Raw genomic sequence first — 60,948 nt, 5'->3', positions numbered from 1 at the left:
TGGGCTGACAGAAACAGAAGCTTTTGATGCTTCACAGGGGATCCATGAAATAAACAATAGGCAGAGGAGGCAAAGAAATTGAATTACAACTGGCTGGGCTTGTGTGTTTCAGAGTAGAAAGTGGAAGTGAGGCAGCACCAGTGTGGTATAGCAGAATGAAACCAATGCATCATTAAATATACTGGAGTCATTGCTCGCCTGCCTTCCCAACTGTCCTGCTTCTTTGTTTAACACTTTTCTTTCCTCCAGCAAAGGCAAATCTTCCCTTAAACACGGGAATAGGAAATTTTAAACAGCAGTCACGATTTAAAGGATTTCTTCAGAGATCTAAACACCAACACGCACAAACTGTGCTACGTTGTGCAACCTTTGTCTATTTCCTCTTAGAGAGCGCCTCGTGGATTACTGACTGTTCATAAAGTCAAACGTCAATACACCAGCAGCAGGAACGCTCGCCGGGAACCTTGAACTCTGAATCATTTTCTTATGGGGTTAATAATGAGGGGACACCGAGTCAACGACAGACATATAAAAGAATTTATTTCTCATGTGCACAAAAAGAATTGGAACAGAACTGAAACAATGATTGAGGCCACAAGGCTTTCCATATAGATTTTCATCAGAAATCCTTTTTATGTCCATGACACATCTCCTGTATCATCTTTACAACGGCACAGGGCCCATTCCTGCAAAGGTGCTCCACTTCATAAAGCAAAGATTTTGCTTGAATGATGGTGGCATGCACTCTGCACCAGTGTTTCACTCTCAGATGCAAGTAGACAGAAATAGTTAAAATCCCAAGTGCAATTTGTAGAGGATAGCTTCTCTTGAAGAGCAGAACTGCAGTCTATTTCTCTGTTATCTGGTGCCCTCAGCAATGACACTTAACCCTGGTACCAGAAGATGCATTAGCTTGTATGGAATTAAATAAAATAAAAGTTATTTTTTTGATGCCTTCTGCTAAACTGTCAGCAGCAGAGTTGAGAGAGTGGAGGGGAAGAAGTATGGGCGTGTTTCTTTACATCGAGGCACAGATCACTGTAATTTGGAGTAACATAATGAGCACGACATCTACAAATAGCAAACAGGACAATATCTTTGATTGTTGCCAAGGACATCAGTTTGATCGCATCTTAATTTCAGGGAATTTGCGGAGCAAATGTAAAAACTAGAGAATAATTATGTCACACTGGAGGTCTGTTGTACTTTTGCAGCTTTTATGCTGTTCTCAATGGGGATAACTTATTCTATACAACAAAAGATGATACAGAAAGCCATTGAACTCATTGCATAGTGACATAAAACATCATCATGACAATATCATGAAAATAAAATAAAATGACAAAGACAACCTATGTGATGTTAGCATTTGGAACCTGCTATTGATGTAGCCATAGGTTAAACAGCTGTTGTGCCATTCCTCAGAGCACAACATTACATTTAGACACAAATGTAATGCATGTTTTTTTTCAGTCTGTATATCTACAAAGGGAACCAGTACATTAGTATGATACTGCGATGGTTTTTTTGTGTCTGTGTGTGTGTGTGTGTGTGTGTGCATGTGTGTGTGAGTGACAATATATTTACAGAGAATTGTCTTCACATTATTCACAAATCCTTCTATAAAGCAGCATTTCATTGCAGTTAGTGGAATATTAGATCACTGAAGTTCTCCTTTCGCACTACAAATGCAGCATGATGTTCACCAGCTGAAATGCCATGACATACATGTTCAGTGTTGACTTATTTAAAAGATAATACTGCTTTATTTATGCATACATATACTGTAAATAAAATATTAAATATCAAACTAAGTCTTTGGCAAATGTAGTTAAGAGTACATTCACAAAATATTTTCCAAAACTTAAAATGAGTCAGTATTTCCTTTCAGCCCCTACGGAGAGTGGAACCTAACTTCGTGGAGGGTGGTGAGTCTGTGTTTTTAAAGGCAATTAATTTCAATTAACAGGCATGAATTTATGTTTTAAAAAAACTGGTCTGTAAGGCAATTGTTGAAGCTAATTTGCAGTCGGTTTGCACAACTGCATGCAGCTTTCTAAACTGTGTAGGCATCTATTGGCGTGACTAAGTAGCTGAATGAGATACAGTTGAACTGAAAGGATTTGCTCATGTAGCCAAAGAGTTATGGCTTCACTTTTACTTGGAAAAAAGATGTTCATACGCAAACGGGTCTGTTAGCTTGTTAGCTTTGTGTTTTTCTAAGAATGCAACATATATATTTTCAACTTATGCTTATTAAATGGTTAATTGTAGGTGAATGTACCACAAAAAAAAAGAGAAAAAAGCTGAGGTTATAGTGCAAAAAAAAGAGAGCAAAGGATGACACTGCGCACGTACATGGACATGAGGGAAATGTGACAGCCGTTCTGAAAAATCATTGTTTATATTAAAAAAAAATGTAACAGAAAATATAATTTAAAGTATTCCAAATTCTGGCAAGACCATTTTAAGTTCACGGTCACCACATTTTTAATACTTTGCAAAATGATTTACATTTTTACATCTGATTGTTTGCCACGGGGAGCGCGATGTCGCCAGGGTCAGTAAACGCTGCAGGGCATGCTGTGTTCGTCTTATAATTTAAGTGTTATCAGAGAAATGGGAGCAGAAAAGTTCATCAAAGCACCAGAGTAAAGCCCGCTCTACATTATGGAGCCAGGATCTCGTTAATGGTCAGAGGGGCCCACAACACTGGTTTAATTCGCTACATTGTTAAGCTATAGGACCACTGTCATCTCCCCCTGGACGTCTGTCTTCAGAGCAGAAAAATACTGCAGTTCATTACATAAAGGAATGTGACGATCCATGAATAAAATAACAACAACAACAACAACAACAGCAAAGAAACAAAAATTAAAAACCCACGACATTTTTTCCACATGGTTTTCTTCACACTGTTTTTCTTCAATTTATATGTTATAATATATATATTTATATAATCTCTTAAAGTCATTCTGGAAACGCCTGTGAGAGAATAAGGGCATGACAGGTGAGTTCTGAATGCCCCCGGGCCCTTTTGACCCAAAGTGTGTGTGAGACGCTGAAGCTGGTTGCATCTGCGTCGACCTCGGCCATCCTTCCTTCACAACGCACTTGCTGACGGGGGTTTCATTTAGGATTCCACCTCGCTTCCCTTTGACCTCAGTGTTTCTCAGACAGGGACAATATGGAGGCCGAAGCTCTGGCCCTGCAGTTTGAGCTGGTCTCTGGTGTAACTAGTGGCGGTCGTAGGCAGTGGCAGCAGTGGGAGGTGCGGAGCCACGGGATGCGGCACTATAATAATAAGGGGAACCTGAAAGTTAACAGAAGAACGAACCGTTGGAAACCACGAGGTCAAACATGATGTAAGACACGTGTGTAAAAGTTCTGAGGATGCGCTGAATATTCAGAGACTGACTTTTTAGGTTTTAAATAGGATTTAAATTTTAGAGCATGTTCAGCATGACAGTTTTTTTAATGATGTCAGACACTTACTTAATAACGCTGGATTGCTGAACCGCCAGGCTTCATTGTAAGTTGTGTATTGTGGATGAGAGTAGGGGTTTCCAGAAAAATCCCCTCCTAGGGAACAAAATGGTAAAAATACATATTCATAAGAAGCTAATAAACAGAAAAATTCAAAAGCATACCATACAGTTACATTTGATTTTTTTCCCACAACAATATTACTGACACATCAGTTCTCTGGACGTCTGTACAGCTTCTCCAGAGTCCCTTCAAGTGAGTTAATTGTTTTATTGCCTGCTCTGTTCTGTGTGTAAGTTTGGACTTACACACTCACACTTTGCTTCAGACCCTCTCTCATTGTCCTCTCCCTGCAGGTTGTAGTGAGAAGCATGGGAGGGTGAGGGGATATCACAGAGCGATGCTGCAGGCCCACAGGTTTCTTTCTTTTATGGCACTATAAAGGCTGGGTTTTATATGAAGCTGCTGAAGAATGGCCTTTGCTTTAACGGTGTTTGGGCCCGGTCACTAAATCTTAGTTATTCGCCACTGGGTGAAAAAAAAAAAAAAAAACACAAAAAAACCCACAACCCCTGGATTAAGAAGGTTTTGCTGTGTTTTTCTACTTTTTGGGGGGTGTCTATGCACACTTTCCAGTTGTATAAAACACACATATTTTTTTATTTGATTTGAGATATGTGTTTTGACCTCTATCTATAGGCTTAAATCACGTGCTAATGCTACACGGCTGCTTTGATTGTTTGTCAGTGTTAGGCACATGTCACGCTGCAATAAAGGGAATTGTGTTTTGAGTTGTTTGGAGCACAGATCTACACATGCTGGCAGCATCTTCACCGCTGGTTGTGTAACTTAAGCTCATCCCTGAGAGAGATAGTGATTTAAATATTTACAGGCCCTCCACGCCTCTGTGTTTTGACCCTTAACTGTTTGCTGTGAACCTGAACTGCAGGTTAAGTAGAGGGGAAAGAGATACGCTCTGCAGCCCTGGGTGTCCGGGGAGGCGAGGAGAGGAGCAAAAGCAGTGTTTATCGATGGGGCTGGTGAGAGTGCGCTGTGTGGACACGGCGAGGGTAATGAGCGCTGGGAGCTGGAGTGTAACTGAGAGGAACTGTCCTATCTCACGGCCACTGATTGTGGTGATCGCCTATCGAGTTCATCTAATGTCCTCATCCACAGACGCTAACCGCACGCTAACCGCAGTCTAACAAAGCTATAACAAGCTTGCTTCAATCCTTTGAGTCAAACGCAGTGATTTAAAGTGTCCTTGCTGTCTCAACAGTGAATTTATGTTTGATGTTTTTGGGGTTTTTTTTTTGTAGGGTTAAGTGACCGTAAATTTTACAGTATCAACCTGACAGGTACTATGTGTTGCAAATATGTTAGAATTAACTATATCACCTACCGGGAACCATTCCAGCAAGTGTGGATGTGGGGTAGCTGCCTTGTCCTGTGGGGGGGACATGAGGTGGGTAGCCAGGTAAGGTGGTACTAGCCATATCTCGACCTGCAGACACACAGAAGGAGGATCTGTATCACAAGGATGATCACAAGGAGAAAAGTTAAATGTATATTCTACTTGAGAGAGTGGGTTTAAGCTGAAACCAGTCCAGCGTGTGTAGCACTCAGCTTGCTCTGTCCTGGATTTGAGGTTTTTTCCTGTAGTGAGTGCCTAATCACAAGAATAAAAAGCCACAAAAAAAAGGTGTGTGCTATGTCATAACCGAGCTGATGCAAACTAAAATTGTTCTGGAAGAAGAAGAAAAAATGTGCTACCAGTAAACATTACGGATAAGTTTCTACATTGAGCAACATGGAAGAGTTTTGTCATTAAATTGATGATAAAAGATGGAAACGAAAACCTTCCTTCGAAGCATATTGCTTTTGGAAACGTCTTGTACATAAACACAAAAATCACCAAAGTGAAGTGATGCATATAGCCACCGAGAATAACAAGCAGTGCCCCTGTCTGTCACAATGCATCGACTCATCCTGTTTTTTTGTAAAGGCAAAACCAGATATTTTCCAAAAATGTTCAGAAATATGTAAAATGTCTGCTGTCCAATTATATATATGTATATCTCTCCTGGGGTCACATATCAATATCATGACACTACAACAAAACATAGCATACTAGTGTCAAAAGCAGTGTTAGGAGCATCAGGCCAATGACAGCATCACGCTGGCCTCTGCTTTATATTCAGCCCTTTAATTAACCCTGACAGCAACCCAGCTAGATGAAGGGGCACACATGACTGGCAGCTATGGGTTTAAGGCGGGCCCCAGTATCAGCCTATATCTGCGCCTTTGAAACCCCCTGTTTTGGCCTCCTGTGGCCCCCTACACTTTGGCCCTGTCATGAGGCTGTAAGGACCAGAAAGTCTACTGTGACAGTGAGAGACGAGCAGGGGGTCAAATGCAGAGCAAAGCACGGAGGGAAAGGGTAGAGATCGTCTGCTCTTAATGAGAGCCAAACGTTCAACTTTGCTCCTGTGTACACAACTGCAGGGCCCAAAAAGAGCAACAGGGGAGGCATCCACATCAATTTGTACATAACTGAGAACTGAGACTAAAAGTGAGCACAGAATGAATAAAGAAACCATTTGAATTATTATCCGGTTACGGGGCCTTGTGGGAAAAGTTGTACCTGCTATAAAGGGCTGGCTGGCATACTGGCTGTAGCAGGAGCTGTGAGCATGGGCAAGGTAGCTGGGAGTAGATGCATCTACTGAGAGGCTGGACTGGTGGGGCAAGATGTCAGCTAGAGCAGAATCCCCAACAGAGGAGGGGGTGAAGGGGGCAAAGGATGCCTCATGGGGCTCTCGCTTTACACACATGGAAGGTGGATATGACGGGTGAGAGTCTGGCAGGTGGGGGGAAAAAAAGAAAAAGAAAAAGAAAAAAAATTGATACAATGCAGACATACAACTCCACACAATCTGTACATACGTTTATGTCAGTCACTCACAAGTATGGTGAGATGGATTTATAGCTGTGTAGATGTCCAAACTCAAGCGTAGACGGGTAACAGCAAAAAACAAAAAAATTAGATCTGTCGCTGACATAGACGCTCGTAATTAAAGAAAGAGGGGACTACAAATCCCTATCCGATTTAACGTATTAATTAAAGGGAGCCCAAAGAATTAGGAGCAATACATTAACTTGCTATCTTTTAAGAACTTACAAGCAGACATTTTATATGAATACTGAATAGATAAGCAGTCTTTACCACTTGATTTGTTCATTTACATGGCTTATAATAATAATCTCATATGCACCTAGCGGTAATTCATTCAACTAAGTGGAAACGTACACCAGTGAAATGTTGCAACAACACATCGCGCCTGATCAATCAAGCTCAAATGCGTAAAAAATTTCCCCAAGGTTTTGGGAAAACAAACAACATAATCTCACAGCTGCTTTCTCACAACAAAATCACTCCCACAAATAACCAAGCAGCCGGCTTGTAGACAGTTCAAAACTCTGCACTTTGATCTAATTTGGCTGATGAGTCTTGGCATCTTTCATTTCAGCGTCTCTGCCTCTCGAACCTGTGCAATCAATGTGAGCTCTGTTTCTGGCCTCTCCGTGCCCACTGCAAGCCTGTTGTGTTTTTGCGGGGGCCTGCAGGGAGAGATGGCTCTTTCCCGACACCATGATAGCCTCATTAGCTGCTTCTCCCATCATTGTTGTTTTACAACAGGACTGTGTGTTGCGATTCCTCATTAAGATAAGGGCTGCTCAATGGAAGGGGAGTGCAACAATGTCAACCATAAGAACCTAATTCCAGAGAAACAGGCAATGTTGCTCACTACTTTTCTGTAGGAGCAGAAAAATAAAATTGTAGGCTCTCCTAACGTTATTCTCCTTCTTTGTCTTGGTGATAGCTAAAAATGTGGATTTAGACAGAAGTACTGCAATTAGACTGAATCTTTTCTTAGAAAAATGACAACACTATGGGGAAAAGACACAGTGTGAACAATGTACAATCTTTTCTAACATATGATCAGATCATTAAAAGGAACGTTTGCCCCGAATCTTTGGCATGAACAGAAGTATTCTAATGAGTGGGCTTTCCATTTAATTGGATGGACCAAAATGTTGTCACATGTACTGCCCAAGTATGTCATAAGTTATATTGGAAAACGGGGTCTACATTTAGGAATGACGGCAAATCCCTTGTGCTTAGTTCTGCTCTTCAGTTAATTATAGCCAACATGTAGTCTGTTAAAGCCTTTGAAGTTCAAACAGCTCTCAAAAGTCCAGTTACAAGAAAAAAATACTGCAGAGGACAATGCTAGCAGCTAGCTTGTTTCAGAAACACAGCAAAGCATCATATTCCACCTGCACCTGAGCCATGAAATCACGATGACATCAAGTGTAAACCCATGAACCGAACACAAATCTCTACTAGAGAGAGCCTGCAGTGCAAAACAGCTTTATGACAGTCAGATTTTTAAAAAAGAAAATAATTTGATTCTCTTTGTCTTTATTGTGTGTTGCGGTTTTAAAAAAATGAACCAACTGTGCAGCAGTGAATTCAGAGGGCTTTTTTATGTGCACCTTGCTCATGCGCGCTATTATTAGAAACACCCCGTTGCCAGGTTATTTTCTTCACTGGTAACAGTTTATAATTGGGGTACAAAGTACGTTACGCTAAAGAAACACTAATGACGAGTTAATACATCTGGATGTACCGTAAATTCCTGCTGTTCACCGACTATGGCTTCAGTTAATTTTTAATAGATCACCAATCAAGGGGTGGTTACTCAAAATTATCCACCAAACTGTATCGATTTCAGGTACATTTGGCTTTATTTACCTTCATTTAGGACTTAAGTGCCACAAGGCATCAAAAACCGAGACTAAACCCTGTCCTGTCGGCAGCTTTTGGAATCTGAATGTGATGTTGTGCCAAACAATATTTCTGAAAAGTCTAACTGTGAATTCATGATATATCCTGTATTAATTCAAGCGTGAAATCATCAAGGGACTAACATTAGTATGGTTTGCGCTCTTACTCTATGCATGCTGGGACTTTAATTTTGCGAATGAGGATGTCTAACATGAAGTCAAGGTCAAGCCTGTTTACACTGAATGTGAGACTTCCTCCATACTACTGTAGGCTTCCGTTTTCTCAGCGCCCGAGCAACCGTTGTCAAACAGACAGGGGTTACAACGCAACAACAACCGATACAAATGCTGCGTTCAAGACCACTGAACTCTGAAACTAATCAGACATGGTGTTGCTTATTGTCCTGGAGACAAGGCAGCGCCTGGGTAAAGGGAGCCTGTCAAATCGAAGGCCCTGATGATGGAGATGGAAGATAAACTCAGGGTCCTTGGGGACTTTTCTCCTCAGCAAACACATCTTTGAATGAGCGGAGATGGTATAGAGTTCTCCAATAGCTGTCTCTGCTCCATCACTGATACTACATCGAGACCCCATCAACCATAGAAATGGACTGTTAAGAACCTACAGCAATCCTCCGAGTGATGCTTCCAGATATAGCTACAAAAGGCTTCTCTCAAGTGAGCATTTCATTTTTAAACGTGCACCGAGGAACTTTGCTGCACAAACCATTTACTGGGAGAACTCTTGTTTAGAAAGGCTGACATTCAATCTACAGAGAACTTTTTCATGCACGCAAAACTTCCTTTCTGTGCTGACAGATAATAAAATTATAATTTTACCCAGACAGGGACACATTCATGTTTGTATCACAGCATTTCAGCCTCTGGATTTGCTTTCTGCCATTATAGCTTTGGTAATTTACAACTACTTACACCAAAAAAACAGAAGAACATTTGTAAAAGGTGGAAACTGTGGAAAAACAAATGCAGGCAAAAATAGCTTCAATTCCCCATTTAGAGGTTTAAAGTGATTCATTATCAAATGTGTGCTCAAAGGTTAGCGTGCTAGCGACGGGGTGATATAAACATTAATTTCCAGTCTTGGGGCTGCAGGCGTTAACTGAGCTGAGAAGAGCCATTTGTCACCAGGCCACATAGCAGGCATTGCAAGTTAGGTGGCTGCTTGTTGTTTGCCACCCAGCAGAGAAAAGCTGGTACTGCCAACTCATAAAAACAGCTTCAGATTCAGATTTGTATTTCAGCAGAAATTAACCTGAAAGAAGGCACTCGGCACTTTATATGTTTTTGTGCATAAAGTGAGAAATATATAGATAAATAAGTAAAAAAGAAATTGAAAAAGTAACAGCGTTTCACACCTGCTAGATTTGTTGTAGCCAGAGTGGAGCCACTTTACACCTGCCAATCCCACAGGCTCTGTTGGCCCAGCCTGCACAGAGACCACTGCATGTCTCTGAATGTAAGTTTCTGACTTTCTATGAGCATCAATAGAAAACTGCAGGCACACAAATGATGGATTGGAGCCAAACACTAGAGCTGAATCATGATAAGGTGATAAGGAAATACAGTACATGTTCAAAAATAGTGAATATGCAGTGTAGCCACAGCTGTATAAAAATAAGCACCTGGCTATGCAGAGTTGACTGGGTCCTAAATAGCTCGCACAGTTTGAGCATGGTACTGTAATGGGATCCGATTATTAGCTGTAAGTGGTATTATTGCAAATTGGAAGCATTGAGAAACACAGAAACTTAGCTACAAACTGCTAGAGTAGACCACGTGAACTTACAGGTCGGGTCCATGAGTTATGAGCTGACTAGTGTGTGAAAGTTTGCCAAAGATCTGCTGACTCAGTGACTGCAGATCTCTGAGCCTCCTGTGGCATTAACATCAGTACAAAAACTGTGCTCCAGGAGTTTCATGGCCAAGCAGCTCCTACAATACAATGTGTAGGTGGCCCAGTATGTTTTTCTATATAGTGTGTATGAAATCATTCATTTAAATGTGATATCTTTTATTATTTTAGCAATAGCTACATTCAATGCATTTTTAAAGCAATCCAAAAGACTTTTAAGAATAATTTCTTATGATTTTTTATCTACATATATAAAACGATATATAGATATATGTAAAATAATATTTTTTAAGTAATATTTGCTGCATCTTAGTAAGTGGTGCAAAAAAGAGCGATCAATATCTCCCTATTTTTGTTGCCTCCAAGGTAACCTTCTCTTTCACACATTCGGGACACAAAAGATGGCCGACCGTGCTTTCGTTATAGCGCTCCTGTAATGCAAAGCTGAGCACTTCATTAATCATTCATCTTTAATAGATTATGCAAATTTCAGGACATAAAAATCAACAAGATCAATAACTGTATGAATTTTAATTGGGAGCAGAAAACATTTAAAGAATGAATATAATCTCATAGCTCCATCCAGTATGAGAGCATAATTTATTGATAATTGGATCCCAGCCTAAGTGAGGAAGGTAATTTAGCATTTTTTTCAGCCTTGGCATACATTCCTATTTACAGGGTTTGCTAATGGAAGGAAAAATAATATTATGCACTAACAACCTACACACAATCAAATGCCTCATGCATTACTTTGCATAGTTGTGAAAATTGGGTAATAAAAGTTTACAGGATATTACTTCTGAGTTTAATTTGATGCTCAATATATTCAAAACACATCTTTAAAATGGCTGTACCAAAACATGTTGTCATATATTACTTTCAGAAAACTTTTGCTAGTTCATTCCCTCTTTACTCTGGGCGAAACCCTTGCGTGTATCGCTTTAGGAGGCCCCCCAGGCCCCCAGGTGGCTTGGAGGCCACCTGCTATGAGTGTGCTCACCAGAGCGAGACCACTTTCATAGGAGGAGCCCGCCATAAAAGGGAAAAACACACCTTTCTTCTCCTGAGGCCCGACTTTCTGGGGCAAAGCTACCTCCCACATGTTCAGGAATAAAAAGGGGTTCTTTCTTTTCCCATAGCTCTGTGCCTGAGTGTGTGGCTGAACTATTGGGATCATATGAAAAGGCCGCTGTAGTTTTCAAACTTCCTCTTCTTTACTTAGACTCTCTCTCTCTCTCTCTCTCACACACACACACACACGCACAGACACACAAAGTACACTCCTTGACTCTGATTCCCACTGCATAATTATGAGCCTTTTATTAAAAGGCTCATAATTATTCTCGAGCCAGTGTGGCCATCAGTAAACCTAACCTCCCTTGGGAAACACCCTCAACAGCAACAACGACACAATATTTCAATTAACCAGATGTCCATCAACCTGGTCAGCAAAGCAACCACAGATTCGGTCCAACACAGGGGATGTTTGATACAGACACTGCAAGATAGTTAACACATTGCACCTGCAATTACCTGTTGACTCACAGTGCAAACGATTTGGCAAAAAATGCCCCTTTCTCTCTCTCTATTTCTCTCTCTCTTTCTCTCTCTCCACAGCATAAGGCAGCCAGTCACAGTGCTATTCCAGCCGCTGTCAATCAACAGGCTATGATAGCGTTTGATGACAACGTCATGTCGTGGCGAGAACAGCAGCTGTCTCTTATGAGAAGTGCTCCCAGTCAATCTGTTAGCGGGCCAATCCAGGCTAACACAATGGCCAGTTAGGAGCGTTGCGTGAAAGACCTGTGGGATTTAATGGACTCAGATGATATATTACCTCAGCCCGTCCCTTAGAAATACACAGAGCACCCCAAAAAGTGCCTTGAAAGAGCTTTATGTAAAAAAAAAAAGACATTGGTGATAACTTTATATGGCTGGAAAAATGTGCACGCCATCAGGGAGTGGCAATGAAAATCTTAATGATTCAGTGATGATGTAGAAGTTTAGATAAGAGGGAGATGTCTTTTTAAAATAGGAACCCTAAAAAAGTGATCAGTAAACTGATGGTAAAATGACAGCTTGGTGGTAGTTATCAGAAAGAGAGATCTGATAACTGCTGAAAAAAAATGTAATTGGCTGAGCTTTTTCTTTTATCTGCTGGACTGAAACTGGAACTGGTTAACCTGGGAAACTTTTTCAAGAGTTTGGCATCATAAAGAACGCACAGTTCGACCATCTTGGTGCCGGTGTATTTTGTTGCTGCACTGTGTGTATTCTTTTAGGCGTCAGTGTAGCATGAGTCAGATTGTACCTGTCACAACAGAGTAGCTCTGGGAGACACTAGAGGCGAGGTCAGAGCTGGCACTGGTGGAGAGGCTCGGCTTCACATCTTCCAGGCCAGTGTTCAGGGACGGGAGAGTGTACTCATTCGCCTGTAGACGAAAAAAAAAAAAAGCCATGTGTGAGCAGGTGGGAATCGAAGACAGCAATTCACACTGCTTTAATTAAATTTTACATTCCACCAGATCAGGTCAGGATCTGGTTAAAATCGCTCTTGGATTTAGATCCGATTTCCTAGTTTAGGTGACGACATATAAAAAACAATGTCACGATGAACGCCCCTCTCGTGTTTGCTGCTGTACATTTCCTGTGAATACTGCGAACATCACCCCTGCCCCTGCTCCTTGTGCTTTACCAAGACCTATGATGATGTATGCATGCATTAGAGCTTGTCTGAGGGCAAGGCAGAAAGGGAGAGAGGGATGAGAGAGGGATTGGGAGAGGAGTGAAAGGACGGGGTGTCAGCTGGCTCTTTGTGCTCCACTGCAGTCATCCCTGTGACCAGTCAAGGGAGGAGACATTCAGGGCTTTGTTACAGGAGAGACATGTGGTGTGTTTTTTTAAAGGGGAGTACAACCTCAAAAACAGCCCTTTGTGCTTTGCCTCCAGGATGAACACATAAAACTGGGTTAATAAAATGTTAAAATTGTGCATTTTCACTTTATGAGTTTTTATACTTTTACTTGTATTTTTTAAAACGTCACATTGGAGGCTTTCGTTGCATTCCTGTTCCACTCTTATAAAATATTCTGTGCCACCCTGGCCGTCTTTCTTTCTTTTTTATTTATTTATTTTATTTTAACAGATTCACATTCACAGTTTACTGCAGAAGAAAACTTCAACCACCATCCAGTGTCTTAAATATTTATTAACCTTAATCTCGTGTTAAGACTCTGCTAGCAGTTGTGATGAATCCTGTTTGTTAATGAGATGACACTTCCTGACACAACTTTTCTTTGAAAGGATAAGTGTGTGTGTGAGAGTGTCTGTGAGTGTTTATTTGAAAGAGTGTGTGTGTGCGTGCATCTGTTTGTCTCAATGGGTTGGGGTCCCACAGGGGCAAGCTGGTGACCCCAGTCTTGTCTGCCTCTATCCCAGATAAACTCTAATTGTGTGCTTACAACTGTTCCCTGGCACTAGGCTGGATGTTCCTCTCTATTCCACTGGGCCTCAGCAGCACAAGAGTCATTTTGTCATGCAGATGGGATGCGGGTAGGGCCGGGCAGGGCTGGGCGGAGGGCGAGTGGCAAGCGCAGAGGGGCCTGAATGACCTGACCACATGGCTGCCAGAAGTGTGGGAGGGATGAGGCCTATTCAGCCTGGCCTCTTCAAAATGGCTTTTTAATGCCCTGACGCAGACACCAGACAAGCCCCTAATAGCCTAATATCCCACCTTTTCACCAGTTTAAGAAAAGGAGGGGGTTCTGGAAACAGGGAGAAAAAAGAAAGAGTGGAAAGCCATCTGATTAATATTACATTAAATTAAAACTGATTTTTCTGGACCATTCTGACGCCGTTTTTCTCCCCCCTCCGCTACCCCCCTCTCGCCTTTTTAATACCTTCTCCTCCACTCTTTGTGATTGCAAGTCATTTCCAATTCGTTTTGGTATTGATCTTGCCGTAGAAATCACTTTGGTAATTAGCTGCATTAGGGGCTGTATAGCCAGCTGAGGGGCTGTCCCCCTGATTTATCGCCGCTGTAATTCCCCACGATCGCGGAGAGATGAAAATGAACTCAATTAGGGCACTGCTAAGGCTGCATGGGCACCCACATAGAGCTCCAATGGAAAAATTAATAGTCTCTTGTTGTTTAACAGTCTAATGAATGTAAATAAAGGTTATCCGCTGTTATCCGCTGTGGGTTTGCAGGTTGCTTCAAGCAAGAATTTGCACCGAGCTTTTTGTCACCTGTGTCAGAGCGTTCGCGGGTTCACTACAGCTTGTTAGAAATCAGTGTAAATGCTGTAAATCTTATTGTGTAGGGAGAAATGTGCGTGTGTGTGTGTCGAACCTGCTCGGGTTTAATGTGTTCTGAGGTGGGGAAGACATCAGGATAAGAAGGCCTTTCAAACACACGGTCGAGGGCCTCCAGCTGCTGCTGGGTGAAGGCATCCGCCCGCAGGTGCTTTCTTAAACTTTCCACACTGCCCTGAGAGTCGCTGCCGGGGCCCGAACCATCAGAGCCATCTAAAGAAAGGAAGAGATGAAAAAAAGGGAATGGACGAGGGGGGCAACACTGGTATGAGGATGTGGATCCAGTCTTTTTACTTCATACTTTACTTCTAGCAGGCTAGCATTACGAGGATAAAAACAAACAAAAAAATATTAGAGCTCAGCGAGTGTGATAGTGATGGCATGAGGCGCAATAGTAAATTCAGGGAAACCCACCATCATGTCTGGCTTTTATCTCCCCCTGTTTTTTCCTGTCTCTCTCTTACTCTCTCGCTCTTTCCTTCTCTCACACATACACTCACTCAAGCAATCCTCTACCTCCCCCCTGCCACTCCTTGCAGCCACCATCAGCATGGTCATCATGTGATAGGTCCATGGTAATTGATGGATTACCTTCAGTGCAAATATATACTTGTAAGGCAGACCGTGTGCTTCAGGAAGAGAAAGTAGGGCTGGCGATTACATCCAGAGCCTCTCATTCTGCCGGCGGGAAATGGAGAGCCATTATTTAACTGTACTATTTCTTCCTGAACATATTACCCTTCCCTCTCTCTGTCTCTCTTCCTTCTCTTTCCATCCCCCACATATTACCTGTCCTGTGGAAAACAGAATGGAGTGGGGATGGGACTCAGGGCCGAATGAGGACGGGGTGTCCGGGGGCAATCATATGCATTTCCTCACTTGGTCACACTCTATATAAACAAATGAGCCTGTGCTTCCCTCGTTCTTCTGATCTCTGACCCTATCAACTCGGCCAGGGAGTCCACTGCCGCGGCTGCAGCTCTCCCTCTGCTCACTCATCATGTCCTGAGCACTGAATGAAAAAAAAAAAAAGATCTAAAGTTAAAACCTCCAGCCAGCATTCCCCTCCACTCTCCTGGCTGCCTCCCACCACCCTCCCCTTCCTCCCTATACTGCGCCACCAACAGCGGATGAGGGCTTTAGCTCCCGTACAAATCTGTCATTCTAAATTTGCAGCAGATTATGTTCTCTCCTGGGCGAGCCAGCGGTGATATATGATATGCAAGGCCGCTATTGATTGCCTGATCCGCTAGCAGAGGAGGGAGGCGAAATGAACTTGGAATGAACATCATGCCTCAACTCATTGTGCGTATAATACTCTACTTAATCCCACATTTTTCTGTGCTATGGAATTCAATTGATCAATCATGTTCCACTGATGGTACCATTTCAGGGGCGTTATTGCCATTCTGCTCGGCTGCTTGACCTTTTCTCAATGGCTGAGGCCAGAGGATGAACCCGATTCGCACCAAGAAATAGATCCATGGAGAGAATGGAATAGAGGACTGCAATTGGGTATGAGTGTGTGTTATGTGTAGATGGGAGAGAGCGTGTGTGTGTGTGTTTCACTGCTAAAATATATTGACTTTTGCCTTATGAAGGAATCTGATTTTTCTCCTGCCACATGTGTTTTCTTACCATGAGTTAACAGAATATTTTAGCTCTGGCTTTTTCTTTCTTTCTTTTTTTCAAACAGCTCCCTTGGGTGGAGCGTTGGAGGAGCAGTAGTTTTGCTGTAAGAAACCCAATTGCTGTGTGCGGTACAGAAGAAAATGGAGTCATTAATTACCTCACATCAGCTGGTCTGAGAAAAAAGGCTTGATCAATAGCAAGTGCTTGTCATTCACTATGTGGAGCCTGTTTATACTCAACATCACCTTATACACTTAATCAGGCCCTCTGAACGGGCAGCGAAAGGACATAAATTCCCCTCATAAGATATTTTTTTGTGTTCTCTGGAAACTTACTTAACACAAGACTGATAATTAGCAACTAAAATGCAGGATGTCAACACTTTCCTCCATGGATGCTTGCTATGAGTAACGCTTGTTCCTCTTTTCTGAACTGAGCAGTTTCTGTTATTTTTAAGGTCAGTGGGGGTGATATCTGCATGTACCTATTCTAATACTGAGGTGTCGAAACTCATCATTAAGGGTACAGATAAGGTCATCTTTATGGGGGAAAGAGTTAAAGCTTTTCTTATACAAGTAACCTTGTAAAATTTCTAATGATGGAGACTTTGTCAGTTTTGTAATTGTGAAAATATGCGAGTATCTTTCAAATTTATGTGTTAAAAAATTGACTGATTTGGCCTTTTAAAAGCAGCAAATCATTTATTTTCAGTATTCGGCATTAGAGATTCACGTCTGCTATATATCATAAGATAGCTGCATTAAATCAGATTCATCCTTTTGACAGTCAGTGTGTCAAGTGGAGTGTGAAGCACGACTGTCAGACTGCACGCATGTGTGTGTGTGTGTGTGTGTGTCTCATTGACTGGTTTGTTTCTTTTTCTTAGTGTTTCTTCAACCCCTTTGGGTGTCTCAGCAGGTATTCTCTTATCACTCCCACAGCAGCGTCTGACTGCGTCTCTTTGTTTTAACACAAAAGTGTGAGGAGACAAACAGAGATAAAAACAAGAATCTGCAAAGGTGACATTCCCACATTAAATTTTTGTCTTGTTTTGATCAGCTTAAACAGGTGCTGTTTGACCTTGTTGGGTTGAAATGTGCTTTTTTTTATCATTATGTATTCAGAGATTTTAAATCTAAAAGTTATTGTAGGCTTCCATCAGACCACTCACATGTTTGCACTTTCAGCCTTTTGTACCACCCACACACACACACACACACACACACACACACACACACACACACACACACACACACACACACACTTTCCCAGTAACAGTAGCTATTGTGAAAAAGACCTCAGCTGTATCTGTCGTGTTTTGGGGGATGTTAAGGTCCTGTGATGGTGTGGTGGCACTAATGTCCCTCTTTCATCTCTCCTGTTTATATGATAAGATAACTCAGAGAAAAGTAGAGGTGGAGGCTTGTTTGAAAGGCAAATGAATTCCTACGCACTGGCTGGCTCTCTCTGTAAATCAATGACATGCAGTCCCTCAGATCAGAGGCTGCTTTACTTACTCGGCCTCTGTTGATAGGTGGAATGATGCTATCGCAAATTGTGGATCATTTGTTGATGGGTTTTTTTTGAAAAAAAAAAAATGCCGTTGAGCTTGGGAAGAGAGAGAGAGAGGGGGGGGGAGAGAGAGCGCAAACAAACTGGTATACCCAGAGGGTGAACACTCCTTCCCTGTAAGCTAGCTATATTTATGAAAGCTCTGAAGCGGAAAGGAGAGAGGTGGGTGGGGTGGGGGAGAAAGAGGGAGAGAAGCAGCAACACTGCCATGGCTGTTAAGATCCTGTTATGTTGTGGCATGTTTAAGAGCTTTATTAATTCGATTTAGCACCCCAACCAGTGTACTGACTGTCAGCAGGCACAGTGATGCTTATTTGATATTTGCTCTCACTGCTTCCACCGTGGCTGCATTGACAGGATTTCGCAGATCTCCACTTATTTTATTTTATTTGTTTTATTTACTAGATTTGACAGAAAGTTTATAATGAATAAATAAAACCACTTAAATGTATATTTTGTAATATTAATAAGATCTGATGGCAGTTATTTAGCCTTTGAATGCAGGGTTAGTGGTTCTTTGAGCAAGACACTGCATTGGTCAGATTTGAGGGGAAAATATTTGACTTGGACAAATCCGTCAAAAACTGCAAAAGAAATTCATAGGAATATTCATACGTCAAAATATATGAAATTCTTTTTGCTATTTGCCACAGAGTCTCTCTCACTGTTTTATGCCCATCTTGTATTTTTCTTTGTCCTCCTCTGTTTTCAGTCTGCCGTTTAACACGGCCGCCCTGTGTGGTGAGTATTTGTAGAAATGCAATTAACGTATCCCTACTTTTCTCATGCCGTTTCTCCCTCCTCAAGCTGAGTAATGCATCGCTCCATTAATTCTCTGCATTGCTGCCCATAATTGACTTTTCTCTGACATGATTCCTCTCCACTGAGTGAATTTCCTCTCTTTAAATTTTTTTGTGACGGCTCTCATTGTATGTTGTTTACAACTGTAAGCTGGAGCTCGCACAGCCACGTAACTAAACCACAAGACTCAGGAAGAAGAAGAACAAGGGGACGACGAGAGGAGGAAAGAAATCTTGAAGAGAAAGACAGCGATAGATCACAGAAGGAGGAGGGGGAGGAATGCAATGTGGACCCTTTTGTGCCTCTCCTACTGTCGGGGCCCTAACAGCCTCTTGTCTCTATGTTACGCTCTGTGGCCCCTCTCAAACCTGGGCTTTTCTCTCTCGCACACACACCCCATCAGGGCCATCATGGTGCTCATGATTCCATTTTTCTGTCTTGCTCTGGATGCATTTATTTTCTAAAGTGATTCTCTATTGACTCATTGTCATGGAGTGGCTTGACTAGTCAACCAGTGTAGGCCCAGGTTTAAATCCATACAGTAACTGATATAAACTCCACAAATGGGTCACATGTGTTAAAAGATACATTGTGGACAATCTCCAAAAGGGCCAAATATCAAATGTGAACAAATCAAAACAGTGACTGTATTCATTTTTTCCCCCTCAAGCTATTGAGCAAGGTTGATATGATTCCGGCTGCTGCCGATGATCATGGTTTTATGTCATGAATGAGCAACCTGCTAGGCCGTATTTTTTTTTCCTCCCCACTCACACACTCATCAGCTCCTTCTACACTTATCCCACACCCACGCTACAATCACAAGTTATGACCTTTGCTTTCTCTATCTAATTTATCACCGTGGCTCCCTACTGCCTGTCCTCCCCAGAGCTCCACCGGGCTCTGCACAGGACTTGGAGAGCCAGCGATGAGAAAAACATATAGTTAGGTCACATCAACCTGACTGCAAACAAGCAACAAGGTCAGCAGTAACCTGTCAGTATATACTAATACTAAGAAAACACTAAGCTGGAGCTCTAATAAAAACATGTTTCGATGTACAAAGAGAACAAGTTATAGCATGCAAGTATGTGACATATTAATTAGCTCAAAATAGTCTGCGAGAAATTACCGCAGGGCTCAAACCTTGCAAACGACTGCATGGACTTATAGCGTTGTAATACACATTTTACAATCACACAGAAGTTGTCACCCAATCCTCTCTGTCTTTTCTTGGCTTCCAACTCCACCATAGGTTTAAATGACTTGGTGAGAGCAGGCTGTACAACAGGCTAATTTCCCCACTTCACTATTAATGCATTTGGCAGGAACAACATTCCATTTCCTGTAATGAGATACACAAATAAATCTGGCTATGGATAGATTCAGGGTGGGGTGGTGGTAGTAGTGGTGGGAGGAGGGAGTGGGGGGAGCGGTGGGGCAAAGGAGAGGGGTGCATTGAGACGCATTCTCCCAGCACTGGCATAATTGGTATCGCTGCTTGCAGACATGCAAACCAATCTCTCCACAGATAGGACTGAGACTCTCTCTTTTCCCCCCTTAAGGCTATTTCTTTTGTCTTTTCGATAGCATGCACATCCAAGATAGAGGGAGGGAGGAAGGGAGGGAGGGAGGGAGAGATGTTAATTTGTGAATTAATAGCTTTTCTCTGCAGAATTGCAAATTCTTTTTAAATGTCACTATGTTCACTATGTGAAGAGCATCGGAAGCCACGAAGTTACGCACAAACACATAAAAGACACATTTCCATGCATAGGTGTGTTCGCAGGCATGCACAGATCCTAAAATTAATCCTTGCTCAATTCTCAGTGAGGCTGCCTGGACCTCCTTGTTCCCTCCTTCCCTCATAAACCCACTTCTTTTTCACAAATTCCCCTGCTCCTCTTGTCTCTCCTCCTCCCATCTTCACTCAAAGCCGTCCAGTGTAACATGCTACTTTTAATTTGCAATAACACATGACAAGGACAGATTAATAGCTCTTATGGCACCTATGTCCCTGAAGCTCGTCTTACGGGGACCTGGTGTACATAACGCGTGTCACACTACATTATCTCTACAGCCCTGCAGTAATGGGGACCTTTTTCTTCCTAAAAGGGCAACCACTGACTTCAACCACAGCAGGATCACCAGCAACCACCATCAGCACAAAAAGTGTGCAATGGTTTTTCATTTAGCATGGTCAGATTATCACAACGTAGGCACAAGCATTAAAGGAATTACTGGTATACAGACGTGCAAAGTCCAGTCAGTTATTCGTAGATTTAAAAATCAAACTCTTTCCTGCACTGATCATCTTTTGTTTCTAATCTTGCTTAACGTTTTCCCCCAAATTAATTATATTTTTACAAGAGACAAAAAAGCATGTTAACATTTTAGCTTTAACAAAATGGATATTTTCTGCTGTATAGGTGTGCCTATTTATTTTTTGGTAATAAAAAAAAAAGACGTTATAATTCTAAAATATGAGGGGTTAATAATTAAATGAAATTACTTAATTAAATATCCAAATACAAAAAAACTGCACTGGAACTTTTATATCACAAGCCAGTTTGAATAGAAATGACAAAAATAGTCGTTAGCAAATATACATTTGTTTTTGCAACAAACTGCATTGTGTTTATGACAATCTATGGAAAACATGATTTTCTAGTCTATTTAGCTTTATTCGTTTTCATTACTAGGGAGATAATCTGTGTGAAAAAGTCTTCCCCGCCACACCACACCTCATAAGCTCATTACCCTGGAAGAGCAAATAGAGTGCGTGAGAGTATTGTGATCTGTTTGACCAAAGCAAAAGAGAAGGTTGTCTAACTTAAACTTACAATGTCCTATTTTCCTCCCATCCAAGTGGTTGCCACTCCAGAGAACTAAAGAGACAGAAACATAAAAGAAGGAAGTGGCCTGTTTTGATAAGTGCTCTTTGAGATCATTTTCAACATCCCATCAGCCACCTCAAAGCACAGAATCACACTTGTACACATACACACAAGCACAAACACACACACACAGCCCCTTCCCTGCCTCCACCGGTCTGTTCCTACACCTGTTCAAGCCTCCACCAGGGACATGTTAATTCATAGGCATTAAAAAAGCCAATTGTTTGCACAACCGATAATCTATTAGCCCTCAGGCAGTGTGTGTGTGTGTCCACTCTCTAGCTTTACCTCGGAATGAGAAATTCTGGCTTGGACTGGATAGGCTTTCACTTAATCTTTGGGTGTATATAGATCTATTCGCTGGCTGCCCCCTGCTAGTAAAAAATACTTCATTTTGGGATGTTTTAATATACTTAAAATTATTTTAATGAATCATCATGGAAAAAATATAATTAAAATCATAATCAAATCAATCAATCCTTATCTTTTAAAAAAAATATAGTGCATAATGATAAATCATGACTTGTGTGACAGGATCAAAGCAGGAAATTTCAAAAGAGCTACTTTTTCTGCTGTTTGTTACTTTACTGGAATAAAAGCACGGAGCAGCAGCGTTGATGCCTTTTCCGAAGGGCTTTAGAGTTGTATGACAGCTGTATGGGATATCTACAATACATCTGAGCGTGGTATAAAATTGAGATACAGCTCTGTAGGCGTATGGTAAAACGTAGGGCATCGAAAAGCTGATTGAATCACAGCACTCTCGCAACTCTCATCCCGCCTGATATACAGCATAACAAGTCACTGGAGACAGCACACAAAAACACACTTGGCTGCAGCGCTGTCATAAATGCCATCTTCTTCACACACAGGAAAAAAGTAGGAGATGAGTGATGAAAAGAATTAAAAGGATGGCAAACAAAGGGATCTTATGTCTCCCTTACCATCGTCTCGTTTCCTCTTCTCACCATTGGAGCGGGGGATACCCAGAATGCCGTTGATGGAGTAGGATCCTACGGGATTGTTGGAGGCACTGGTCACAGGAGGGGAGGCTGTGCTGGGCACTGACGGAGAAAGCGGAGTTAGAATGCGCATGCAATACTGTGTGTGTTTGTGTGTCTCTTCAGGTTAACGTGGGTTAATATGTGTTCATGTGTAGTTTTTTTTTTGTTTCTTATTCTTTCTGCAGCCCTGATTTGCTCGTTTGATTGGCCTGTGTAGCCGTATTGATGCTCACCTATGGTATGGCCGGGCGTGGAGAGTGGTGTAACAGATCCGTCAGGGGATGGGTGGAATTGCTGCTGGACTTTGGTGCGGATAATCCTGGTAAGGGGAACAACACACACGGATCAATCAATAGTGCTTTCAAAGCATTGAGATTTTACACCGTACTGGTCCGCCACAGGACATTTAAACATGACACATCACGTCCACTTACATCTGTGCATGTACAAGTGCTCCATCGTTTGAGGCACTTGTATCCTCATATTCAGGCCCCTGTCACCAATAGCCAATCTCGGGGCTTTAGGAGCAATCTCTCGTCTCCTGTGCAAGACTGAATGGGGGCTGCCCCCTGAGACTCTGGATTCAATCTAGCTGGATTCTGAGGGTAGAAATATGATAAAGTCCCTATAGCAGTAAGATGTGATGTGGCGGGAAAGTCTTCATTGCACTTTGGTCTGAATGATCTTGCAAACAAAGCATGAAATCACATCAATTCACCTCAATGATCAGCTTCACTGGCTCTACCTGGCCAACTCTAATAATCTGCCTCTCCTGCTCCCCACTCCCTCTTTTCTCCTTGCTCTCCTCTCTCTCTCTCCCACTCTCATCCTCTTTTCTCATTTCAACTCTCTTTACTGTCCAGTGTGCTATCAGCTTTACTGTACTTTGCAATAGCTGCCTTTCAAACCCCCATCTCTTACTTTTCTTTCTGTCTTTCTTTACTCGTCGCCGATTTATTTCTGTATTTCTCACTTTTTTTTGCCCTTTTTTCACTCGCCGAGTGTAGCACGCAGGAATCCCCCGGGCTGACCGAGGATCAGACCCTATTGATTGGAACTCCCAGATAGAAAAACTGACAACAAATGGCAGAGAGGAACAGCAAATGCAAATTGTGAACCATACATTATTTGTGAAAGGAAACCAATAGCATCTTATTTGCTGAAGCTGAGACTGCTGTCACCTCCGGTGCCGATTAATCTGTTGTACACTTCATAAGTAAATAAAAAAAAAACTAAAGCAAGCTGTAATTAAAACAAATGAAGGCAAAATTTATTTTACAGTAAATCTGATGATTGCTGTATTTCTTTTAGGAAGATGAGCACAGTGGGATTTGCACAAGCTCAGCTCTTATGGGGCATGATCGCATTACATTAAACTGTGACTATGGTAATGTTCTGATTGACAGCTCAACGTGAGATCATTGAATAACAGGCAGTATTGTGTGCCCTCTCACTTTAGAGGTATGTGACACAAACGGACTTTTACAGACTGCAAATGAGGCGAATGGCGCTCACACGTGGCATCTGGCAATAAGCTATCAGTTCTGAATCAGGCATCTATGGGGTTAACGTCCTCAGGGGCAAAAATGTACATCAGACTCTTTTCATTCCCCTCACTATCTCATGTGTCCGCCGTGCTCTCTCCTTCAGGCGGGGCAACAAAGGCAGGTAGTCTCCTCCAGAAAACACACATCAATATCATATTTGAATTTCTAACATCTCACCACAACAGTTATCTGACCTCATGACTCGAGGGAGTCTCATAAATTCAAGGACTTTGTTTCGAGTCTATGTTGTTGATATTGAATAAGCAATTTGGATGGATGAATTAACGACTTTGGTGTTTCACAGTTGTAAAAAAAATTGTAATCCCCAAAGAAGTATTAAAATGTGGATCAATATGATTGAAAGCCGCTCATGGGTATGCCTTTGTCCACTGGGCATGGTGCAGCGGATGGAAACTCCTCTCTCTGCGACAACAAAACAAAGTGCAACCCAGTCTCTGTGTAATCTTTAATAATTAATGCAGGAAAAATGTGTTTAAAGCCAGGACATCCTCTTTAGTCAACAGAGCAGAGGTCAGATCCTTAACCACAAAGACCACCAGGGGTCCGCTCTCCCTTTCAGTCCTCTTGACTGGCTCTAATACTTCTATTCGTTCTTTTCTTCCTCCTCCACACCATTCCCATTCCTCCCTTTAACATCAGCAAGCAAGAAATTAAGCTAATATTTTAAAAAGCCAGTACTTTGACAATTATACAGAGCAATCACTCAAGTAAAGAGAAGATTTTGCTAAAAGTGCCAGTTAACTTCTTTTCAATGCCAAGAAAGACTTTAGGGAATAAAAGTGGAGTATGGCTCACTGATTGCTATGTTTTGATTTGTGATGCCATGTTTAAGGAATGAAAAAAATGCAGATTTGTGCAGTGCAACAAAGTCTAAGAGTTAATTATTAATACGGTTTCAAAGGACATGTTCCTCCCTGTCCTGCTGTTCCACAAAGTTCAAACTGAGCAGATTATCAAAAATTGTTTTTTTACTTTTGTAAAACAAAACAAAACAAAACAAAAAAACTAGACATAAAATGGATTACAAACTGCTGTGGTTTTAGAAACAACAGGTGCAAACACACAATAGTGCTAAAAACCTATTGAAGATATAATTTCCAAAGCCATGTGATTTTCTGCTATTTTCCTCTCCCTATCTTTCTGTTGTTGTTGTTGTTGTTTTTTTAAAATTTAAATTTAGCAAAGATTCATCCATCTCCTGCATTTAGCTGCTTGTGTTATGAGACTCTCTTTAGCTCATTAAAATGTAATGCTGATGACCAGCTCTCTGGAACAGTGCCTCCTAACCAAAGTTCATCACTGGCAGGCACTGCGGGCTTTTTCACTTTGCACACATGCAGAGGGGATTTTTTTCACCAGAGTCCTCTGTCTAAAGACACTTTGTCTGCTGCTGTCCTGCTTCATGTGGAAAGGTGAAGGTGTAGGGTGTCTACTGCTTTCGCTGTTTTCGTGGAACAGAAACTCCCTTATCCCACAAATACCCGCAGATCACCTCTGTTTCTGGACGAATGTTATTTTTTTTCTTGCAGTTTCTACATTACTTGATTTAAACTGTAATTCTGTAGTTAAATCAGCTCCTACCACCACTACATAATAATACTAATAATACTAATACTACTACTACTACTACTAATAATAATAATAATAACAATAATAATAATAATAATTTTACAAACTGTCCTGTAAAAGCCTATGTGGTCTGCTGTCACTCTCTTCCTCCATTTGGCTGGCAATAAAGATGGTGCTGCCGCCTCTGTGGTCCGCGTATTGAACGACTTTGTTGGGTATTTCCTTCTGCCTCTGGATCTGGTTACGCTGTATTGATCGGTTTTTATCGAGACAGATGTGATTCTTCGCGGCTCCAGCCTCAGCGGCCGTGCTGGCTGTGTTGCGCAGGGCCGCACAGGGGATTGAATTGCACTTATGAGACCACCCCTAACAGGCTCGTTTTAGCCTTGTATGTGGGGATAAAAAAGCTACACTTTTATTTTTTTAAGTTTGGTAAACGACAAAAAGTCCCTTTCTGATTTTTTTTTATCTGTTCCCCCCTGTTTTTTTCCATCACTTGCACGCAAAAAAAGAAATACGTTCACAGCTTTGTTCCTGGAAGAGTTTGCGCGCTTTGGCGCAGTTTAGCGCGCCTTCTAAGAAATAAAATAAAGCCGTGCCACCTACCTGTTGATGGATGAAACGCTGGGAACCGTGTCATTGTCGCAGACGCCCTCAGCCAGTAGTCGGTCCCTTATTTCCCAAGCGAACATGGTTGGATTCTGCCGTTTATATTCTGCAATTTTGTCCACCACTTTTGGAGTTGCAACCTTTGGTTTGGAGCCACCAATAACCCCGGGTTTAATACTGCCGGTTTCATAGTACCTGCATGGGGACAGAGCGAGTGTTCCTGAATGGATCCCTCCTTTATTTAAATCAGTCGTGTGATCAGTGAGAAAGGTGGCTTTAACAAAATCGTTTGTGTGGAAACAATCTCCATCGATCTTCTGCAGTTACATATAGGCTAAAGAAAAAAAAAATACCTACGAACATTATGGCGGCATTAATCTATTAATTGGCCTGCAAGTGTGCTGTTATATGGGCCTAATTAAGTGTCAGCTGGAAGGCGCACAAAGCGGATTTTCAACGAAAAAAGCAGTATAATTAAAATTAAACAATATGAGCAGTGAGAAGGACAGAACAAAGGATAGTTTAGCTGTAAGAGCGCAGTCTGGACCTCATTTCCAGTCTGCATAAGCTTACAGTAGCATGCACTACATGCCACCATAACCTACTGGTAAATGTTGGTGACAAACATACAGTGTGTGTGAAATGAAATACCTCTGAAATGCCTTCTGATAGCTGAAAAAAATATATGTCAGAATATTATCTCACAGCATTTGTGCTCTGAAGTAAAATTACCTAATTGCTCATATTTCTTTATTTTTTACACCGATGGACAAATATAGGAACGGAAAGTATATATTTGGCGTTTATTTCTCACAGTAACATCTGATGCTCAAAGGCGAGTTTGGGTAGATTGTGGTAGTTTTCTGGATTTTGCCGCTTTTATTCCAATTCGAGGTTCTTTCTTTCTTTCTTTCTTTCTTTCTTTCTTTCTTTCTTTCTTTCTTTCTTTCTCTCTTTCTTTCTTTCTTTCTGTCTTTTTTTTTGTAGAGAAGTGATAGCACCATTTATTCGTCACCGACAGCCAGCCTCATATTTCTCTGGGATATTTTTTCTCATTAATATTTAGCTGTAAACTCCCCTCTTAACATTTATTTCATGATTATGATGCTTTTCTCTTGTGGGGCTGCAGGTGATGGATTGAAAATCTGTGACACAGAACTGCTGCGTTCAAGAAAAAAGAGAGAGGGAGAGAGAGAGAAAGAAAGAAAGGGAGAGAAAAAAATGACCTGCCTATATAACCGATGACTGAGGCTGAAATAGAGCTGGGTGCGCATATAGCAGCTATAGAAGATTGATGTTTGACACACACAGGGCTCTGTTTGGTAGTGTATCCCCCCTTTTACCTGCCGAGGATTTTGCTGACACAGCCGTGACTGACCCGTAGCTGTCTGGAGATGTCGCAGGGCCGGACGCCCTGGTGGGCCAGCTCCACGATCCGCTGCCTCACCACGTCGGGAAGGGGTCTGCCGTTCACAAACACCCCGCCGAGCTGGTTCACACCGCCGTGCCCTGCGTGGGATACAACAGCAACACGAGGAGGGGACATAACATTACATACCTGCAGAACACACATCCGCTGTGTGTGCTCATCAGCCCTCTACTGTGTGTGTGTTGAATTTTCAGAGTAAATGAAATCAAAGTAGCGCTAACACACACAATGTGACGCAAATCTGAATATTAGCGAACTCTGATGCTCTTCAATAATAATAATAATAATAATAATAATAATAATAATAATAATAATAATAATAATAATAATAATAAATGAATTAAAGCTGCCACAATTTTAAACTAATTTTAAAACATTCAATTTTTAGAGGATTTTTGTCCAGCAAATGTAACAGTGAAATATAAAAGAAAAAAAAAATCACAATTTAAAAATAAAATCTATCTACTTTTTCTTTTTCATTTCCAGGATCTCCTCTGTCCCTGCTCACTGGCTTGGTTGGGCAATATTTTCCAAAAGGATCTCCTCCCTCCTGCAGCCTAACACATGTCGCAGATATTACGTTTCAACCTGTTTAATTTTCCTTGCACAATTATTGTAAATAATTAAAACAAGCTTTGATAACTCATATTACAAACGCGGATTGTGCGAAGGAGGTGGGGATAAATAATTCACACAGAGTCCGGGTCTTCTTTTACGCATATCATATGGAGGAATACGCGAGGAAAAAATAAGCAGAAAAAAGCAGACGCTTTCTAAACTCTGTCGTCACTTTAATTCTTTACCATCCGAATCCAAAGTGAGAGATTGTTAATAAAGTGAAACGTTAAGGCTACATCCATTTGCACACAGCGTGCTCCCTGCCTCCCTAAAAGTAGCCTGAATGTGGCAGGTGATTTCCCAGGTAATAAAAGCTTTGTATTTAAATTAACTCTTTTCTTTTTAAATCCTCCCCCCTCCACTTGTGTCTTAAATACAGACCTACATATTTCCCACAACCAACCTCAGGGTTAATAAAGTTTAAAGATAATAAACTAAAAACACACAAATAAAAGCGGATTTCACCCACGTGGGTTTAAAAATAAGTCAGAAGTGTTCCGTTTTTTCATTTTAATTCATCAGCCATCTGTTATTATTTACTCTGCATTATATTATCATAAAATTAACGTCAAAAACTGCTAAAACTATATTTTTACAATTAGCCTTTTAAGTCAACCAGTGGGGGAAAAAATCAATTTGAAAAAAAAAAAGTAAAGGTAGCAAGATTTTAGATGTGAGAATCGTGTACATTTCATTGGACAATAGGGGGGAAAACAGCGAAGCCCAATAAAAAATATCAATCACCTTACATTTCGCTATCGTAATTGTTTCATTTCTATTTAAATTAGAGCGCAATCATTGCAAGTGCACAGGATCGTTTTTTTTCTTTTTGTGCGCTAAAAAGTAGAGTCAGATGACAGACATGTTTTTGGTTTCTAAACTAATTCAGCATACTCACGGTGCATCGCTGAGAAGGGGTCTGCTTTGCAGTGAATATCCATGGGATAGCAAAGGAAAGAAAGGTAATCGACTGAGGTCGCCGTTTCGCCTCGGTGATGCAGCTTAAATGACAAAAAGAAAAAAAACAATCAAGGATTTAGATGTTGGTGTAACACAGTCCGTGTGGGAAGAGTCCGCGGTGAACAAGCAGTGAAGAACTTCTTGGGCGCGATGCTAAGTTTTCCTCCTGGAATAAAAAAAAAAGTCTAAACTCAAAAGTCTGCAGAAGGGGCTGTCAGGTGCAGTGCATGACCCACGCGTGTGCAGAGCGCACCAGTCGCGGAAACATTGGCTCGAATCGGGTCACTGTTTGTTTTTAAGGGACATCATGAGGAAAACAGAAGCGTAAAACCGAGTCTCCACTGCTCCGCTCAGGAATCTGCGACCGGAAGAAAAAAAAAATCCCTCTCCTCTGACGGCGTGGTGGACCGGCAGGCTCTGTGGTTTAATCAGATAGGGGCGGAGATGACAACAACATGGACACGGCGAAGTACAGAGCAGCGAGTCCCCCTCTCCTCCAGAATGGGCTGTGCCTGAACGAAGCTTTGGGCAGAAAATGAAACCCCTCTCCTTGTGTGTCTGTTTCTAAAAGCTGCAGTCCCACAGTTCACCCCCCCTCCTACCTCCATCCCACAGATCCCCTTGCATAGAGATGGATGACTTGTCAGACAAAGGCAATAGATTCCAACACTTTGTGATTCGCCCACGTAAAAACCTGCAGCTCAAATGAGGAGGTCCCTGCATCCGACAGCCAGGAAGGGGAGGGAGACGAAATGGGAAATGATGAGACTTTGGGGTAAAGAATCAAGGAAATTAAAGGCAGGAGGTAGAAAAGAGGTAACGCGCTGTCAGGCTACTTTAAAGCCATGTTGGTCGGACGCTTTCAGTCAGAGGACTACCAACACAAACACAGTGAAGATTTTTGTTATAGCAGAGCCTAAAAAAACACGCAGACACCTCAAAGAATCATTATTACATAATTACAGATGGTACAATTTTCTTGTAAATTAAACAAAGATAAGACGAAACCCTCCGCGTTTTATTTAGCCAACTTTGTAAGCTTGGGAAAATGGCTAAAAAGGAATTTCGTGAACTTTTGCACCAAAATCTATATGAAAGCATTTCCTTGCTTTATTTTTTTCTGCTCCTAAATACACGTTAAAAATATGTTGGAGCTGGTTAAATACAAATAAAGTTTTCACATTCAGAAACTGCCAAACCTTATTTACCCATATGTGTGTGCGTGTGTGGTCAGAGAAGTGGTGTGTGAGGTGTGCAGGGGAGCGTCAGTCAGCAGGCCATCATCATCACCATCATCATCATCTACTCCTGGGCCTGTGTGCAGCACCGCTCTGTAGATGGCGCTCATACAGTAGGTTACACAGCCCACCGCGCTCATGGAGGCAGACAGGTATAGGAAGGAGGGCTGACGCTGCTGAGGCTGGTCGGGTCAAAGGTTGGTGTGGTAAGAGTACTGCCAATTACGCACTCGTAATCATTTCTTTGGAGGAACTCAATCCGTCAGAAAAGGAGGGGAAAAAACATGGAATCAAAGGAGATTTAAAGCGTACTCACCTGCATGAGCTGCAGCGTGAGGTTAACATTAACTTCTACGTGTTAATGCATTTTTCAGGTTATCCATCAGAATGGTGTCACTTTGTTTTCTATAAATAGGTTGGATGATAGTGAACTGTAAGTTGTGTTTTCCAGTGAATGGTGTGCCTGAGCAGTCACCTAGCATTGCATTCAGCTGAATTTTTGTACGTTTGTTTTTGACTGGCACAGCAAGCACAACAACCGCAATCTTTGGCTGTTATTTAGAAGTTTTGTGGACTTCATGGCGGCAGTTTGTGTTGCGTCCAGCTGCCCTCTGGACACGTTTGAGGACTATTCCTATTTTTTCCACCTTTTTTTCCCTCCACGTTTTTTTTTTTTTTTTTGTTTCTGCATTTTTTGGGAAGGGAGCTTCTGGTACAATATGTAGCACCATGGGCTGTAATTTCACACATCAATGCACTTTTGCCCTAAAGCTGCTGCTATTTCGCCCACAACACCCCTATTTGCCCCCATACTTCTCTGTAGTGCCACGATGACGTCCCCGTGTCACAGCACTACAGCAAAACAAACGGCGTGATAATTAAGAAACTGTTAGTCCTGACTTCACCCCTTTTAAAACAACAGCCACCAAGGACCTAATACGATTATTGTTTTCGATTTTCCTTTTTTCCCCTTGCCTGATTTACACAGTAAAGAATTTCTGAGCTCGTGGAAAACAACATAAGAACATTTGATTTGAATATATTTCAGAGAATTAATTTTCGTCAGTGTTTTTGAATGATGCTGGTAGAGGTTAAACTGTTTACACATCCTTTAGGTTCGTCATCAACAAATAGGCCCTACACTCTATTGGGAATGTAAATATTAAGCTTGTGTACTACGACGGAAATTACAGGCTAATCTTGATAACTATATTTAATACGTTCACTGTGTGGAAATGTAAAGACACAGAAGAGAGAGACAGAGGGAGGGTCTGATGGCTTCAAAGAGGACAAGACAAACCCCTCTTCTTCTTCTTCTTCTTCTTCTTCTTCTTCTTCTTCTTCTTTCTTTCTTTCTTTCTTTCTTTCCTTTTTTCGTTCTTTCTTTCTTTTAATAGCACATGACCACCACCATTTTCAGATTGCTCCTGTATGGGACAATGTAAATACACACACACACACACACACACACACACACACACACACACACACACACACACACACACACACACACACACACACACACAAATAAAAAAATAAAATAAAAACGTCGATTGCCCACGTTGTATGTTTCTATATAGTCTAATTTCAATGCAAAAATATCTGATTTTAAATTTGCATCTATTACCAGTTGAGAATGAAATAACACAGAGATTGATAGAAATGTGACAATTTTCATCTTCATTAATTAGGCATTTGAAATATACTCGAGGAGTCCTAATGTGCCCCATGACACCACTGCACAGCAACTCCCTGCAAGCTTCTCTTTAAGCGTAAAGCTTGTTCACTTCCACTTCTGCGCAAGCTCAAACTCTAGTTTATTGAGATTTATTAGATTTTATCGAAAATAAATCAATAAAAATCTTACAAATCCCTGTTTGCACAGCGTAAATGTCCAACTTCACTTTTTTTTCTCAACTCAATGAAAAACCCCAGGAGTCAGTGAAGTAAACGCTGAAAAAAACAAAAAACAAAAACAAAAACAACCTCAAGTGCTCAAGTGCAGTACGCACGGTGCACTTAAAACTTTTACTTCCATCTTTTATCTTTCTTTTTTTTTCACAATTGTAATTTAATTTTCCCCCATGAATTCATTTCCTCTTTATTTGTTAACACATCGGCATCATATCGAGAGCCACGTGCAGCATCCCACCATGATCTGGAGTCTCCTGACACCCAAAGCCATATGGGTAGGCTATGCCAAACTGCAGGATATCAGCTGCGTCCTTAGATTGCTTATTCATGTGCTTTATAACAGGAGCAGATGGATATCAATTTGACTCCATTCTCGACACCACCACAGATTGATTTTGTACTTGCTTTTAATTTTTCCATAATTAATTAGATCATTACAACTGTTTTCCATTGATCTTCCCATCTAAACTCAAAATTGAGAGGTGAATTAGATTGTGATCTATGTTTTCAATTAGAGCCTCGAGCATGTAGGTGATGTTGATAGGCTATTTAGCAAAATGGTGCAATAATAATAATAATAATAATATTTAAAAAAAAAATAACAATCATAATAATAATGAATTTCATTAAAATACAAAGTTCTTACCTTAATTTCTGATATTTTACGACAACAAAAACGAAATATAAATGCGTAAAAGCAGTTCACAATAACGAAAGAAAAGCGCAGATTGGTTAAATAATAAAGAATACAAATCCAGATGAGTATTAGGAAGAAAGCTGCATCCGCCAGAGACTGTCCCGCACAGCGCAACCAACACACCTGCAAACAAACGCTGACATTAGTATGAGGCAGAGGGAGAAATCCTTACCTGATCGACCCGCGCTGTGAGGCATGGCTCTCCCTTGTCTAATGGTGCGTCTCTCCGATGCAGCCCAGTAGATCTGTCCGGCCTCCTGCGCTGTCTCCCCGGCTGGGCGTCCTGCTTCTCCCCGCTGGTTGTCAGAATCTTTGACCGATCATCCAAAACTAAACGGTTTAGGCGACAACAAAAAGAGGAAGCAACCCTGCTCCAATGAGCTACGAATTGATAAAGGAACGAGGAAGAAAAAAAGCAAAGAAATCAAAGAACAAACAGCGTTGCAGGTGCTGAATTAAAAGAAACTGTAAAACCTGCCCATTAATGTGTACCACCAAAAATAAAAATAAATAAATAAAAATCGATTTGAAATTGCAAACAGCTGTGCCTTTCACTGTTTTATTCGGCAGCACTGATGTAGATTTATTAACATCATGTTGCAGACTTTGTTATAACTCGACACACTGTGGACTACATATGATTTTCTCTGGAGACTTTACAGTGACTTGTCAGTCCTACCCCTAAACACTAAGTTGAGTTAATAAAATGTTGAATTTATGTATTAATCATATAGAAGAAAAATACTTAAAATTATAAGAGGGAAAAGGCCATTATCTAAAATAATGGTTAAATGTCAGAATGTGTTGGTAAGTAGGCTGTTTATGGTACAGGCCTCTCTCTCTCTCCCTCTCTCTCTGTGTCTCAGAGTGGGGGACAAACAGGAAATATGATAGTGTGGCTCTAATTGTAAACTCTACATTTTCAGTAGTTGTTTCCACCTGCCTGTCAGACCTAACCTAAAGTGAGATACTTAATGCAGTCAGGTGTCACGCAGATAAACTTTGCCCAGGAAACTTTCTCTGTGTGTTTAACAGTGGAAAGAAATACAAAAAAAAATGTATAAGGGAGAGTATAAAACTTAGTAACTGGAACATTAACAGATGAATAACCAGTAAAAATGCAATATTACAATATCCACAAGAACGACAGAGCGTGGTAAAGCTATAAAATCCAACATTAAAAGATTATGGCGTCTCTATCGGCTATTTAACAAACATTTTGTATTATAAGACTCTTTACAGTGCTTGAAGTTCAGAAATGGCAATAAGACTGCCACTGGACCAAGGACCAGTAATGGATATTATGGAAGCCTTTATACGCAGCTCTTCCTCGCTTAAAATGTCGTTTAAACAGGAACACACTTTGCAGCTGGGTGCTGTCTCCTTTTGAAAACATTAGATCTTCATGACACATCATTTAAATGTCTCACATAAAGAAAATATATTGTTTCCAAAAAAACAATTGCACCAGATAAGGTGTAATAATTAAGCGAAAGCATTGATTTAGAAGCAGAAACTATTGGCAAGTTAATCAAATAATCAGATTTTTTAAATGGTTTTTCAAAAGGAAATAATAAAACTATCCAAATTTAGGAAGCTAATTTTTAATTAAATATCTAGAAAATGTATTTATGTATTAAGCTTTCTGTTATTATAATGATTTCATCATCCCTAACAGTCTGCAGACTGACGCACACACACACACACACACTGGCACACTATTGTCGTGTTTTCACAGTGCTATTGTTTATTGCTGAGTATTAAAAATACATTTCCAGCAGCAAGAGCTGAGTCTGCCTTGGTAAGCTTGACATTAACGATCTCAGTAAGTGTTTTTTTTCCCCTCTCTGTCTGTTCAGGCGACACACTAAGGGTCTGCAGGAACATCCAAATGGGAGGAACCCAAATCGAGGATCTTAAATGGCCGTAAAGCTGTGTGGGCTGTCCGTAATGGAACCTAAGCTCTTCTCAGAGCCACACACCGCATTTACGGGTTATGACCGGCGTCTGCAGGAGAGGCAGATTGAAAATTGAGGGAGAGGAGTGAATTTTGGTTAGACGGAGGTGTGAGGGGGAGAGAGATCTTATGGCAGAGTCCATTAGACTGGTCAACAGTATCTACTCTGTCCAAGACTGCCAAGATGCTGAAAGCGAAGAAGTGTGTGTGTGTTTGGTGGTGAGGAGTGCATGTGTGTAGGTGCATACACGTATATGTAAAGGTTCTCCTCCTGTCTCCTCTCCACGGACAGCCAAAGTTTTCACTTCCACTTCCACCCTTCATCCTAAAGCCCCCACCACCTCACTGCCACTGCCCCCGCCACCTCTCCTTTCCCGTTTTTAAAAAATAGCGTCCCACTTGCTCATGGGCTGAACATTAAATAAACCTCGCCCCCTTCACCCTTCATGCCCCCCATCCCCCATCTCTCCCTGGCACCAACTCCCTCTCCTCACTCGGAGGCCATTGTAACTCCATGCACCAGGCTGCGCCCATCATTTATCACACCACACTCTGTCGTTACAGTCACATATATTTCTTTCTTGTTTTTTTGTTTGTTTGTTTTTGTTTAGTTTTTTGGAAACTAAAAAAACTGTAATCTTACAGTTTCATCTAACTATTGTTACATACCTAAACAGTAAAAAAGGATCAAATACACAACGTGTATCTTGTTTCTTTTCATCGGGGTGGGGGGAATGGACGGCCAAACTAAGACAACATCGTGACAATATGTTTCCTGCCTGGTGTCTGGATGGTTTGTCGGAAATCTGGGCTGAGCGACAGCCAGTATCATCATCATCAACTCTTGCCAGCTTTTCATATTTAAAGCCAGCAAGGGTTTAATTACCAAATGATGACAGTGTCATATGGTACCATGATGGCACAGAATGAGTGTGTGAAACGTGCGTACTTGTGTGTCTCTCCCTCTCCCCGCTGCACTCATTTGTTTGTGGCGAGTGCGGGAGTGTGAACACCTTTGTGTGGTAGCAGGTAGCTGAAGGGCCTGAACGGATAAAAACACAGTGGGCAGGAGATCTTGTGTGTGTCTGCGCGAGAGAGTGGGAGAAAAAAAGAAGCACAGTAAAACATCTGTAATTTGTAATTCCCCAGTATTCAATGGCTGCTCATGGATTAAAGATTAAAATCTATTGTCTTGACAGATGGGAGAGAGAGGGTAAGAAGAGGGGGACACTCATGCACATCCCATTTCCATTTGTATATGAGCTGCACAGTTTGGCTAATCACAGTAGAAAAATAAGCTGTCTGCGTGCCTTTCTGTGGGCAATGCCACCATGAGCCTTAATTCCAGCTGTGGAGACATTAGAGACAGACAGAGTGCTCGTTCTGTTATGATGGCACTGTGTCAGCCGATGAGCAGTATTTGTTTATTAATATTCCAGCGGGAACAAAGCACAGAGGCGCACTGCGATCAGCAGGTAGGAACGGCAGAATAACACAGTACATCCCACCTTCCAATGCTATCAAACCAGCTGTGATGCAATGATCTATCAAGGTGCTGTAGATTTCATTAAGATACAGCACTTAAGTCGAATCTCAAAAGCCCAGCAAAATGGCCAGTGAGGTGTCTGTGCGGGTATAATTTGACTTTTCTTGAAATTTTAACTGAAATTTTACATTAAGTAGTTAGAAATGTTTATAGTTGTACAGAAAAAGAGCTGAAAATACTGAATATGGGTGAGTTAGGGTTTCTTGTTTAGTCTGTGTGGTCTGCACTAAGAGGGCTCTGCATTTGTGTGTGTGTGTGTGTGTGTGTAGGGGGGTAATGGTCTGGTCAGTGGAGTGAAGCAGACCACCTGAGAGTTGTTTTTGGGCATTAGTGTGTGTTCTCTCTCTCTGTCTCTCTCTCTCTCTCTTTCTTTCTTTCTTCCTGTGTGTGTGTGTGTGTGATATATGACACTGGCCATCTGAAGGAGGTACCATGCTCTCCCTCTCCAAGCTGCATGAAAGGGAGCTGAGAAGCCCGATGAATTAAAGCCTCTCTTCAATAAAACATCAGAGTCTTTCAGTAACACACGCTTGAGATGCCCCAGTAATTGACTTTTGGACTTTAGGATTTACATGAACCCTCCAAAAGCAGCTTACCTGTGCAGTGATGCCCCTTGAGTAGGCATCCATTCCCCGCTGATGTGGATTTCCATAAACTCCAGCAATCTTTTTTATTTTGATTTATTATTTCATATTTGATAAATGCAAAACTATCCACTGTAGATAATTTGAGGGATTTATTGAAGTGTTTGAATTTGTTTATCATGGCTAAATCTTGCCAAATGAACCTTAATCCATAGATATTTGGCACGGCTCTATTCTAATGTAGCTGCCATGCAGATTTCCCCTAATGTTTGTTTGCTCATTATAGAATTAACAGGGTTTTATTTATCTATTTGGAAGCAAGTATACATACATATAGTGCAGGCTTGCGTGATTTAAATGATTTGAAAGTAAGACACTTTGAACATGGTTGACTAAATAAAGCCTGCGCATTAATATTCATTTTTTTCTTATTGGATATAATAAGACACTTGCACATAGTAAACTGCTACAGTATAATAGATGCCAGAAAAAAGATTATTTATTGAAGTCAGCCAAAGCAGGGAGAACCCGAAAGCTTCTAAAGAGATGAGGGCTCTTGCTGATTTGCACTGAATGTTGTTAATCCTTTCCTTAAAAGTTTCAAGTAAGAATCACTCCTAGTTTTCATCTGAAATGGAAATTCTAGAAGCAAACAGGACAGCAGAAATAAAATATCACCTATCAGGTTGCTGTTGAACGTTTAGAGAATCTATGCCTTGAAGGAGCGTTCCTGGAGTTGTTGTGAAAGTTGTGAATCTCGCACAGCACATAATAAACTCTTTAACAAGATGGGGAAAGTAAGAGTGAAGGAAGATCTATGGGAGGGGCAGAGGAGCTTGGCAGATTTAATTAATCACTGCATATTAAAATGTTTGTTTACAGAAGTGAACAGCTACAAGAGGTCCGATGTTAATTAATTTAAGGCGTACTTCCCCACAGCCTCAGCGATGTGTCACATGCTGCAGAGCTACTCCCTTTGGCAGGGACTCTGCGTCTCATTGGATATCCATCAATTGCTGTGAGGTGTGTAAGAAACAAAGAGGCACGGTGCACAAATTAGACCCAATGTTAACATGATTGCATATTAAGATTTCTAATTAGCGGGCAAAAGGAAAAGGTGAAGAAGTTGAGGAATACTGTATGTGGTGCATGAATGGTCAGCTGAAAACGTTTTTGTCTGTGGAGTATCTATTTCCTGCTTCACTACAGAGATCATCGAATTTCACTCTTCAAACATACACCACTCAGCCCAGATGCTTTATGTCCTAAAAACCGACAGATGCAGTTTCTGGTCAGTCAGAATCCTTAACACATGTGCTGCTTCTCTCTGGTCTCTAGAGGCTCCTCTACGGACAATGATGTATCTAATGCCCCCTCGAGGTCAGCTGGACTGAGTCCAGAACATCACCTGCAATCAATAGTGTTGGTAAAGCAGGCCCAACTGAATGCATGTGAGGGCAAAGACTCCACTCAGAATCCCACTGTGGAAAAAAGGCCTGCATGGCCCATTGCCTTCCTAAAACCAAACCATAGCCAGGCTGTGCACCTGACACAATGGTGTCTTTAGGAGAGATGTGCAAAGGTGGTGTGAAGAGAGACAGAGCTAGAGGGAGAGAGGGAATAGGAGTAAATGTCTTCTATAATATTTTAAAGAGATTTGCCTGTCACGGGACAGCACGTGCTCAAAAACAAACATACAAACAAAAAGCTGTGAGATAAATTATATAGCAACAGAAAATAATTCTCCATGTGAAATATTAGGTGTGTTTATTTACACCTAATGATTTTACACCATGCTTCATTCTGTATTTATCCATCATATTCAGCTCGGGATATTTCTTCTTAATCAGTTTCTCTAAGATTTATTTAGTTGGAGAGCAAGCATTAAGGAGCTGACAAAAAATTAAGGCAGAACGAGAGGCGATGTGCAAAATGATCTCGAACCAGTCAGTGATAGGATAAATAAATAAATTGCAGCATTCAAATATAGTGAAGCTGGGAGCTCAGGTGTTCATTAATTAGGAAGTACGTGTCATAGACGAGTGTCTTCTCCATATTTACCCCAACCTCCACTTTACTGATGCCTGCAATAAAAATCAAAGCGCTAAAAGTTTAGTGGCTTCGCTGATCAATCAGCAAATCAGCAAAATAACTTTAAATTCACCTGCAATATGTCAGGTCTTTTTTGTTATCTCTCATTTTCTCTCTCACACATTTTTCTTCAACACCAAAAAAACAACAACTTGTGTTGCTTCTGCCCAAACAACCAGAGTATCCTGACAAAGCTGCAACTGCTTCCTCAATCAAGACCTAAGAGTGCCACCGTGCACTCTCCACTGCCACAGACCCTGATGCCTGAGACTAAGAGGCTGAGGGAAGTGGCAGATGCTCTGCAGTGTACGGTGTGCGTGTTTGTGCGAACTCCTACTGTAAGTGGGATTTGAAGAATTGGCACAGTCATCTGAGCAGCGCTCCGCATCTCTCACAAACAAATGAAGGCCCAGAGCCTCAAAGTGAGATTGATATCTCTTTCTGAACTTCACAGGGAATATTCTGAATATGGAGAGGGGTTCCTCGCTCCCAGGGGAGCCAAAGGGCGCTTCATCTCTCCTCTTCTCCCCACCTCCACACCAACAATAACAGAGAGCGGGAGAAAAATGGCTTGGGTACATCTTTTGTGTTCATCAATATTCACTCATTCATCGTGCGTCCTGGCAGCTGAAATGTCAACAACCGTGGGTCTGAAATCCACTTTGGTGCAGCGTGGAGGACGTCTGAAATTGAGTTTGGAATTAAAATAGAACAATCCCCAATTTTTCTGGAGCGGAGGCAGAGCCATACATTTCACTTAGTGACTGAAAACTTTTCAATTTGTGCAGTGGGTCTTCGACAGAACCCAGCCATTAAATAGGTCAAGGATGGATGTACGCAGGCTACAATGCTCTCTGAGTCCAAGAGGGAAAGTTGGGAGTACAAAACATCATTTGTTTCACAGAAGGAAATGCTTGCAACTATAAGAGGTAATGCGCATAAGCAAACGATGTATTGAAGACATAAGTCAGGCCTTTCAAAAACAAACATTGCGCAATAGCAGCAGATAGCTATTTTCAAATCTTTGACTGGAAAGATGACATAAGATGACAAAAATGCAAAATCCAGATGCCGGCACACATATTGGCTGTTCACTGTGTAGTCACATGAAGCAGATTCTTGGGTGGGAATCATCACAGCCAAATGTAACAATTATCAGCCCTCATGGTGACTTTGACAGAGCTGGCCCTGCTCTGAGTCACTGACCTGCTCCTGCATGGGTCACAAACAGGCAAAAGTTTACGACACCGAGGCGGTGGACCTCTGAACACGTCTCTGTTAAAATCTCTCCCCAGAAAATGTGGCGGTATTTGCCAGAATCGATACAACCCTGAAAAACACTTTTAATCATAACTGATTATTTGCTTACTGTTTTCATGGTGGAAGTACGTAATTCATGACACATACCCACTCATGGGGTCAGTGATTTCTACAATTCAATATTAAATAGTCCATTTGTTGCTTTCATGGTAATTCTTTGTAAAGGATATTCAATCACATGTAAATATTATATGATATAGCTTTATTTCAGGCTGTGTAACTACTTTATTCATATTTGTAGACATATTTGGTTTGCACTTTTATGACACTGAGGACATGTAAAAGTGAAGCTAATCTCCTTTTGCCTCCTTTTAATCCCACCCTCCCAAGGCCACTTAATAATGATCTCCCCCTGAAAGGTAAATCAATTATATAACCACAAAGAAAGAACCATTTTGTCATAAAATGGTAATTAGTTTGGGTCCTGACCTCTCTCTTGGCACCTCGACTCCCCCAGCTGAGGACCGGGGCAGGTCCGCAGCCCGCACTTAACGATAGGCAGGCGTAACACACTGGCTGAGCATTGTGGGGCCTTTGTCTTCATTCAGGGGGAGATGAAGTTCTTGCCGCCACGTTTATCAATCATTGAGGGGCTCCAGCTGTTCCACGAGCTTCAGCCTGACTTCAACAGCCGGCCTTACAAATTGTCTGTGAATAGTAAGGAAAAGGGACCCCCGACACACACGCACACACACACACACACACCACTATGCACATCAAGATGCAGGACACACACACACATAAGGCCATTTACTATAACATATACCAGAATCACACGTATAAACAACACATTTACCTTCATTTACCACCTCCAGACACACACACACCACACCCTCCCAAATACATACAAAAGCTTTCACTGCACATGCAGATACACTCAAATACACAATGCCTCCTATTGTTCACGTCTGGTGACAAATGCTTCTCTGCAGCCTTTTCACAGACACGTCCAACCCTGCAATCTGCTCGGCGCAATTACAAGATGGATTAACAGCTCTTTCTAGCACTGTCATCATCACCTTGCGTGCCTTGGAGGAATCTGAGGATGCCGCATTCCTGGATGAGAATCATGTCCAATTACAACTTAATGAATGAAGGAGAGACATATACTACTGAACAAATCAGGCATGCTGAAGCTTGTTTGAAATAACTTAGTGTGCAATTCGCAAATTCAAGCTGCACTAAGAACTACTACTGAATATTTTGCATTAATGTTCACGTGAATTTTGCTGAAATGAAAAGGAAAGTCAGGTGTGTCAAATGGATGGATGAACATATGAATTAGTTGTTCTCCAAGGTCAAATAGTGATTCGTTTGTTGCTCTCACGTGCCACGGTGTCAGAGCCATCTGCACTCTCACTTTTTCATCATATTCTGCACATCAACAAAATAGCAAGAGGATGAAGTGAGGGAAACAGAAGGAAAGAGATGAGAAGGAGGGAAAGAACAACGCAACGCACACGTAGAAAAGGAAAAAAAATGGAGAAAGACAGAGCAAATACAAATTGATCGTTTGGTGGCGAGATCAGTCATAGTCATCCTGGGTGGATGGATGAATGTCTTTGATGGCCACTGCAGGTTCAGGGAGGGAGAGTGTCTGAAAACAAGAGAAATTGGTTTGGGCCCTTGGGAAAAGGAATCAATGTGTGAGGGGCATTTAAGTGCCCTGCTGCTGTTTTTTTGCAGGGTTGTGGGGGTTGTCTAAAGTTTGAGGGGTCTTGGAAGTGACAGCTAAATTTTCTTTTGAAATGTCCGTGTTCTGTTTGCTTCTGTATGGCGAGGATTTTGTGAACTGGGGTCAGAGCTCAGTCTACACTTGGGTCTAAAAAGCTGGTGGATGCTGAACCATCCTCCAACACTGGGCTCTTGTTTTCATCAATAGTAAACTCCACCCTGTTGAAAGCATTTTGCCATCGCCTAAACTAAATATTTTAGCTCAATCCAAAGGTAGGATAAGCTTGATACGACTTCAAATTTGCTGGAAGCTAACATAAAAAAGTTTTATTTTTAAAATATAGGTTGTTAAGTTTAAGCTTAATTGAATGACAGCCTAAGAAAAACAACAATTTCCTTAAGTATGACCTGTTGTGCTTATGCAGTGTTTGAATGTAAAGAGAAAAAAAAGGCAGATTTTTCCCACAGTTTTTAAAATCATGAGCTTCATCTCGCAACAGCAATGTTTAGATTCATTATTTGACAAATGGGCCTCTCTTGTGTCAATCTAAATACATCCAAAGGCTATTTAAGTATAAAATAGACTGCGGGGTACTCATTAAGTTTGACTCTCACCATGCTTCTCTGACACCTGCTGTCCAGGAGGCCTGAGGAGGTCAGCAGCTGTCCCGCTCACCACATTTCATTTTTTCCCTCTTGTGGAAAATCTTGAAGCTCCAAATGATGTCCTTTCATCATCTTGGTAGGCTTCAGTTTTTAAACTTTGACCAGAGGTAGCTGGCAGGGGAGGTGGTGCGCCAACGGAGACACAGCCGCAAGACAGCCTGCCCGCATCTGTCTGTGGAAAGCCCTCCTTTAAGCTGCAGCATGGCACCAGCTCAGGCCGCTTTACTCACAGGGTTTTTCCACACTAATGACAGCAACTATCTCATTCATGGTGGCAGTAATAGAATTTTATTAACTGATTAGTCTCTATTTTCAGGGTGGAAACAAGAATCAAAATCTCATGCTACTTAATGGAGCCATTGTGACTTGAATAGTTATATGTGTTGGATTATGATTTTTCTGCCAGACAGCCTCTTTGAACGATGATGCAACCAAGTCGACTGTGCTCTGGTAATGAGTCATATGACAACTCCTGGGGTTTCTCCTAACTATCCAGGCAAATGTCAGCAGTCTACCCCCCATTCCCTTTGATGACCTATTAAATATTATGAGGACCCCCTCCTGTGTGCACTGTAGTCTCACTCATATCAAGATGGTGTTTAATGCCCATGAGACAAACAACAGACAGATTAAAGCTATTATACCCTGCTGCACTCCCACATTCACCCTCCACAAAGTGGAGTTGAGATGAGTTGTTTAATAGTTTTGCAGCTTAAAAGCAGTTTAAATGGTAAAGCACGATGTTGGACTATAAATGATGTTGGAGAATTTATAGTTTAGTGATCTTTCAAAATAGAGCAGGCTTACTGACCTTTGGAGCAATTGTATCTCACAGCATGTCAGACGTGGAGTACTTATCTCCTACTGAACCAGTAGTTGTTAATAATAAAGCCATTGAAACCTAATCAACTTCAAATATTCCTTGTCAGATAGACAATATATTAAGACAAATTATGATTTTTTTCCCCCCTGAAACAAAAGACAGTCCTCAAATTTTTCAAACATGGTCATTTTCTGGCTTGTAAGTCAAGTATAAGGAGATAATTATGTGACGATCTGAGCAAAAATAACTTCTCATTTTCAAGAATAATGGGAGCGCAATGTTATAGATTAATGGCACTATTTATCTTTTTTAAATTTCTGTCTTTCTCTTGCGACGGCAGCGCTCCCCAAGGAAAATATTCATAAAATGAAATTGAAGTCATAACTTAATAGGTTATTAAAATTTTCGAATGCATATCACTTCTCCTTTTGCGGCGCAGTAAATTTAAATTGAAGTTTGTGGCATTCCAAGACACTGGCAGGAGTTTTTTATGGTGGCGCAAGACAGGGAGGACATGCATCTCTGTCAGTGGGGTATTTGCTATTCTAATTTTATGGCAGGGCAGATTATCAGGCAGGAATGTCACTGCACCCAGGCGGACAGCACCTTAGCCCACTCTATGTGTTTAATTCAGAGATGCCCGGCATCCAGGGCTTTGCTCCCTTTATTGTTTTCTACTTTTGTCCTTTTTTCTTGACTTGAGACCCTCTGCATATTAATCTCCTGTCATTTCTTGCCATCTTGTTCCTCCAACCCCACTCCACATATTCTCCCTCTTCTGTCAGTCCCTCCCTGAAGATCTTCTGTATTTGCACTCCCCCTATCTTTCTATCATTGCTCCTTGGGGGTGGGTGGGTTGGGGTCTCAGCAGAGACAGAGGAGACAGAAACACTCGCTTGCACAAATCTCAGGGGGTCGAAGTATAGAGCTAGTGAAGGTGCGATACCCATCTTTAGCCTATGGACACAGTGACAAAGAAGGTAAGATGTATGGAGGCGATTGAAAGAGAGAGAAGGGGGGTGCGAAAGAGGCAGAGGGGTCCATCAAGTCAAGCTGGATGTGTGGGAGGTGATTTTTCTTCAAGGTCAAGGGCCAAATTTATTTATTTCCCTGGAAGTTACAATGAAATTTTACTGAGTACTTTGCTCTGGTGATGAGAAGAGATCAGTAGCCATAAATTTGTCTTGCCATTTGGTTGCCAGTGATGAACCATTTATTATGCTGCCTTCAAGGACACAGCATGGTATTTGTATGATAGTGCTATTCTATATAATGATATCCATTTCATTGTGCCATATAACACAAATGAGAAAATTAAGAGTAAAACTATGTGGCGCAGAGGAAGTCTGGCTTTATTCATAGCTATCTAATGGGATATGTACAGTAAATGTCACATGATATTTGTGATGTCCTTGTCCTGGTTTTACAGTATCAGTTAAAATGTTGATGTTCCCTTTGAAAAGACAAAGGCTTCTTAGACTTGAGAAGAGCTTGAGCACCGGTGTGAGCTTGTCCTTTGATAGATTATAAGAAATTACCCCCGCAAACGACAAATTAAGCTCATGTTTGGTTTCTCACATTCATCACTCACAAAGAATAGGGCTTTTGACAGCACACTTCTCCCTTTTCTTCTCTCAACACACGGCAAACACCTCTAGGGTCCCTCGGAGGGCATGATGAACGAATGCTCTGTATTGATTGGCCATTTAAAAGCCTCTTGTAGCCTTGGGAGTATGTTAATACCATGAGGCCCTTTCTCCCGCTGCCACATGGTCTCCAGGGCCTTTGTGTGTATTCCTCAGTGGGCTATCACGGGGAGTTCATTAATGGTCAATTACTAATATCTGATGAGACTCATTGTGTTACAACGGTGATGTAAGTGGGCATCTGTCTCTCCTGGTTTGCGACCAGACGACACGCGGGCTTCTGCCGCAGCAGGATCGCACACTTCTGCTTAGAAAACGCATGCTGGAGAGACATGTTAGCGATGAGGAGCAACATCCTGTTATTTATGGATCTACAGGCTCTTATGTGGATTTGATCTTGCTTATTTGGCTTCTTGTTCACAGCAATTCATCTACTCTGTAATTTTCAATTTCTGTTTAGTGATTCTGCAAGGTGAAAACCTTAAAATATAACGTACTGAAGTGCTCACACAATCCTGACCTATTTATGCGTGGAGACTTGATAGGCTGTCAGGCCCCAAGTGGGAAGGGACCCCTAGACGAGGCGAGCCATTCTTTGACTGCCAGCCTGATATTTGTGGATAATAAAAGGAATAAACCAGACAATCGGGTTGAATATTTCATTTGTTATCCGTATTCCTTATGGGAAAATGATACAGAAATGTAAAAACGGCAATTTCCCCCCCAGCTCCTGCTGGGATTGTGCCAGAGCGGTAGGGTTGTTTTCATGTCTGAAGATAAAGTGCATCTTTACCAACCTATTCTCTCTGGTATAAATCTAACAGGCAGCTTATATATTACCTGATCCAAAGCAGGATCGTTCATTATAAACAGAATAATATGTTATTGTAATATGTTATTATTTCCATTTTTTTTCCTTTGCTCAATTCCTGTCTGTCAACATGTCTCTTTTCCTCTCTGTAACTGTCCCTTTCTTTGTTCCTCTTTTCAGTCTCTGTGACTTCGGGGTCAGCAGGATGACTTGTGATGACATTATAATGACCTTCACTTTTTGCTCCTTCTGGTGAGAGACCCCTCGAGTTATCTCTCCCTCTGCTGAGAGGTGATACTTATCTGAATGAATAGCGCCTGCGAAGTAATAACCACCATGCATTGTAGCCACTCGGCTACTTTACAAATGGCTGAAATTAAACACAGCGGGGTAAACGTAGTGTGCTCAGCAGGCTTTGGTCCTTAAGTTTGGAATATAGTATTGAATGTCACATTAAATGACTCCTTAAACTAAAGGAGTCACTTCAAAGGGCATGACTCCCCAGTTCAACATAAATTAATTAGGGAATAGGCAAACGTTGAACTTAATTCAACAGTGAGTGGTTTTCCAGCACCTTTATCAAATTGTGTAATCAGTTTGGAGTGATCTTTTAAAGTTCAATTACGTAATGTTGTAAATGAAACATCTTGTCTTTCTAAAAATGTGAACTTTTGATTAAGTTCAAAGTATCTACACAGCCTGTAATGGTCTAAATGGTAAACTATTTGCGCAGGCCTGTGGTGCCAAGAAAAAAGCCTGTTCTGCTGTGTTTTTATGCCAGATCAGCACTCTGTCCCACAGTGCCCCGTCCCATCTGTCAGTGAACCCTTTAGTGGCAAGGACCATGGGGGTGGCAGGGGCTGAAAGCAGGGCAATTGGGATCAGTCTGTGTCCCACAACCATTATCAGTTTTGCCCTGACAACACATCTACTTTTCACTTTCACCCCAGAAATGGGGGAGGCAGGCTGGGCTTTTCACAGAGGCAGTGGCAAGAGCAGGAGATGATGGACATGAAAATGAGCTTCTTTCCCCCCTTCACTGAGTGAATGGGAGAAAATGTGGTGTCATATCTTGTCAGAGCTTGGCTCTTGGCCAGGAGAATATTCTGGCTGAAATACGTCCGCCCACTTTTCTGCTTCTGATTTGAGAGCTGAACGAGTTGAACAGGCAGGGAGCGCTACCCTATACGGCAATATGCCGAAACTTGCAGCAACTATCAGAAGTCAGCAAAAACTTACACAGATGCAGATGTCTCCATGGTAACATATACTGAAAACTGCAACGATGACACTCAGTTTTCATTCGTCAAACCCTGAAAAAATATTTTATATTTTATTTATATTCATTTTTACCCTGAAATAAATGTATGCATTTTTGAAAGATCTGTCAAATAGGCAGAGCGCTGTGTCAACTTTCCTATAAGGGTAAAGAGTTTAACATACATGAAATACTGTTCCTTTACACCGTAGATGGGAAAGCATCATGTGCATCATGCATCTACTTTAAGAGTTATTGCAAAGCAGAAATGTTGGTATATGGCAGAGATACGATGGGAAGAATAAAGTAGAAGCAACTATAGCAATGTGACATTTACTGTACAAAGCCAAGAAGAAAAAAATCACAGCGATTACTTGACCTTAGCTGTAATTTTCTGACTTATTCTGACTAGTAAGACTGATAAGCCAAGAAGCAAACATGGGTGGCTGTATCATAGTTTTCTAAAAGGATCAGTGAAAGAAAATCTTGGAGATTTCTGCATACAGGCTCTCTGTTTTAGGTTCCTAAAAGGTCAGAGTCTAATCTAAGAGCAGTCATAGTTAAAAGTGAATGTTTTTTTAAATGAGTCTGGATCTACTTAGAACTCACTGATTTATTTAAAAATGTGATTCTGTTAAACTGTCAAATTGTCTTTTTCAGCCACAGATGTACTAATCAGACTCGACTGTGTGCCATAGAATCAGTCTTATCTCATGCAGGGGGCTGATTCAAGTCAAAAGAACAGTAAACATCTGCAAGGCAGTAACAGATGTACTCCGGCGCACCTGATAAAGTAACCATTTAGGCTTTTAAACACGGCATTATTTCTGCATTAGTTTAATTTTACTGCAATAATTTTAAAAGAGAGTGCTGGAAAGTGCTCGGATTAGCTGTGATAATCACAGCTTTACAGCCCAGTAAAATCACAGCATCTGAATTTGTATAGCCTATTTTATTAATTTCTTCACTGAAAGCCTGATTTCATGTCTACTGCTGTGAACACAAATTCAGAAAAAATGAAAGCACAGCCATTTTAACATAAACACCACAGATGAGGCTGTTTTGCATTGTGACTCTGCTGAAATTATTCTTCATGCGGGCAGAGGTGTGGGCGAGGGACCGCTCTTCTGATCATTGATGACCGTCAGCCAGCCCAGGCCTCTGGTGATATGTGGGCTCTCCAAGCTCCGATAGCCTCACCGTACCGCACCCTGGGGTGCAACAAATATCAGCATTGTAATTTCACGCCTGTGATTATTATCGCGAGCTCTATCTCTGACTGGGAATCCTCCACCCATCCTCTTTAGTCCTCCCAGCTGAGATACTGTTTAACAGCCTCTCCTCTGGACCAGCGTACTCTGCACACAAACACACTAATGCATACACTAATGCGTGTACACACAAATGCACAAACTCACACAATATTTTAATGTGTGCCCTCCGTGGGCCCATTTTAGGCTTTTCCATTTCTTCTTCTCCCATCTTCTCTTAATTCACCACCATCTGCCTCAGCATCTGCTTGAGGACCCAGAAAAAAGTGTCAGCCATGGAGGAGAAACTCTGTTTTTTCCTCTCGCTTGCCTTTTTTTAAAACGTTTTTTTTTTTTTAATTCCTCACTCTTTTGCCCATTTAAATGCCACTGGCACATCCTTTTCAGTCTTTGTCTGGCCTTGGGCTCCACCCCCTCTCCTAACTGGCCTTGATTTAGCATAATCTCCAAAATACTCGGTCCCTCCCACTCAGCTCTGTTCAAACCAGTTTTTACTGTTTTATATTGCATGTATTTTTCATATTTTTGATTACAATTGTTTTTTTAATTACATCTACTTAATTAATTAATTTTCCAGTTCAGGCTGTCTCCTTTCAGTTTAATTTTTGGTTTTATATTATTGCATGGATGTGTTTGTTTGTGGTAAAATGTAAGGCTTTCTGAATAAGTAAAATAAAAAGACTCACAGTAATGTAGACACTGCTGTTGCCTTAAAGATATCCACCAAACACATCCGGTCTATTTATTTTTGTTAGTTTTGCAAGCATACAATATCTTTTTCATTTTTATTTCTGAATTATAGATAACTAAAATGTTTTTTTTTTGCTCTTTAATTTTTAGTTCTGTTTGTTAACTCTCCTTACACACAGTACTTTCATTTCATCTCCTATGAAATAGTAGAAAGTAAACTTGCCTAAACACCCCATTAACATCCAGCAAGAAGGAATTTTTTTTTACAAATAAAAATCTCTGCTAAATTCATTGTCAGAAAGCCATTGAAACTTAATCAAACTAAAACTATTATAATATTACAGAAACGCTACCGCGGGTACAAGTTGACAGATGCCAGGTTTTATGATGAGGATTAAAGGAATTTGCTACATGCTCCTTACCGTCAGTGCCCCACCATTAATCCATCGATCCCTGCTCTATATTTAACTGCTTCCACGGTCCTCTCCTTTCAAGTCTTTTCTTTTGGCCTCCTGCTTGCTGTCCTATCTTCCTTCTCCCCTTTGAGGTTTTAAGCAACAATAGGACTGTCCACTCCACAGCCGGCCTGAGCCCCAGGATCCGTCCCCGCCAGAGGAGATTACAAGCATTCTTCCGCCATGCCAAAGTTGTCAAGGAGACTTGAGATGTCGGAAGATTCCCGAGGATGCCTTTTCCAACGTGTTTGTGCTTTTAGTATTTCCCTCTGGTTTCGATCATGTAGTAAATCATGTGTCATGCTGTCAAATCTCGCTGTAGCACATTACAATAATATATGAACACTAAGCACTTGGCTAGAAGAGACTGAAAAACTGGTAGATTGCCATAGAATGAAAAAAAAGAAGAAAATATTGAAGTAAGTCTTGTATTTTTTAATATTTGTCACCCAAGGTTAGCTGTTTATTCCCTGCAAAAATAAAGGCATCAATTTTATCGCTTTATTTGTCTATATTGCTTTATCATTGTATTTCAATTATTGTAGCAACTTGATATTGAAAACAACAGGAACACACACCCACACAGCCACCCTTTCTTTGTCTGCCCCCTCTTATTTTGGCTCCTATTGCATTCAGTATCCTCCTGATGTGTTTACATCTTGAGAATGACATGCATCCTCTCATGATCTCAGGCCCACTGGGAAAGGCAGTGTTTATTTAGCAGCTCTCACAGACCCTTATACTTACACTTGAGGCCCTGCCGCAGGCACGGGGTATTGAAGTCATTTAATTAAATACAGGGCTGGACGTCCCCTGCTCTCTGCCTCCCCTCAGGCCAACATGCATTGGGCAGCTTTGTGCAATATGTTAAAACATATGGGGAACGCTTGGGTCTCATGTGATATTTGACACTGCAGCCGCTTCAGATAATTATGATTATGATACAGTTTCCTCTTCATCATCATATTATATTGTTCTGTCCGTGGGCAATGATGTCTTCCTCCCGCCTTCCCTCTCTCTCTCTCATTTCCCCGTTCTCTGTGGGGAGCTTTTGTCTGATAAGTTGTCACATTAAGTGCTAACTTTTGGGTGATCGCTGGGCTTTTCTTTCTATCTCTTTATGGTCAGACCCTCTAATAGCTGTCCTCCGGCAGCACCCGAGGCAATCATGTTACAAATAAACAGTCTGACACAGTCATTTACTCAAATCGTCCCTACACTATTCACAACCCTCCCCTGGTGATGATCCTTCGAACAACAATTATTTCAAATGTCAAAGATCCAGGCCTTCAGGGCGTAGACAAATGAACATTAAAAATCTATTACCAAACACTTTAAAATATATATGTAGGTTTTCTTTACTTTCCCAATAAAAGATTAGAGTAAAATGAGCTTCTGCAGGAGAATTCTTAAAAACAATCGAGCAAGTAAGACATTATAGAGCTGAAACAAAATGAGCAATTGTGTCAAATTCTTTCTCTTTTTATGATGTCAGAATGAGGCCATAAGTCACTTATGCAGCAGAAACATCTGAGGTAATGGAGTTTTCCCATTGAGGTTTGTGTGTGAGTTTCATCTTCTTGTTTCATTTTTTGCTTCATGTGACCAAGACCAGAGGGGTGGCCTCTGATTTGTTGTCACACTGAGCTGTTCTACATGACCTCTCATAACCTCATCCCATCTCTCCGAGGACTCCCAGGAACCTCCAGCCGACCCTGCTGATGAGATGAAGATATTTCCTCCCCAGCCAAGTGAAACCTCTGGTGGTTATAATAGTTTTTGAGTAATCACAATACTTTGAGTTTGGCCTGTTTCATTCTTTGTTGATCGTGTTTTAAGGAAAACATTGAGAGAAATTATTCATTGAAGAGGTTTTTTTTTGCCTAAAATCTCCCTTTAACTAACATGATGATTGGCTCAAACACTTCCTGTTTTGCCTTCTAGTCACTGAGCTGTCCAGTTAAAATAGAGTACATAAGCCTAATATGAAAGTATTGCTTGCAGTATCAATCTATTCCATGTGATTGAACCTCATGATGGGCACAAAATCCATTCAGTGATAATGGCATCCATCTACACCTTTATATTGCATGTATTTGTTACCTTTGGCCCACTAGCAATAAATCCAATCTAGTCTCCTGGATGTGGACCGCTGACCATTACAAACTGGTCAAGGAGAATGGCTACAGTTCATTTCACATCGGCACCTGTCATGATTACAGAGAGATTAAATGTGGGCTTTAAAAATATATCTTCAGTCATATGATACTGTCTCTTGTTGACCTTCGATTCATAATTTCCTAAAATAAATTTTATCAGAAAGTCAACTCTTTTTACCCAGTGTTACACAAATACTTCAATCAATTATGTAAAGACTTTTTCTGACAATTCTAATTTACTAAAATTAAAAGCCATTGCAGAATTTGAAAGTCAGCATGTGGCAACAAATACACTTAACGGCCACTTTAATAGGTATACCTGTTCAACTTCTCGTTAACAGAAATATTTAATCAGCCAATCGCATGGTTGAAATTCAGTGCAATGAAACGTGTAGACATGATCAAGACGACCTGCTGAAGTTCAAACCGGCATCAGAATGAGGAAGGAAGGTGATTTATGTGTCTTTGAATGTGTCGTGGTTGTTGGTGCCAGACAGACTGGGCTGAATATTTCTGAAACTGCTGATTTTCCCACACAACCATCCCCAGGATTTACAGAGAATGATCAGAAAAAGGTAAAATAGGTCAGAGTGCTTTGAGCTGATAGGAAGGCAGCAGAAACTCAAATCACCACTCGTTACATCCAAAGTCAAATGCAGAACACATCAAACTGTGAAGCAGATGGGCTGCAGCAGCTGAACACCACACTGAGGCCCACTTCTACTGGCTAAGAACAGGAAACTGATGCTAAAATTCACACAGGTTCACCAAAATGGGACAAAAGAAGGTTGGAAAAATGTTGCCTTTCTGCTGTGACTTCTGCTGCAACATTCAGACAATAGGGTAAAAATTTGATGTACATAATATAAATGCATGGATCCATCCTTGGTATTTTTTTTTTTTTACATCCCCTTAGTACCACCGGAGCATCCTTCAAATACCACAGCCTACCTGAGTGTTGTTCTAGACCATTTTGACCACATTGTACCCATCATCTAATGGACGCTTCCAGCAGGATGATGCTTAATGTCATTTGTAGACAAATGTGATACTATTGTGTCAGCTTGGACAAAATTCTCTGAGCAGGGTTTAGAGCACCTAGTTGACTCTATGCCAGAAAGAACTGAGATAGTTCTCCATCCAGTACTAGCAAGGTGTACCTAATAAAGTGTCTATTACATGTTTTGAAATGTACTTACAGCAAAAAGTTCTATTCCATTTCTTTTATTTTAAAGTTGTGTTATTGCTCTGCACCAGATACTGATATTGGTGGTACAAAAGTTTAGTGGTACTAAACTTAACTTGTGAGCATTCGAGATTCTTGTCAGCAGTGATTTTAACCTATCATGACCATCCCCAAGGGATGTGGAGCAGATGGTAGACAAATAGCATGTAGGGGGAAAATAAAGGGGTTTTGCAGGATTTTCATCAATTAGCTGAGCTAATGTATCAATAAGGAGGAAAAAAATTTGATTTGTAATGTTTTGACAGGACCATCAATATATTAATAATAGCAGTGGAAGACATCAATCTTTATTTTCAACTTCAGGATGTTTCTCAATGGCATCACACCTGAAACTTCTCTTCTCTTCAATGTATATCACAATTATTGCTGTCACAGCCCTTCTGTTGGACCTCCAGTATATTCCACATTAGCAGCCAACGAGAGAGGTGCTGTTCTGCATTAACACGTTACGGTACACAGAGTACCATATGATGCCATATTCATCTCAGCCCCACATCATCTGATGAGATTGGTTCTCATCAGATCTGATTGGTTCCACTGTTAAAATGCTGGCTCCTGGATTCATGAATGCTGATATGAATGTGTCATGGCGTCGTAAAACAGTGAGACATGCTTGGAAAGATTAATAAATTCAGACCTATTACAAAGCGATTCCTACTTTTTAAGGCTGTGCCTACAGAGAGGGTGTTTCAGCTGTGGTTTAAAGTCATCTGCCTCGCGTGAATCTGACAAAGCAGATATGCTCCTACCTAAATCAATCCAGCTACCTCCACAGGCAGTGCATCATCTTATGTCTCACTCAGGCTCGTGTGCCTGTAAAACAAAGAAAAGCCTTTTCCAGCCTATAATTTCCAGCATTTTGCACAACGCTACAGTGATTGTTAATTTAGCTTGGAGTATTTAAATAAATGCAAATGACCTTTTGCTGTTGATTTGTTAAAGTACTTCTCATGTTGGCCTTCTGTGTAGACATGTGTCAGCCTTCAAACATTGTGAGTGAAACAGACTGGGAAGGGCGCAACTATTTTTTTCATTCAAGCAGAAAGCCTGCTGCATATAAAGGCTAATTCAAATGATTTATTCAATTCACTGGCTGTAGATAAGTGCCTGTAAGACATGTACTGTTTGTAGAAGTAGCAGAAGGTTGGAGCTGGCCAAAAATTGTGCCGTTAACAGGGCTTCATCAGAATACAGATAAATGAAATATTTAAATACTGATAGAAAATGCAGAGCATAATTGAAAATTACTCAGGCAGCGAGGGGCTAAAAGTGCTTAACAAATACAGTACAATATATTTCGCTAAGCATGGGGCATGAATGCACTTTGCAAAACCAAATTTGTAATTGAAACAATAACACTGTCAATATTTTAGCTTAAATTAGATATAATTTTACGCACATTGTTTTCTTTTAAGCAGTAATTGGCAGAAATGGAAACATAAGACAATACTTTACTGTATTACCTCATCATTCATGTTCTCTTTAATTGAACGTGGCTTTATTGAGCTTTGCTGTTCTTGTCCTGTTACATGTCTGCTGTATCAATGTGTTGTGACTGCTTTCTGTCTTGCCCAGGACCTGCTGTTAGGGGTTCCTGTGTTTGACCCTCCGTGTTGTCTTGCAGGTTACTAGTAGGAGGAGTTAATGACTGAGAGCACCTGGTCTCCCTGGAGCATTTAAGAAATGGCTGCCTCAGTCATTCCTCTCTGTCTGTCCACCGATCACCATTTTATCAGTTTGCTTGACTTTGGCTATACAAACACTCATCTAGCTGTTCATTAATAGCTTGTTTTTTGAAAGTTCTGGTTAAATCTGCATCTCTCCCATTGCTGGTCATGGCTCATGAGCTGGGCATGAAAAAAAAAACAACAAAAATACTGCAGAGTTTATACATGGATGTAGAAACTTCTCCACATATGGATGATTTCTTTAAAGAAGCTATAAACTGTAAAGCTACAGATGATTCAAACACATATTCAATCCGATTGCACAGAAAATCAGGACAATCACATCAGTTTAAGGTGGGCAGCCAGGGGAAAAAATGATAAAAATGATTAGAATCTCCGCCTAGTTTTTGTTTGCCAATGTCATCCAAAATTGTGCACCAAAATTGACGTCACAAATGCTGCTGTGCTTGCTTCACTTTGTTGTGTACCTCTTCATTTTTCTTTTTTTAATCCTTTTTTTAATAATGGTGCCACATTTCAATGATATTGTCAGCACAGGAGCTCAAAAATTCCCGGACTACACAGCTGGAAAGATTAGACTTTCTGGAGAAAACCTGAAAAAAAACTTCTTTGCTTCCTATTTATACTCTTCGACTTCTGTGTTGACACTGATGTTTTTTTCTGACCGGCGACAATTCAGGAAATACAAGTCAGGCATTTCCCCAAACATCACAATCACAACACAACCACTGCAGTGACTATAAAATAGGCTTTATGGTGTTGTAAACTGTGTTGTTTTGTCACATGAACATTAAGATGTCACGGTGAATGTGGTTTTTGGAAATACTTGAGACACTTTATATTTTTTTATTAACATCATTTGTGTTCATTTAAATTCTTCAGTTACAGGGAAAAAAGTGTTGGGAGTTACAGTAACCATGATCTCTTACAACCAATCTAATCAGTTTATCTTTAAGCAGAAGTGAATTGGTGCCGATTTTAAGGAAATTCCCTCGAGACGTTCCTGAGATAGCAAAGAAGCGAACTGACAATTTGAAAAAAAGAAAAAAAAAAAACGAAAACAGGCATACTTCAAACTCTCAGTACAAAAGTAATTTTTCAGGTTTTCTAAATGTTATGCTCCTTCCGAGTCCTAATTAATATGTTAAGACTTCTGTAATTAAAATGCTCCTGGTCTAAATGCAATATTCAACAGTTCTCCTGACAGTGATGTATTCTACATGGATTATCCTCAGTGATTTTGACTTGCTAATTAATCAACATTATTTATGATGATAAAAGAGGGGGGGGGGGACTTACTGATGAACAGACTGCCTCAGCAATCATGATGTACTCTGTCAAGAAAACTTCAGAAATATTTATTATTCAATGTTAGCGTTCCAGTGTAGCTGTTGCCATCAGACTAAGACTGTTATTGTCACTGGACTCCTGTGGATTCATGATCACATGACTAATTTATTTATTTATTTTCTCTATGAGACTAAAATATGTTTAATGTGCAAAACTTTTAGCATTTAAGCCTTCCATAATGGGTAATGCTTTAACAACATCCCTGTTTTTGTCTATGTTAACTGTATGGACATTTTATACGTGTTTTCATTCACTTCTAACTTGTTAGCACCTGCAGTTGGCGTTAAAAGATCATGAATATTAATACAAGTTTCTCCAATCATATTTAAATACATATTGATATAGTTATAGACAGGAAGGAACTTGGTTATAAACCTTTTGAAGTTTGTGAAGTTCTTTACCAAGAAATCAACTTAAGTTGAGTTATCAGACATGCTTTATGGCCTTTTTTGGTGGCTTATTGTCATAAAGACTTAACATACTATAGATACAAACAGAGCACATAAGTTGTGTTATACACCTGAAGTGATTACAACATTTCTTTTGTTACAGATGCTTTTTATGATTAGTAATCATAGCATTTTACAAATATATAGATAACAAGCACATTAAGGATCCTGTACTGTCTCACAGTAACAAAGCCAAACAAACAAAGGAGTCCTTAAGTTAGTTAAACAAAATAAAAAGTATTTTCAATTGCCTGTTCCTGGATTTTTCTTATGGCTCCTTGGGATCTTTAATTATGCCAACATGACAAGGGTTAATCTACAATTTTAAGTTGTTCTCCATGAAATAAAGAAATATGCACACCCACTTCCCAAGGCTTCCGGGCTTAGCCCTGCCCGTTGTGTTTTTTCGGCAGTTTGTCTCTATTCATTTGCATTTTTATGCAAGGTTAGTCGTGAGGGACTTCTATTACTGCCGTGAATACATTAAGAAAACCATTAATCACGTTCCATGTAATACAGAGTGAATCAGCGACACACCTGTCCTGCTTGCTAGGGGCCACGCTGCTGATCACTCACACTGGGCAGGACAGGGACGTGAACCTAAGGCCGACACATCCAGACCTGCCCACTCCAGCAAGATGGATTCAGTATAGTCTTCACTGTTTTAAAATGTAGTTAAAATCTATGGGGACAATCATTCATTTATTTCTCTTTCGCAGATGTTTCAGCTTTTTTAACTTCTCTAAGTTTTAGAACAATGTTTTGTTTTATTATGCAAATTGCATATTATTGTACTGATCAAATCAGTCAGGTGTCTTTTAAATAATCATTTTGTTGCATGCACAGTGATAAGTTCAGATCAAATATGAGGCATTAAGTAATTTAACCTGTTGTTGGCCCACTAGTCAACATAGAGGCTACTTTTGAACATCAAAGCATCAGTTACATATTGTTAAAATGCACTTCCACCAAAGAGGAACTAACTGACAATCAAGGGAAGAAGCAAATAAACAGACAGCATAATGAAATAGTCATATGGCTAGTTCATGTACACCTGCTTTTTCTGTTTTTGTGAAAAGGAACATTAATCTGATGCACCAGTGGAGCTCTGTCTAATGTGAAAATGTAGTTTTTTTCCTGCTTCTGCAAGGAAGAGGCTTCTATCACACTAATGATAATAAATGGCAACTAATGGGATGACCAAACATAACAAATGGAAAGTTTTAAAGGTACGGGGGCCACATTAAGTCTGCGCTGACATCCTCAACTCAGAGCTGTGTTTGCGCTAAGCAAGAAAAATTGATCGTGGTTATGAGGAAACTTTTGGAATATCATTGTTCACACTAATGTGCATAATATACTGTACATCCTACATAGTGCATCTTTTTACATTTCCTGGAGCTGTGATGAAACCGTGGCACACAATAATGTGGAACTACATGGGAGCACACTGGATGATGCAGATTTCTGTGCTCTAGTCATCTTCAGATTGAGGTCAACTGTGTTAGACTGCTTAAAAAAATTCCCCTTTGTTTTTTACGTCAACTTTAGAAAAGAAAGAAAGAAAGAAAAGGTGACTGATTACTGGAACCACTTGATAAATTCCTGCAGATCATATCATTATCTTTATTTCTGATCCAAGTCATACTTGCATGAAATAAGAGTACTTTGACTTTTGATGTTCTTTGCATATTATGGCACCAATAAAGTTACTTTCAGCTGCTCCCTTATTGATTGTGGTGAAGGTGTTTTGGTAGATTTTCATACCAGATACCAGATTCATAATACGTTTTCAAGATTTCAAGCACACTTTATTTCACTTTGTCATTATGGGGTATTGCGTGTAGAATTTTGAGGTGAAAAGTAAATTTAATCCATTTTATAACAAGGACAATAAAAATAAATTCTTATATATTTTAACTTCACTGTGATACTTGTACTTACATCAGTTCATTTGCTTGTGTGTTTTTAATTTTTAGTGTTTAACTTAAACTAATAGACAAAAAATCCATGGAAATTGGATTTTCCGGTCGTTATAGATGCCACAATACACTGTGTGTATGTGTGTGGACAGAGGATTTTTGTGTACCTTCTGAAGTCCTGTAGTAAGAGTTTCAGGTCCTTGTGCATTTGGCATTGAGTGGAACTGCATTTGTCTTAATGATTGTGCTCCTTGAGCTGATTTTAGTTTCACAATAATCAATATCAGAGTCGCCAGTGGCAGCGTGGTCCAAGAAAAGGGGAGTAAATGTAGAGAGACATTCTTCCTTTGCGTCGGCCTTGTCAATGTAACAATGCTTTTAGAGTTTGGCCCTGAGCATTGAAACACACTCTCAATCACTCCTGAAATCCTAGTAGGCCACACTTGGCTGCTGTTGTAACTTAGATACAGTCTCAATTTGTATGTTGTCTCTCAGTAGACGGGGGGGAAAAAATAAATGGATTGATCTCTCGTCCCACTTCAACAGTTACGGCACATCTGTTTTCAGACAAGATTTATAAAAATTGTTCCTGCTGACAAATAAGCAGGTATGTTCACTACTTATGGACTATATTGTTTTGATAGTGTAATACAATTTGGATGCTGTTCTCTCTTTGGAACAAACTGCCAAACTCCAGATGTTCTGGATAATATCCGAACATTTTTTTTTAAACAATACATGCACATTTTATTCAAATATATATATATTACATCAACATGTCAGGTAAAAGACTGGTGAAGATGGAGACTAAAAAAGCTGAAAAATTATCCCTTAAATCAACTTCTTATTTGCTCAGTTTTTGCTACTGATTCAGTAAAATCCTACTTAATCTGCCAAATTCACTAGCTTACAAAATCAGACCAAAAAGAGGCTAATCAGACTATTTCATCTGTTATTCGGTATGAAGTGATTCATGTGAACGCTGAATGTGCAAAGCTTTTGGTACTGACACTGAAATTCAGACCCATTTCCATGCTTTACGATTGTAATCAGGCACATTTGTACCGCGGTCCACCGAAAAAAGAGTGTAAGGGACATGCAGCCCTGTTTGGCCCCTCAGTGACCACAGAGGAGGTGATAAATGACTACAACACTTATCCCTGTCAGTAGCGGGAGGGGGGAGAAGCAGCCCTCCTACCGTGAGCTACATCATCCTAACAACATTATTCTTTTCATGCAGCTTGTCGATAGAAGCCCTGTATGATTGGCATGGGGATCCGCTCAGGTTAATTGGAAGCCTGAACTGTGTAACGGCACGGGAAGCTGAGCAGACATTGTCCCCCTTGTAATAACACAGGAGGCCTGTATGTCTGTGTATCGATTACATCTTAGGTTCATGGCTCCCGTATGGGAATGAAATATCAGAGGACAGGTTATGGATGTTGCCATCAGTGGCACTAAAGAAACGGAGATGGGTCACTTGCACCGAAGGAAAAATTCCTAATGAAACGTTTTTAAAGATTACATTGTAATAGTTACTTTAATTATCATTCCTCATGCTTCTCACCTAAAGCAGAACTAGCACAACTTTTCTTTGAAGCTCAAAGTAAAGTTTTAAGGTAACGGAGCGGATGTGATTTATCAGCTGAGATTCATGCACTTGTTTGGTATGTGACAGGTGTATCTGCCCTCATGGCTGAAGGTCGGTGCTGCAGGAAAACTCCATGTGTGCCCCCACTCTTTAGTCTCCTTTTGATCAAGAGCCCATAGCTTGCTTTAGATGAGAGACACTTGATACTCCATATAGGAGGTAACCTAAAACATTGCTCCCTCCATGGAAGCATGTATTGCAGTCCTATGGTACAGGCCACCCTGGTCAGGGATGAGATTAGGAACAGAAGGAGTGAATGACAGTACTAATAATCAAGAGAGGGGAGTGAAGACACTTTTTTCTATTTGTTACTGTCAAAGATTTCTTCAAAGAATAAAAGCTCATCTTTAATTTGCCCACAGCTTTGTTGCATTACTCAAAACAACCTGCCAAGTCTTTGAAGGGTTCACATCTTCCCAAAGTCACATTCTTGTTATCGTCTCGATCAATCCAGGTGGCGCCTTGATGCATTATTTAGTGATCAAGGTTTTTAAAGGGTTTGATGCCATAACTCAGAATTTTGCTTATTAATTTAGAAATTAATTACAAACACAAAGTGACATTTTACAAGGAATGTTTAGCATAGCATGAATTATCGCTGCTGTAAATTGGATGCAAGCGACGGAGTGCAAAGCCTTGACTTGAGCTCTTTGTGA

At 40.8% G+C, this 60,948-nt stretch overlaps 1 protein-coding gene across 9 annotated transcripts; it reads right to left on the bottom strand.

Annotated features, from left to right (window-relative positions):
- Positions 1 to 522: 522 nt before the first annotated feature.
- Positions 523 to 30,159, bottom strand: pax2a (paired box 2a). Of its 9 annotated transcripts, none has more exons than XM_085182966.1 (13): positions 29,125 to 30,159; positions 27,523 to 27,688; positions 26,831 to 26,851; positions 26,177 to 26,374; positions 22,667 to 22,752; positions 22,374 to 22,493; positions 21,376 to 21,420; positions 14,565 to 14,740; positions 12,525 to 12,645; positions 6,131 to 6,346; positions 4,889 to 4,990; positions 3,496 to 3,582; positions 523 to 3,294 (listed from the first exon to the last, which is right to left on the bottom strand). In XM_085182966.1, the coding sequence occupies exons 1-13, from the start codon at positions 29,165 to 29,167 to the stop codon at positions 3,173 to 3,175; spliced, it is 1,503 nt and encodes a 500-aa protein (XP_085039092.1). In that variant the 5' UTR covers positions 29,168 to 30,159; the 3' UTR covers positions 523 to 3,172. The 9 variants fall into 9 exon arrangements, with proteins under 9 accessions (XP_085039092.1, XP_085039091.1, XP_085039093.1 ...); XM_085182965.1 differs by having other exon boundaries at positions 523 to 3,313; positions 29,125 to 30,158; XM_085182967.1 differs by lacking the exon at positions 6,131 to 6,346 and having other exon boundaries at positions 29,125 to 30,155.
- Positions 30,160 to 60,948: the final 30,789 nt, after the last annotated feature.

The sequence above is a fragment of the Neolamprologus multifasciatus genome, chromosome 13 (genome assembly GCF_963576455.1).
Source record: "Neolamprologus multifasciatus chromosome 13, fNeoMul1.2, whole genome shotgun sequence".
Classification (NCBI taxonomy): Eukaryota; Metazoa; Chordata; class Actinopteri; order Cichliformes; family Cichlidae; genus Neolamprologus; species Neolamprologus multifasciatus.
This window is presented reverse-complemented; position numbering and strand designations above follow the sequence as displayed.

What these genes read in the sequence shown, in the direction of transcription:
- pax2a (XM_085182966.1), bottom strand. Translation starts at nt 29,167, where the DNA reads ATGGATATTCACTGCAAAGCAGACCCCTTCTCAGCGATGCACC. An exon ending in GTCAGCAAAATCCTCGGCAG is followed by an intron (nt 26,852 to 27,522) that starts GTAAAAGGGGGG and finishes TATTTTTTTCAG; the next exon opens with CTATCAGAAGGCATTTCAGA. An exon ending in AGCGTTTCATCCATCAACAG is followed by an intron (nt 22,753 to 26,176) that starts GTAGGTGGCACG and finishes TCCCCTTACCAG; the next exon opens with GATTATCCGCACCAAAGTCC.